This window comes from Camellia sinensis, chromosome 15 (genome assembly GCF_055761805.1).
Source record: "Camellia sinensis isolate YWXY chromosome 15, ASM5576180v1, whole genome shotgun sequence".
Lineage (NCBI taxonomy): Eukaryota > Viridiplantae > Streptophyta > Magnoliopsida > Ericales > Theaceae > Camellia > Camellia sinensis.
Genome location: NC_138975.1, coordinates 135,520,427 through 135,592,515, shown reverse-complemented (window position 1 = coordinate 135,592,515; position 72,089 = coordinate 135,520,427). Strand labels below are relative to the sequence as shown.

General features: G+C 41.5%; 3 protein-coding genes and 1 pseudogene across 4 annotated transcripts; 3 read left to right on the top strand and 1 right to left on the bottom strand.

Moving 5' to 3' along the window:
- Window positions 1-27,610: 27,610 nt before the first annotated feature.
- On the top strand, window positions 27,611-28,177 carry LOC145813315 (secreted RxLR effector protein 161 pseudogene; annotated as a pseudogene).
- Window positions 28,178-41,882: 13,705 nt separating this feature from the next.
- On the top strand, window positions 41,883-44,218 carry LOC145813451 (uncharacterized). 2 transcript variants are annotated; one of them, XM_082908880.1, is made up of 2 exons: window positions 41,883-43,010; window positions 43,119-44,218. In XM_082908880.1, exons 1-2 carry the CDS (start codon window positions 41,924-41,926, stop codon window positions 44,051-44,053), a joined length of 2,022 nt encoding a protein of 673 aa, XP_082765006.1. In that variant the 5' UTR covers window positions 41,883-41,923; the 3' UTR covers window positions 44,054-44,218. The 2 variants fall into 2 exon arrangements, with proteins under 2 accessions (XP_082765006.1, XP_082765005.1); XM_082908879.1 differs by having other exon boundaries at window positions 41,883-43,019.
- Window positions 44,219-45,095: 877 nt separating this feature from the next.
- LOC145813313 (uncharacterized) lies at window positions 45,096-46,333 on the bottom strand. Its single transcript, XM_082908602.1, has 4 exons — window positions 45,860-46,333; window positions 45,638-45,766; window positions 45,314-45,532; window positions 45,096-45,221 (listed from the first exon to the last, which is right to left on the bottom strand). The coding sequence occupies exons 1-4, from the start codon at window positions 46,331-46,333 to the stop codon at window positions 45,096-45,098; spliced, it is 948 nt and encodes a 315-aa protein (XP_082764728.1).
- An 11,458-nt stretch (window positions 46,334-57,791) lies between these two features.
- On the top strand, window positions 57,792-60,188 carry LOC145813531 (uncharacterized). The gene is made up of 2 exons (XM_082909025.1): window positions 57,792-58,279; window positions 58,410-60,188. The coding sequence occupies exons 1-2, from the start codon at window positions 57,839-57,841 to the stop codon at window positions 59,406-59,408; spliced, it is 1,440 nt and encodes a 479-aa protein (XP_082765151.1). The 5' UTR covers window positions 57,792-57,838; the 3' UTR covers window positions 59,409-60,188.
- Window positions 60,189-72,089: the final 11,901 nt, after the last annotated feature.

Here is a 72,089-nt window from a genome sequence, read left to right as displayed (position 1 = left end):
GGGTATCTATTTGTTTGTTTTATTTTGTTTTGAATTGAATGTATTATCGCATGAGAACTATTTGTGTCATGTAATGCAAGTATTGGAATTTATTTCAGTTTTCCTTTAAAGAACCATGATTGTTGTATCAACATTTGGGCTTAGAAATTGGGGTGTTACAATTCCCCTCCAAAGGCATTGCACGAGTCGCAGGCTTGGAATTTGTCCATTTCATGATAATCAGCCTCAAATCCCTGCTTCACCAATTCTTCCACAGTCATGTATCCATTCCCCCAAAATGCATAAAGACCCTCTTGGAAAACTGGAACCTTGATTCTGCTCTTACAATATGGCGGATTTATCGACAATGACTCATCTACGAAGAAATTAATATTACCACTACCCTGGTGCCCCGGGCATTGAAAATAACTTCCTTCTTGTATATGATCATAAGATGCAGGTTCAGGGAGGCAATCATAGAACAAAGTAAGATTTAGAACATGCGGATGTGGATCGTAATCAAAAAGAGTGAAATTCAAAGTGGTGTTACTCAATTCCTTAGGGCAAAGATTATTCCACAGATCGACTCGAGCAATGGTCTGTTGGATTTATTTTCTAGTGTGATCCAATAACCTACATATCTTTTACCTATTTTATTTTATTTGGACTTCACAACTAGATAAAGCCAATATTTGAGATAAAGTTCAATAATTAGAATTTTAAATACAAGATAATTACTCTTCTAAGATAAGAAGGAAACCTTGATGGATAAGAATTCTTCTAATAGAGTTTATCTGGCCCTCTTCTCTCCTCTATATAAGGATGGATGACTCCCCTTACATAATATGAATATTTATAGTCATCCTAAGTAACAGAGACAGAGAGAGGAATGTGAGCTAAGAATTCGAGGTTCAACTATTAGGGTATTTTCTCAACTTCTCTAATTCAATGGTTGACAAAGGTATGTTTGTTTGTTCTTGAGTTGTATTAAATTCAAGATCCTATAAAGTTTAATTCATCGTTATTATTATGGTTACATGTACATTAATTTCTTACATGTGGTATCAGAGCCTTAGTTTTATGAATCAATACACCTTGGAATAATAATATATTTATAAATATTATTATTATAATTATTCATAAAACGGTATAAAAAGAAGATTAATGACATTTTCATGAGAATGTTTTGTTATGTAATTTTTATATTACCTACCGTTATCACAAAGTCCATAGATTAAAAGTAATTTGTTGAGTCATTCGGTCTATTAAATAAATATATTTATTTGACTGTATTATGTTAGAGAATTATGTTTTACCTTATATGATTATCTACACTTATTGTCTATTATTGTTGATATTTATATATTTTCATGATTTAAATTTGATATCATGATATAATTTTATAACATTGAATATTAAATATTGCAGTGGTTAATTCATATTAGGTGTAATTCTTATTGACCATTATATGAGATATTCATGATTGTCATATTGCATAATTTGATATATATATATATATATGTATATTCTAGTTCGTCCAGAGTTATTATTATTATATTGGTAATTGCAATCACATAAAAGAAATTCTAGAAATCATAATTAGTGATTGAATTAATGATAATTAAATAATTCAAATTAATGAATAGAGAATATTGTTGGTTAGATCCGCATTCATAGGGTTTACTAATTTAATAACTACCAAAGTGGCCTAGATTTATAAAACTTATGAATATATAACTACATAAAAGAATTGTTAATGTAACAACCCTCACTTTATCTTAGTCATGCTCACGTGCATTTGCATGATCTTTGTCTTGATTAAATTTGCACTTGCAGACCTTGATTTGTTTTGTCTAAGTATTGCTTGTATGCTTTGTTTCTTACTTGGTGCGTTAAGCCTAGGTCACACCCTTGAACCTCTTATACCTAGGACCATCTTGGAACCACTTTGGTCAACCTCCACTTTCGCCCTGGCATGTTGGCCGAGATGTCATCATCAAGGCCGAGGTGTGCATCACCTAGCCGAGATGTGTATCATCTAAGCCGAGATGTTATCATCTAGACATCCTAGATCCTTGATCCTTGCACCTAGTGATCTTGTTCCAGGACTGGTATGACCTAGACCGAGGTGTGACACATCTAGGCCGAGGTGTGGCACGGCTAGGTCAAGTGTTATCCTTCCTAGTCGAGATCATTGAGACCTTACTTGCCGAAGCCTATGTCCTAATCCGAGATCATTGCCTTGTGTGAGTACCCATGCCACCTTGCTTGTTATATACACTTTGTCATGCTCTTGTCTTGTCAGTCAGTCACCTTTTTGAGGAGAGCCAACCAGTTGTTGCCATGTGTCCCAACAGAGGGTTAAGTTAGCCGGCAGTAGAGAAAACATATCATTTGTTATATCTTTGTCCTAGAAGAGAGAGAAGCTCTAGGAAGAGAGGAAGAAGAGTTCTTAGAGTGAGAATAGATTTCCAAGCCTGATCTTCACACCTTAAACCGTTTGATCCGAGTTTTGAGTTCAGATTCTTAATCTGCTCTTGTTATTCTTTATGTTCATATGATCGCATTGCATGATCTAGCATGATTCATGAGCCATGCATTGATTTGAAGTTGGTTTTAGAAAGAGAAAATGATGTTCATATGTTCTTGAAGAAAAGCTTTGTTTTGATTCGAAAGTTTATAACAAGTTCCATATTTTGTGTTTGTTTTCAAGAAGATTTTCAAGTACGGGTACCCAGGTCCATGCTTTTGAACTCATATCATGAAATCTCATATTTCGAATAAAGAAGTTATGATTTTATCATTCATATTCTTCCTATTCTTCACAAAGAAACCCAAAATTTCCAAACTCCATTTCCCTAAATGTGGTCATTGGGACCATACCTCGGCCTAGAGGTGTGGGACCTCGGCCAAGACCTGGTTGGTACCCAGCATGTCTTCCCGAGATGAGAAATTGTGTTTTAACTCCACATGTTTTGCCTTGTCTTGACGAAGTTTTGAAAGAATACCGAGATCATTTACACTCATGCAAAGCTTGTTTTAGGAATGCATTTCATATCCATCTTTGAGCATCCCTTCTTATCTTCTTGACATGCATTCAATGGGATTTATTATGTACTTGTAGGCATTGGATTCTTGCTTGTAATCCCCACACCCGAGGAGCCATGTGAGTGGTATTTTTAATAAAGCTATGTTATAAAGTTTTGATAAAGCTTTGCTTGTTCTATTTTGGAAAAGTGTTTGTTCAAGCATGAATGATTATTCCTAATTTTGTATCAAGTATTATGTTCGTTTCGATGACATTCTTGGAAAGTCCTTAGTGCTAGGGGACTATAATGCAACTAGCGCGTTTGTCTTGGAAAGTCCTTAGTGCTAGGGAACTATAATGCAACTAGCGCGTTTGTTCGAGATATCTCCTTTGTCTTGCCACCGACGGTTTACCGCGTGGGTTTGTCCGGAATGTCATCCCATGTATTATGTAGATGTCATTAAACATCCCAAGGAGATTTGAAAGATTTGATTGATGAACTTGATTCCTCCCATGTTTTGTTACAAGCTATGATATGTATTGTTTTAATAAAGATCTTGGATATCATTCATTCAAACCTTTATTAATTATATCATTCACTGAGTATCCAAGCTCACCCTCTCCTTATATATATATAGGTGATGAGCAAGAAGGCAGTGCCACCTAGATGTGTTTTGCAAGATGTTTTGGATTCATATTTTTACTAACATCTTGAAGACTATGCTTCTTAGCTTTGTATTACAGGTCTTTTGTATATGTCGGCTTGAGAAGCCTTTTGATCAAGATGTAACATGCACTTTGTTTTATTTGTATTCAAATTGTAAACTATGTTAAATGTATGTCATTTCATTTCATCTATGCACAGCTCTTATGGACTAACTAGATTTAATTTTATTGCTTCCGCACATGTAAGCCCCATATGTATACTCCAATTGTGTGTGACTTTGCAAGTTGGCCTTTGGTAAATCTTGGATTACTGGCCATCATGGCACCATTCTACTAGGGGCGGAATGGGGTCGTGACAGTTAAAAGGGTAATATTAAGGTCGATAATATTCTCAATTACAATTATAATTAGGAGATTGATACTAGCCCAAAAGAGAGCCACTTTCAAATAATTATGAACTGGGTAGGATAATGTAACTTATGTAATTTGACATATTAGAATTGAATACTCAAAGTTAATATGACTAACTGAAAAGTTGCATAAATTATTTTAGACATACATAAGTGACTCTTGACGAGTGGACAACAGATAAGGAAAGACTTATGTGATATCAATAGTTCATCATTATAATTCTCAAAACTTTAATATGTATATTGTTTATGCCTATTTCCGCATTACTTATGAGACCTTGTGTGAATAGCTCTTAAGATTTGTCAAAAAGATAGCTTGCTATCTAAGGTGGTTGGACTTAGAAGGGAGGTTATATTGACTCCTCCGACCTTCATGGGATCTTACTTGGTTATTGACCAAAACACTCTTTAGTGACGTTACCTCAACCCTTAGAGTAAAATTTGGGGCGTCATATATTCTATCTTATTTCTGTGACAGTTCCCACCTCATTGCACTCTCTTGCGCCAGGCGTCCCTCTACTTGCTGGCACTATTATGGCTGAATTGACAACAATTAAATATGATGGCAGCTGAGGAATTCAGGATCACATCCTCAATATGGCTGACAAAGCTGCAAAGCTTAAAACTTTAGGGATGCAAGTTGATGAAACTTTTCTCGTGCAGTTTATTCTCAACTCACTTCCATCACAGTTCGGCGCATTCAAAATTCACTATAACACCAATAAAGATAAATGGAGTTCGAATGAGCTGACTAATATGTGTATTTAGGAGGAAGTGAGGTTGGGGGAGGAATGACATCAAACTGCATTGCCTCTAACTCATGGAGCTATAAAGAATAAAAATGGGCCTGGGAAAGAAAATGAGGCTCAGAATGGTTTTACTATCAAGTGCTACTTTTGTGGTAAGAAGGGACATATGAAGAAAGACTACAGCAAGCAAAAAGCTTGGTTCGAAAAGAAATGTAAAAAATTTTCTTTTGTTTATTATGAATCAAATTTTGCTAAAGTACCTTCCAACACTTGGTGGATTGACTCTCGGGCCACAACCCACATTACAAATTCCATGCAGGGATACCTTTCAACTAGAAAACAAAAAGAAAGTGATAGATTTGTCTATATGGGGAACCGTCTCAAAGCTGAAGTCGTAGTTGTAGGAACCTATCGACTGATCTTAGAGATGGGTCATCAGATGGATCTAGAAGACACTTTTTATGTTCTTTCAATTTCTAAGAATTTAGTTTTGCTATCTAAATTAGATCGTGTTGGATATTCAGTTTTATTTAGTTGTGGAAAACTCAATTTAATGTTTAATTCAATAATGAGTTTGCACAATCATTAGTAACTTTGCATTCGAATATTGGTTTAAAATGTGGTCTAATTAATGAAAAATTCTCAATCTTGTGGCATAGATGGATAGGGCATATCTCTGGAAATAGAATTGCAAAAATTGGTAAAGAATGGGATTTTGGAAAACCTAGACTTCACTAATTTTGAGATATGTGTGGATTGCATCAAAGGAAAGCAAACCAAACACACCAAGAATGGTGCGACAATAAGTAATGAGCTTCTCGAGATAATTCATACAGATATTTGCGGGTCACTCAACATCCCATGTCTTAGTGGTGAAAAATATTTCATTACATTTATAGATGATTTCTCACGTTATGGATATGTGTATCTAATTCATGAAAAGTCTCAAGCTATTGACATCCTTGAGGTGTACATAACTAAAGTCAAGAGACAATTAGATAGAAAGGTTAAAATAGTGAGATCAGATAGTGGTGGTGAATATTATGGTAAATATGATGAGTCAGTCCAAAATCCTGGCCAATTTGCCAAATTTTTAGAAAAGAAAGGTATTTGTGCTCAATATACAATGCCTGGTACGCCACAGCAGAGTGGAGTTACTGAAAGGCGTAATTGTACACTTAGGGTGTGTTTGTTTGGACGAACTGGATAAGGGAGGATTGTAATCCATTGGACTATTAGTCCTAGGATACATTGTCCCTAGACTATTTGGTTGGACTGGATTTGTATCATATGTTTGTTTAGTCATGGGATTAGAGGTCTGGATTGGACTATTCTATTGAATCCCATGTTTGTTTGGGATATTATGGAGAAAGATAAATGCTCAAAAGACTATTTTGCCCTTTTGAATTATTTACTAAATAATAGGAATATTAAATCTGAATTATAAATTTTATTTAATTTTTTTACTAGAACTTTTAAAAAATTAAATAAATAGAATATTAATAAATATTACATAAATTTATTTTAATTTGTAATTGATATTTTTAAATTTTATGACTACTTTATTAAGTATAATTAATACCATGAATGCACCAAATATGAAATTTTTTTAACTTCAAAGCAAACCCAACACCTACACAAATGTAGGATCAAAAAGCCGACCTGACTCACTTTGGTCAACTAGATAATAGACAAGATCAGCCCCATGATGATAATCTAGCACTACTAAATAATTTTCCAGATCTTTTGTCATGCCCCACTTTTATTTTACTCGGAACCATTACCAGATTCATTAATTTAATTCAGTTTCAGAGATAACATGCAGAAAACTCTTTACATCAACGAGTAAGAATAAATAAAAATTCTCTCATCCAAATGCAAATTAATGAAAACATGGGCATAACCAAATAAATTGCCCGTAGGCTTACATCTTTAAAAGTAAAAGAAAGGGTTTAACCCTTTTACATCAATGGCATTCTGCCCACAAATAAAAGGCCCCATGGCCAACAGGTAAAGAAGATCCATGACCTTGAAACACTTTTCGATGTTCACCTGAAAAAGAATCAACAACGTGGGATGAACATAAAGTCCAATAGGGATCTTAACATGATCCTAAACAATAGCAACTTACAGATAGCTATGATTATGAATGCTTAGTCTCATACTGTATAAATAATGTGACGGTTTATATAGAAATACATGTATATAAGAACTTTTCTCAAAGTCATTCTTTTCATTCAATGAGATAAGCAATTCATTTTTATTTCTTCTTGTTATCTTTTTCAAAATTCATATGACTATAACAAGTTTCCAAGGAAAACAGTTTCACCAAGCCCATTACGTTATCTTTCACTTTCCAGACTTACACCTATCTGCCTTTTCAAAACATGTTCACAAGTATTCAAAGTCTTTCATGTTTTTCCACCATCTCAACACAGTACTTACGTTCGTTTCCAACACATTCATGACTATACAATTATGCCTTTAATACAAAAGAAAACAACAAGCAATCAATAATTATCTTCTTCAACAAGTAACGCAACACGGCCTTCTAAAATAATACCATCATAACCCATGATATACCCAGATACACTGAGACAATAATAATAAATGAATTCTGCTCTACCAGCCTTAAGCACGGTAAGCCAAGCATACACCTTTTCATAATAAAATGCAAAATCAAGGATACACCTTTTTATAACAAAATCCCAACTCAAGGATACACCTTTCCATAACAAAATCCCAATTTAGCAGACACCGGCTGGAAGGTAATGGTACCTCTTCCAAGTTCTCCAGGCGCTAGCTGGAAGGTACTGGTACCTCTCATTCGAAGCATGGCCAATTCTCCAGGCGCTAGCTAGAAGGTAATGGTACCTCTCATTCGAAGCGCAAGCACATTCCCAAATATTTCAACATACTAGAATGCATAACAACCTAAGTGTAATATATACATAATGTACAAGAACACATAATCACATATGAAGTACATCCCTTTTCCACTCCCAAATAGCCATACATATCCAATATATGTAGTAGTCATATTCAACGACAAGCACAAGTGATCAATTTCAATTCACCTAGTCCACATGCAGTTTCTACAACAGTCATAGCTATCCTCCGCCGATAGCTCAAAACATATATTTCTAAACATATATACAATCTCCAAATAGACAAACTATTCATATTTTCATAGGTGAGAGATCTCAAACATCCAACCCCACCATTTAAATTCATGTCTATCCATTTCTACATTTCATACGAAAGGAAAACAAAACCCAATTCTCGCAAGACTTTCAGTCCAATAACAAAAGATAATATATAAAGGATTCCAAAAATCCGACCTCAAGTTCATTATCAATTTTACAAAGGGTGATGATTTCATTTTCTTTCAAAAAGACCACTTTTGTTTCCTTTCCAATCCACACAACTCCAACCATTTTCTAAGAATCCATTCTCGTCATTTTACAAAACCAAAACCAAAACCAAATCCATCGACTTTATTTTACAAAACCAATTCCATTGGTACCAAAACCATAACTCAACCCAACATCACGTGATTAATCTAAAACAATACCAACACCGTGGTTACTTCTCTTTTTATTTTTTTTTTGATATAAACACAATTATCCAACCCATATTAGCAAAATATAAAGATTATTCAACTCCCTCTCTTTTAAATTCGTTATACCAATATTATCAAATTAGGACTTTCCTCCTTTTCTTCACAAATATAGTAAATCATTTCCCAAATAGCTCAACAACAAACAACTTAACAACACCAATCATAAATATCAAACCTTAAATCCCCTTTCATGGCTTTCAAGAAAATCCATAATGAATATGGTTTTTATGCAATAAAAACTACCACATGTCTATCCATAGATGAAGTATTGGAAAGGAGCAAAGAAATTCCTACCTCAAGATTAGAAGAGGAAGAAGGAAGAAACACCCCAAAAGTTGACGGAGGAGAAACCACATTTTGCTCCGATCAAAATGAAGTTCTCGACAAACTCTACAATGTATCTCAAAGAAGCAAGATGAGGAGAGGCCTTCAAACAAGTAAATCTAAGGATCTATGAGTGAAAAGTGCTTTTTTGAGAAAAAGAGAGAGTGTCTCACGGTTTTGAGGGAGAAAAGAAAAGAAGAAATAAAGAAAAGGGTTAAGTTGAAGCTTATTTATAGTACTAGGTCAAAATAGAAATACGCCCCAAAGTCAACCCAAAATATCAAGTCAAAATATCCCCAAAAAGTAGGCCCAAACCGACAAAAAAAATCTGGAAAAAGTCGCAGGGGTTGACCCTATCTTCCAGCAACCAACACACAGACATAAGAGGGTCGACCCTCTCCCAGGCTGGTGTCTACCCTATCTTCCAACAACACTTCTAGAACTTCACCAACAGGTAAGGGTCGACCCTAGGAAGGCTGGCGTCGACCCTAGAATGAAATTTCTAAGTCTCCAAGGAACTTTTGACAAGAATAAGTGCGAATAACCAAACCCAACAAATTTAAATCGGATTGTACTCCTCCAAACCAACCCGTAACAACACCAAAGATTCCCAAAATAGAATAAAGGATTCTATGGGGAAGTGGTTTTAGGAAATACTCTTCTAATCCTGGGGGACGCTCGTGATCCACCAATAGGCACCTGAAAGGAAATAAACACTCCGGTTGGGGGTGCCGGAATTAGCACTCCGACGGACAAGTCGGTCTCTCGTTCTAGATTACTTGTATTCTAAGTTAAACACCACAATTATCACATACCTCTTTTTGGCTGATGTCTCTTCTATTTATATCTTTTCTTCTTTGAGCCTCGGGTTTAGTTCCAAATCCAACCTCCTATTCGGCATATTTTGTAATAAACCGATCTTCACTCGGCCCCTTGCTTAATCGACTATCTAGCCGAATAAGGTTGGGTCTGAGCTCCCGTGGAAATGGCCGAATGTTTCGAATCTTGTTTCTTCAATGTTCGACTCTCCGGAATCTCTATGACTTCCAATATTCGGCCCCCACAATTGCCCCCCAAACACTCCACTAGCGGCAATTGGCTGGAGTGTTTGGCTTTGAACTCGAAGAGTCAGAGCCGAAATTCGACGACTGATCATATTTCAACGCGAATGTCTGTCCACATGCTTCTCGGTTATCATTTCAACTTCCCGCCACTTCGTACACTCTCATTTATTGTGATTTAAAATTTTGACGTCTTTTCAAATAGATACACGCTTTTAGACACCCGTCGCTGGATTGCTTTCTGAACTACCTCTGTGACCTCCTACTCTTCTCTACCTCCTTCGCCACTTATAAGTTCTCTCCTTCTTTGTTTTAATTTTTGGCTTAGCATAATCATATTGGCTGGGGAGAATGGCGAAACATTTAAAAGATCTCCTCTCACAGGATCGAATTTCTGGCTTCCGACGCCATTTTTCCATCCCTGATGATGTCCGTCTGTCTTTTGTGGCAGACGGCACCCTTGATATGGAGAGCGTTGATGAAAACGCCATCGTCTTCCCTCTTCTCTCAATCGCAGAGGACGGGGTCCGTTTCCCCCTTCACCCACTCCTTAGGGTCGTGCTTTGCCATTGGGAGTTAATCGTTTCGCAGCCCAACGTCAATTTCTTTAGGAATGTGATGGGGATTGTCACACTAAACCACCCCCTTGGGCTTAACCTTGGCATCCCCGCTATTCGGCATTGCAACGCCTTGGCCAAGTCTTCTGGTCGGCACGGGCGTTATTTCCTTAGAGCCAAAGACACCGACCATCAACTAGTGACTATGCTTTCCAGCTCTGGGAAGCGAGTCGATGATGTTATGGTCGTCATCCAAGGAAACTGGGAATTCGACGAAGACGAGGATTTCCTTGATCATATTCCTAGATGGAGGGGCGAACCAGGTGGCCGAGTATCATTTTTTATTCATTTGTTAAATTTATAAAGCTTCATTTTTGGGACCTTATGGTTTTGCTTTTGCAGGGAACGATTTGAAGAAAATCTTGACCTCAACTGTCGATGTCGTCCTTTCAGAAATCAAGACTGTGCTCAAGTACTTCGGCCGACGGAGTCTTCAGAAGCAGGGGATGGCAGCCCACGTTCTGCTCTGCTACGAGCCGACTGATACGACCTTTTTGGTGGCAGAAAATATCTCAATTCCGATCGGTGAGGAGTTTCTTGTCGCCCGTATCTTGACTGACTTCAAAAATTTGAGGCAAGTCGGCTGCGAGGAATCAGATTCGAAGCGACCGGAAGTAGCTGAGGCCGCTGAATCAGACGAAGTCGAAACAGAGGTCAACGAGGCTTTGAAATTAGCATTTGAGGAAGCCGGCATCAATTCGGCTGATAATCCGTCCACTTCGGGTCGAGAGGACCGTTCACTTGACGATATTTTTCAGGGTCTGGAGGATCTCCCCGATGCGTACCCTGAAGATATGGCTGGGTTGAGCCTCACTAAGCTTGCCAAGAAAGCGAACGCAGAAAGGCTAGCTGTGCGGCAACGGGCAGAGGAGATTCGGGCTGCCGAATCTCAGTCTCAGTCTCAGTCTCAGTCCTCCCTGCCCGTTATTGAGGAAGTGACGGCAAAAGGAGGAAGCACCAAAACGGAACCCTTGGTGCAGGCCAGAGTAGAAGCTGAGCAAAAGGTGGAGAAGTGCCCTGCCGATGTCGAGGCCGGCTCAGAAGAAGATCGCGCCGACAAACGGCCTCGTCTGGAGGAATCGGATGTGATTGTACCTTTTGTTATTCAGCCGAAGATGAAAAATACGCCGATCTCCTCCGATGCTTCGGTAATCAAAGATCCAGCGGTTGCACTTAGTTTGGCGACGTCCGTTTCACTGCCTGCTGATAAGGGGACTTTTCGGGCGGAGCTGGATCTGTTTGCAATCGCGTTGGCCGCGCAATCGGCTCTTTTGGTACATATCTTGACTCTATCTTTTCTCCTTACACATTATTTTGGTTTTAACTTCCTGTTTTGCAGACCATTAGAAGGATAGCTGACATGGGCCGTCGCTATCATGATGCCGTGGAGCAGATTGGCCGTTTACAAGCAGAGGTTGAGGGCCAAAGGAGTAGGGCGTAGATCGAGGGCGCTCGTGCCGAGGCCAAGTTGGAGAGAGCCCGTAATGCTGAAGATTTGAGATCGGTCGCCGAGGAGAGGGCGAATGCGAGCGACGCCGCACTTAAATTGGCCCAGGAGGCGAATTCTAAATTGAAGGCTGAGTTGGAAGAGATGAAGGCGGTGAAGGAAACAGCTGACCTAAAGGCTTCCAGCGCATTTGATGTTGGAAAAAAATCTGCTTATGATGAATACGTAGACGAAGTCCCAAAAGTTTGAGAATCGGGGCTTTAAAAACGGCTGACTCAAAGCCCTTGTTGCCGCTAATGTGTCTTTAGCTGCGCCAATTCCATATGAGCAAGTGGATGTTGAGACGCTGGAGTCTAATTCCGATGGCTGATTTCAAAGGCTCTTGTTTTTTGTTTTAGGATTTGCGTGTATTTTTCAGCTTTTTATAGCTTTTTGCTTAGTAATTTTCATATGTAAAATGGTTACAATTTGTGCCCAATTTGCTTAATGAAAATTCATTTTGTACCTCGCTGTTACTGATGAATGGAATTGCTTTGGGTCAAATGCTGTATAATTGCCGACTAAATGATTAGGACGTTTTAAAAGCCAAAAATTGGTGGATGAACTGGCTGCGGCACATATCGATCGTCATGAGGCTAGGGTACACGGCCGGCTAGATTAATAAATCTGCCCTTGCCCCAGCCAGTGCATGAACTTCAAAGGCATTGATCAAAAATTGTCGTTTAGATAGTTAGGCCGTTTTAAAAGCCAAAAATTGGTGAATGATCTGGCTGCGGCACATATCGATCGTCATGAGGCCAGGGTACGTGGCCGGCTAGATTAATAAATCTGTCCTTGCCCCAGCCAGTGTATGAACTTCAAAGGCATTGATCAAAAATTGCCGTTTAGACAGTTAGACCGTTTTAAAAGGAAAAAATTGAATGAACTGGCTGCGGCACATATCGATCGGCATGAGGCCAGGGTACACGGACGGCTAGATTAATAAATCTTCCCTTGCCCCAGCCAATGCATGAACTTCAAAGGCATTGATCAAAAATTGCCGTTTAGATTGTTCGTTCGGACAGTAGTGTTAATGGAATTACCTCGGGGGCATTGCAAGTATTAGAAATAAATGGGGAGTGGCTGTTTGCGCCAGTAACTTCGCTTACTGTGTTTTCAGGGCAACTTCGCGAATGGCAAATAGAGTTTTCTTCAACAGCAGAGGCGAAGGTCGAACTTTGGCTAAGCTTGATACTGCGATGAATCGCGGCAGAGAAGCCACCCGTGCGGGAAGTGGGGCGTCCAAAGAACGGGAAAAACATCAACCTCCAAGTCGTCGAAGCAGATCACCCCAAAAGGAGAAACAGCAATGGGGAAGCTCTCCTCAACCGCGACCGTTGAGTTTCACAGTTTTCGTGGGGAACAGACCGATGACAGAGGCGGAATCCATTATCAGGGACCCAGTGGTGGCGGTCGAATTTGCTTAACAGATTTTTCCACCGGAGGTGTAGCAGTCGATGGTTGGCCGACAAGATTTCGACGTCTTTCGATAGGGAATCCACGGGGCAGTGAAGGGGCTGTACACCGCTTACGAAGTCGGCATGCACCTACGCTCCGCGAGGCGGGAGATAGAGAAGATGGACGAAAGGGTCCGCAGTTCGGAGGTTCAGGCGGAGAAAGCTGAGCGCGAACTTAATGAGCTTAGGATGGCTAAAGCCGCCGAGCTTCACGTGGCGGGTTGATCTAATCCAATCGTGGACGAAAGGGTGACCCAACGGCTATTGAGTCATGCCATTGCCGATCGAGACACGGCTAGCATGTTTGCCGTAGAAAATGTAAGATCCAAAGGTTATGAGCAAGGCTTTCATGCGAGTCGGAAGGTTGGGATCGACAAAATGAAGGAGAAGCTTGCAGAGGAGGTCTGTCGATGCGAGAATCGGGGATTTAAGCACGGTTGGATCCTGGCACTTCAGGCCGCAGAGGCTCTTCAAGCAAAGGGTGTCGATTTGGCGTTGCCGTGGTACCGACGCAATCATTTTCCCTTTTCCGCCTTTGAGGTCAAAAAGAACGACGATAAGGGAGAGGCCGCATAAAAATATTCGTTGTAATGTTCAGGCGCGGATTGCGTCAAAAATTATGTAATTACTTGTCAGATGAATAAGATGCTATGTTGTTAATATTCATGTTGCCTTATAATTACTTGTCAAATTGCGTAATTATGTAATTCTTTAGCGTATATATGTTTGCATGTTTTGTGCTTTGTTGGACAGAGATTGTTCGAATAAACGGTTTTAGCCAGCTCATCCTAATGGAGCACATCACTACATATTTATTCAGTATGCTCGTTACATTGCCCAAAAATGATGTTGATAAGACTCCGAATCTGGAATTTTCTTTAGGTATTTATTCGGCTCCAGGCTCAGGCTTGGATGACGTCATGCGCCGAAGGGGCTCCAAATCCGGAGACTTTGAGTGGCCGATCGTGATATCCACAAAGGGCACTCTGAATCCGGAGACTTTGATTGGCCAATCGTGATATCCACAAAGGGCGCTCCGAATCCGGAGACTTTGATTGACCAATCGTGATATCCACGAAGGGCGCTCCAAATCCGGAGACTATGAGTGGCCGATCGTGATATCCACGAAGGGCGCTCTGAATCCGAAGGCTTTTTCGGCCCAATGGCGTCATGCACCGAAGGGGCTCCGAATCCGGAAACTTTGAGTGGCCGATCGTGATATCCACGAAGGGCGCTCCGAATCCGAAGACTTTGATTGGCCAATCGTGATATCCACGAAGGGCGCTCCGAATCCGAAGGCTTTTCCGGCCCATCGGTGTCATGCGCCGAAGGGGCTCCGAATCTGGAGACTTTGATTGGCCGATCGTGATATCCACGAAGGGCGCTCTGAATCTGGAGGCTTTTTCGGCCCAACGGCGTCATGCGCCGAAGGGGCTCCGACTCCGGAGACTTTGAGTGGCCGATCGTGATATCCATCAAGGGCGTTCCGAATCCGGAGACTTTGATTGGCCGATCGTGATATCCACGAAGGACGCTCCAAATCCGGAGGCTTTTCCAGCCCAACGGCATCGTGCGCCGAAGGGGCTCTGAATCCGGAGACTTTGATTGGCCGATCGTGATATCCACGAAGGGTGCTTCGAATCCGGAGACTTTGAGTGGCCGATCGTGATATCCACGAAGGGCACTCCGAATCCGGAGGCTTTTTCCGCCCAACGGCGTCATGCGCAGAAGGGGCTCCGAATCCGGAGACTTTGAGTGGCCGATCATGATATCCACGAAGGGCGCTCCGAATCCAAAGACTTTGATTGGCCGATCGTGATATCCACAAAGGGCGCTCCGAATTCGGAGACTTTTCCGGAACACTTTTAGAATAATTTTCGATTAGAATCCTCGTATTACAAAAGTGGAATTTGTACATGGCGAATCGTTTAACACTAAAATCATTCCCCACAGGTCGGGTTTAATGATAAAACTTTCGCAAGTGGGTCGAGTTCCAAGGCCTTGGAAGACTCCTTCCTGTCATATCTTTCAGCCGATATGCCCCTGTTCCTGCGATGGAATCTATTTGATAGGGGCCGTCCCAGTTTGGACCAAGTTTTCCATCAACCGACGTCTTGTCGGCTGGAAGCACCTTCTTCAGGACCAATTCTCCTGGTGTGTAGTGGCACAGGTGAACTCGTTGATTGTATGATTTCGCCAATTGCTGCTGGTACCGTGCCATGGATGCAAGGGCGCTGTCTCTTCGTTCCTCGATTAGAATCAAATCCAAAGCCAACATCATGTCGTTTCGGCCTGTATCAAAAACTTGCGACTTGAGGGTTGGGAGGCCGATCTCCAAAGGTAAGATCACCTGGTTGCCAAAGCATAGGGCAAATGGAGTTTCTCCAGTTGATCTCCTCGGCGTTGTTCAATGAGCCCACAATACACTCGGCAATTCTTCGACCCATTTGCCTTTGGCTTTCTCCAGCCTTTTCTTGATGCCGTCCAGGATGGATTTGTTCAAAGCTTCGGCCTGACCATTGCTTTAGGGATAAGCCGGCATAGAAAAATACGGCCGAATACCATATTTGTCGCACAGTTCTCGGTAAACACCACAATCAAATTGAGTGTCGTTGTCTGAAATAAGGGCTCTTGGAATGCCGAATCATGTTATGATGTTCCTCCACACAAAGCGTTTTACATCAACGTCTCGAATGTGTGTTAATGCCTCCGCTTCGACCCATTTTGTGAAGTAATCTGTTGCGACGATCAAGTATCGCTTATTCCCTGGGGACCTCGGCAATGGTCCTACGATATCGAGCCCCCACTGGGTGAACGGCCAGGAACTGGTAATAGAGTTCAGCTCTTCTGCAGGCAATTGGGTTAGTGGGGAGAACTTCTGGCACTGTTCACACTTTTTCACATAACACTCGACGTCCGCTCTCATTGTCGGCCAATAATACCCCTGCGTTTTAGCTCGATGGGCCAAAGAACGCCCACCAGAATGGGCACCACAACTGCCATCCTGTATCTCAATCAGAAGCTCCTCGACTTTGTCTGGGTGCACGCATTCCAAATATGGACCAGAGAGGGATTTTTTATAGAGCCCTCCTTATGGATCTAAGTAGTATCTCATGGCTTTGTTTCGCAACTTGTGCGCTTTTTTCTTCTCCTCTGGGAGTTGGTCAGAAGACAGGAAAGCAGCAATGGGATCCATCCAGCTTGGGGCAAATTCTATAACGTTAATCTGGCCTTCCTTCGAAGGGCCAATGCTTGGCTCTGGGATGAAACCTACTTCGATAGTCCGTTTAATCTCTGAGTTGATAGCGGAGGCTAGGCAAGCCAAGGCGTCTGCATGGGTGTTCTGATCACATGTTATCTGGTTCAACTCATGATTGTCGAATTTTGCCAACAAGGAATTGGTCGTTTTCATGTAGGCTGCCATGCGGTCGTTCCTTGCCGCATACTCCCCCTTTAGCTGGTTGATCACCAGTTTTGAATCACAAAACACAAGCAAACGCCGAGTGCCAAGAACGTGTGCGTTCCGTAAACTGGCTAGGAGGGCTTCGTATTTGGCTTCGTTATTTGATGCTTCGAAGCCAAGCTTGACGACCTGCTCAATTATTGCGCCGTCTAGAGACATGGTGACAACTCTGGCTCCACTGCCCCGCTGATTGGACGATCCATCGCAATACAACTACCAAATATCCCCAACATAAATCCTCCAGTTCGACTTCGGTTGAATTTCGTCAAGCTTGAAGTCGGTCAGGACACCAGTGAATTCGGCGACAAAATCGGCAAGCACCTGTCCTTTGATTGAGGTTCTGGGTAGAAATTGAATATCGTATTGGCCGAGTTCCAGAGCCCACTTTGAAACACGTCCGGAAGCTTTTGCACTACGTAGTACAGACCGGAGGGGATATTTTGTTAGCACCCCAATGCTATGACCCTGGAAGTAATGCATCAGTTTCCTCGTCGCCATGACTAGGGCTAGGATGAGCTTTTCCAGCGGAAGGTAGCGTGTTTCGGCATCAACCATTGCCTTGCTCACATAATACACCGGTCGTTGCTCTCCCAACTCTTCCTTTATCAGCACGGCGCTGACGGCTCGGTTGGAAACTGCTAGATACATAATGAGCGGGTCACCAAGAGAGGGCGTTGCCAAGAGTGGTACTGAGCGGAGGTATGTCTTAAGGCCGTTGAAAGCGGCTTCGCATTCGGAGGACCATTCAAAAGCCTTGCCCTGCCGTAGTGTTTGAAAGAATTGTCGGCAGCGATCTGTGGAACGACTGATGAACCTGTTGAGCGCCGCGGCCATCCCCATTAACTTTTGCACCTCTTTTACTGATCGGGGGGAGCTGAGCTCCAGGATTGCTGTGATCTGCCTTGGGTTAGCTTCGATTCCTCGGTGATTGACGATATATCCCAAGAATTTTCCAGAGCCGATTCCAAAGGCACATTTGGAAGTGTTCAGCTTCATTCCATATTTGCGTAGGATGCCGAATGTTTCTTCAAGATCGGCTATATGATTCTGCTTTACCTTTGACTTGACCACCATATCATCAATGTACACTTCCATTGTGCGACCAAGTTGCTTTTTGAACATGGTGATGACTAGTCTCTAGTAGGTTACCCCGGCGTTCTTCAACCCAAAAGGCATAACCTTATAGCAGTAGGTTCCTCTTGGGTGAGGAATGCAGTTTTCTCCTGGTCCTCCGGATGCATGGAAATTTGATGGTAGCCTCTGTAAGCATCGAGGAAACTCATGCGCTGATGGCGTGCTATAGCATCTACCAGTTGGTCTATCCTTGGGAAAGGAAAACAGTCTTTAGGGCAGGCTTTGTTTAGGTCCGTGAAATCAACTCAGACTCGCCATGTACCGTTCTTCTTCTTCACAATTACAGTATTAGAGAGCCATGTGGGGTAGGTAACTTCCCTGATTGCCCCTGCAGCAAGCAGCCGGTCAACCTCTTCAATCACGGCGGTAGTGTGCTCCGCGGCAGATCGCCGGCTTTTCTGAACGATCGGCTTGCACTTAGGGTCAACATTCAAACGATGCTCGGAAACAGTTGGGTCAACGCCCGGCATTTCATATGGAGTCCATGCAAATACATCAAGATTATCGAGCAGGAAGGATACTAGCTACTGTCTGTCGGCTTGATTCAGGGAGGCACCGATCATGAAGAAACTCTGGATTACCGTCAATCTCAATTCGGTCTAAGTCTTCCGTGGCTTTCTCATTCGGGAGCCACCCGACATCGTCGAGGCTTTCACGATCCGACACTTCGATGGAATTAACTTGCAAATCCTTTGGCGTCTTTCCGTAGAGGAGATAGCATACTTGTGCCGATTGTTGGGAACCACGGATCTGCTCGATGCCGTATTCTGTCGGGAAGCGCAGAAACTGATGATAAGTGCTCAGGACAGCCCGCATAGTATGCAACCAAGTTCGCCCCATGGTGAGATTGTATGGCGAAGGCAGCCTGACGACCAAGAATTCCACATCCACTATTCGGGAGCCTGCTCGGACGGGTAGTATGATTTTTCCCAACGGATATTCTGGATTTGCGTTGAAGCCGAATAATGGATAAGGAGCCGGAGACAAGTCTGATTCGTTTAAGCCAAGTTTGATGAAGGTCTTGTAAGACATAACCTCAGAAGTACTTCCCTGGTCTATGAGAACGCGCTCGATATTAAATCGATTGACGCGTAGTTCAATGACCAGTGGATCAATGTGGGGAACTGTTATGTCGATAAGATCAGAGTCGTCGAAGGTGATACTCAGAGCTTCATGCGGCCGTTTGGCGTGAGTTGCTTCTGGGATGCAGGGTGTGTTTGAATTGTATGCACGGCTGAGGGCGTTGGCAAGCTGTATATCATATGAATGACTGCAAGCGGAGGTGATTCCCGCCGAAGTACAATTGGTCAGGTTGCGCACGTTTGGGCATGGTGCTGGGGCTAAACATCTCGGACCAACTCCTGAAGGTCTTTCATGGCACAGCTACTGTCACGATCGTGATCTTCGTGATATTCACACCGCCTATCCCTTCTTGTCGAGTCGGGAGGTACCACCGCTTCTGATGGCCTGGTGTAGAACGAGGGGGCCCACTTTATATGCGGACTTTCTCCGGAGGAACTCGAAACTTCAGATCGTCCATTCTTCTTGGGATCCGGGGATAATAAGTCGGAGCTGCTATCGGTGTCTTGAAGCCGGGCTCGAGGTCGTCGATCACCTGCTTTCAGAGGTCGCTTGGGATTTTAAGGCACGGCTTGTTTGGATTTTGCTACCTCCGAAGCCAAATCCTGACGAAGGTGCTCGTTTTCATCAATCAAGTTTTCCAACCTCTGCTCATTTTGCTTTGCCTACTCCATGATCGCTTGCATTGCCTCATGTTCTGGAGTCGAAGGTGAGGCGGAGTTCAAAACGCATCTTGCTGGGAGAAGCTCCGGTCCGTGCGTGTTTGTTGGAGTGAAAACGTTTACCTGCGCGTTTTCATCAGTGACTATTAGAGGATCCTCCGTCACATCCGCCATGGATATGCTTGAGTATTCCCACAGACGACGCCAATTGTGGGGAAGTGGTTTTAGGAAATACTCTTCTGATCCTGGGGGACGCTCGTGATCCACCGATAGTTACCTGAAAGGAAATAAACACTCCGGTCGGGGGTGCCGGAATTAGCACTCCGACGGACAAGTCAGTCTCTCGTTCTAGATTACTTGTATTCTAAGTTAAACACCACAATTATCACATACCTCTTTCTGGCTGATGTCTCTTCTATTTATATCTTTTCTTCTTTGGGCCTCGAGATTAGTTCCAAATCCAACCTCCTATTCGGCATATTTTGTAATAAATCGATCTTCACTCAGCCCCTTGCTTAATCGACTATCTAGCCGAATAAGGTTGGGTCCGAGCTCCCGTGGCAATGGCCGAATGTTTCGAATCTTGTTTCTTCAATGTTCGACTCTCCAGAATCTCTACAACTTCCAATATTCGGCCCACACAGATATAAATACACTTCCCAAAAGTTTTAAAAGGGCACAAGTGCTACATCTTTGAGATGAGAGTATAGTAAATTTGCTTTGTCTGTCACATGGGAAGAAAGTATTAAATAAAAATAAAAATAGAACACAGATGCAAGAAGTTCTCTTGGACTCTGTCATGCCTAATTCTAGTAGATCAGGACAAGCTGGCAAATGTGATAATAACATGACAAAGGTACTTAAACTGTTTTATGTTTCAGAAATCTAAAAACACAATTTTTTCAAGTGTTCAACAAAACATCTAGCTAGACTAGCATATCCAACAATGCCCCGAAGTTCTTTTTATACAAAATGATAACCTCTTTTTTTTTGCCGAGGTAGACAAATATACCGCGTCACACTGAACATAAAAAATTGTCAGTAGTTGATGTTAAAGCTTTTGCATGTAGAAAGTAATCGTTATGAGCAAAATCAACCAAAAACAAGGTGGGATATTGAAACGACAAACGAAAATGGCTAGGCAAAAAGATGAGAGAGAATGAAGAGGCATACCATTTGGTGACAATCTCACTGTCAACGAATATCCAAACTGGAAGTGCAAGAAATGAATTCTGTAGGAAAGGTATATTCAACATATCTTCCCTCTGTAATTCAATTATTTGGCAATATAAACACCATAAAGGCTGTGTTTCTCAACATGCATCCCAAAAGGAAACAAAGTTTAATTGAGAGGGGGGAAAATAGAAAAAGAAAAAGAGCTAGTATGGACACTTCACAATTTCTATTATGATCCAAAGTCTAAAGCAAAGATACTATACAAAGCCAACCACAGAAACAATGTATAAAAAGCATCCCAATTATAGTTAACACAATGTAAGTGCTTGTACACAAAAGAAGCAATAATTAAGTCTATCAACAAGTTTATAATAGACTTAACAAAAAGCATTCCCTACCATTCATATCAAATCATGGCCAAAAAGAAAATACTCCCATGAAATGCAACAAGTTTATTATAGAGCATGCCTACTTAGCAACCTCATCACCCACCTTAACCTATCATCATGTGTCAAGCTGAAGAACATGCCAAGCTTTTGGACATCGTGGGATATGATTTCACAAGCATCTAACCTTTCATCTACAATAATTGGCAACTTCGTAAGTTCATCGTTTAGTGATGCCTGTTTAGATGCAAGATCATGTGAATACCCCATTTTTTTCCAATGAATTCTAGCTTATCATTGGTTGTTCCCAAGACATCCACCAACTTGTCAGCAAACATGGTCAGCCCTTCAACTACTTCATCATTAGCTATAGGTGTTTTCTTGTCTTTATTTTTGGCAGAACTATCAAAAGGCCATTGAGTTGCTGAGTTTGAATAGTCTATTGCTTCACCAGTCTGACTATTTAATCCCATTTGTTCCAGAAAAGTGTCATTATCTGCAAGACCATGCAACAACACATCTTCCTCAGCATTCATAGCCTCAACTGCATCAGCAGGGCCTTCAGCAAACTCTCCTGTAGCTCGATCTTTGCCAAATATTTGAATCCATTCATCGAAATGTCAGAAAGTTTTGTTCCTCAGGTGTTTTGCATCGTTGTCCCTTTACAATGACCAACTAATCCCAATTAATATCTTCAACATAAGGTTAAAATACATATACAATAGTACGTAAGTAACTAAAAGGAGATAACTTTACCCGAACATATGCCTCCCATACACTATCACTCTCCACATCAATTCTTTTTTCAGTGTCATTCCATCTAAACCCATTAGTAACAAGCATACCAGACACAGAATTGTATTGCTTCTTCCATATTTTAATCTTTGATTCGATATGGAGAGAGCCACGTAAATCTATCCTGAGTAATAACTCCACCATTTTATTCTCCAGTTTCATAAGATAGCCTGCCTTGAAAGAATTGTCAACTTTCATTCCATCATTCACAATGAACAACAAGGCTGAAATTAGACTATCTTCTTCACGTGGGCTCCATATTTGCCTTTGTTTTGATGAATCAACCTTGTCATTCTTTTTCTTACGAGAACTGGATACCTTATTATCCATGCCTACAGTAATAATTGAACATTTCATATGCATTACCATAAATATAAATAACTCACAAACATTTATATCATAATACCAATCATTGCAAATATAATTCAACATCCACAATGTCAATTATTCATAAACATATGTAGCAATGATACATCACAAATTTAAATGGTTTAACAACAAAGCAAAGTAGAAACACAAAGCTATCTTTATCCAACCCCTTCATTAGCCAACCAATTGTTGTACAACTGCATTGCAAATGTATCCCGCCACTCAGTCCACTCGTTAGATGTCTCAACAGTCTCAATAAAATCATCTCCCATTGGGGGTTGATTTTCTAAGGCATCCTCTAGAGGGTCAACTTCCATCCCTCGTCGAATGAAGTTGTGTAACAAACAACATGTTGTGATAATTCGATTTTGGGTTCTATTGGGATAGTATGATGAACTGCGAAGTATAGCCCATCTCATTTTCAACATTCCAAAACACCTTTCTATGATATTCCTGGCTGATGCATGTTTCATATTGAAATTTTCTTGGTAATTATTTGGCATTGCTCCTTCTCTCCAAACAGACAAATAGTATCGTTGACCACGGTAAGGTGCTAAGAATCATTTCCCATTCGTATACCCCGCATCCACTAGGTAATAGTAACCTGTGCGTGGAACGTTAGGCATTAGATTAAATTATTATTCATGAATTTAAGAAAAATTAAGTACTTTTGTATTACCATTTGGGATCCTTAAGCCATTGGGTCGATTGATTACATCTCTTAAAACCCTAGAGTCGGCCACTGACCCTTCCCACCCTGGCAACACATATATGAAATTCATGTCTTGGGAGCAAACTCCCGAAACATTAGTAGCAATCTCTCCTTTTCTTGTCCCATACATTGCTTGATGAACCACAGGTACTCGAACTTTAATATAGGTGCCATCGAGTGCTCCAAGACAATTCTAAACAAACCAATTCAATAGACATTATAATAGTTATGATTTTTGTTTTTGGTAAAAAATATTTAATAAAAGAAATAAAAAAAAGTAATGCAGTGTTACCAAATTTTTACAAATCCATTACCTGGATGCAATTCCACCTTGGATCGGTGCTTGCTTCAGTTATAGGATTTGGTGTGATGAGTAAATTGGCTTGCAAACGCAACACAGCCTTTAAGACATCATTGAAATATCGACTAACAGTCTCTCCAGACCTATAGAAATTGAACTTAACATTTCATATTTTCAAATGTTATGCCAAGATGAAGAGGAAGAAGGCCACCTTCTCTTCTAAAGTGACATATTTTGAATGCCCTAACCCGCCTATTGTATGAACCATATTCCACAGGGTCATAAAGAACACCGATCCATACGGAGTTATTCAACACATGTTATGTCACTTTCTTTCACTAAACGGTTAATATAGTCCATTTGTTTTTGCAATCGATTGGGCCCTCTAATAAGGTTATAGCGATACTTAGATAAATACCTTTTCAAGACAAACTCAATGACAACAAAAGCTACAGCGCATAAGGCATGTAGTTCTTGCATTACAGCTTGCAACACTACGTATGATTCAAGCTCATCGTTATTCTCATTATCAAAATCATTGATATTCTGATCCATCTCTATATACAAGAAAATATTTAAAATTACAAATAAATTAAGTAAAGGAGAAAACATAACGGCAAATCATAAACAATTAGTAAACAATTAATTAAACTCAACAGATGTTTACAATCCACAAAAATAAATAAAAAAATATGAACAATAGAACAATTAATTACACTCAACACATGTTTACAATCCACAAAAATTAAAATATATATATATATATATATATGAACAATAGAACAATTAATTACACTCAACAGATGTTTATAATCCACAAAAAAACGTTTTCCATTTCTATCATTTTTTTAAAAAAAAAAAACAAACTAAAGTATTTGATTAAATTGAGCACATACAACATAGTATAGATTGATCTTCAATCTGAGTACATACAACATAAACAGAGCATAGATTTTTTCCTTCTGAAAAAAATAAAAAATAAAAACAGAGCATGGATTTTTCTTTCTATAAACAAAAAACAAAGCAAAAAAAAGCACTACAAGAATACTTGCCATCTACCATAGATCTAAATAAAACAGAGCACTCAACCAACACTGCCCACAGAACATCGCACTTAAAAAAAATAATAAATAAATAAATAAATAAAACTTGAAAAATTAAATAATGAGAATGAGTTTCAAAATCAAAGATGTAGAACTTGATAAAAACGAATGAAAATAAAAGATGTAGAATTAACTTGAGTTTCAACATCAAAGATGTAAACTGAAAAAATCTAGAAAAAAAAAACAAAACAAAACAAAACAAAAAAAGAATGAAAATAAAAAATAAATAGCAAACAAAATCGAAGATGTAGAATGAGTTTCAAACCTGAATGAAGACCAAAGATTACAGATCTGAACTTGATGCAGAGGTTCAACAGATCGGAGATTAAAGATGAAATGAAGTTGCTGCGATGAAATGAAGCTGCTGTGAAAGCGAAATGGGCAAAAGATAAAAGAAAGAGATATTAAATATGAGGGTCAAAAATATAATTCATTGGCTAATCCCATGGGATAACTCATCCCACGAATTCTGTCCCAACCCCTCCTCCCCCGGATACAATAAGCCAACGAATATAGGACTAATATTAGTCTGGAGGGACTATTAGTCCGAAGCGAAAATTTAATACCAAACAACGGAGACTAATAGTCCAATCCCATAGTCTAATCCTTCAAAACAAACACCCCCTTAGGACACGTTTGATTCGCCGGATTAGGGGGGGGACTATCCACTGTGGGGATTATAATCTGGGAGAAGCTTTTTATCCGGCGTTTGTTTTTTTTTTTAGTCCGCCGGATATGGAGTCCGACCGAACTCCTTATCCCCCATATGTGGGATTATACTATCCGCCCGGGGGGGGGGGGGGAGGAGAGGGGTGTGGGACAATTTTCATCGGACTGTTTACTATTGAGATTAGGTGGTGAAATGACTATTTTGACCCTCTACTATTTAATTATGTATTATATTTAGTAAAATTCACTAAAATTTAAATGTCTCAATTTAAAAATAAAATAATTTTATTTAACTTTTTATTGATATTTTATTTATTTAATTTTTTTAAATAATTTTTTATAGATATTTTATTGATGTTTTATTTTAAAATTTTGTTTATGTTTTATTTAATTTCATTATTTAATTATTATTATTTTTAAAAATAAATTTATTTAAAATTTTAATTTAAAAAATATATATTTTTATTGATATTTTATTTATTTAATTTTTAAAAAATAGATTTATTTAATTGTGTAAAAATAAAATAAATAAATTTTTATTTAATCTAGCTAAAAATAATTTAAATATTAAAGATATGTTTAATATTGCTATTATTTAGTAAACAATTAAAAAGGGTAAAATAGTATTTTGCTCATTTATCCTATCATATCCGTCTAACCAAACATTGGATTCACTAAAAATAGTCCTTTCCAAACATCTAATCCCATGAGAAAACAAACATGAGATACATATCCAATCCAACCAAATAGTCCAGGGGATCCACAGTCCCAAAATTCAAGTCCGATGAATTCTAATTCCCCCTTATCCTGTCCGTCCAATCAAACACACCCTTAAAAATATGGTTAGGAGTATGTTAAGTTACTCAATTGTACCCATTTCACTGTGGGGTGAAGCTTTAAAGACTGCATTGTATATCTTAAATAGGGTTCCTAGTAAGACGGTCCCAACAACTCCTTTTAAGTTGTGGACTGGTAGGAAACCTAGTTTGAGACACTTACATATTTGGGGTTTTCCAGCAGAGGCAAGAATCTTCAACCCACTAAAAAAAAAGTTGGACTCAAAAACAATATCTGGATATTTCATTAGTTATTTAGACAAGTCTAAAGGGTACAAATTTTATTGTCCTAATCACAGTATGAGGATAGTGGAGACTAGTAATGCTAGATTCCTAGAGAATGGTGAAATTAGTAAGAGTGAGAAAACACGAGTGGTGAATTTTGAGGAAATTAGGGTGGATGTGCCAACATTTGACCCTTATCGAAAAATTATTGTTCCTCAGACTATTCCACAGGCTAAGGCAAACGAACAACATAATGAAAATCCTTCACCACCTCATGTTTCACTACTTCATGAAGATACCACCATTGAAAATATTGTAGAACCACCACAACTGACAATTCTAAGAAGATCTCAGATGGAAAGAAAGCATGCCATTCCAAATGATTACATGGTGTATCTCCAAGAATTTGATTTTGATATTGGGATTAACAATGATCCAGTCTCATTTTTCACAAGCCATGAATAGTAATGATTCCACTAAATGAGTCAATGATATAAATGAAGAGTTAAAATCCATGGAACAGAATGGTGTTTGGGATTTCATCGAATTGCCTAATAATTGTAAAATGGTTGGGTGTACATGGGTCTTCAAGACCAAGCGCAACGCAAAAGGCAATATCGAATGATTTAAAGCCACACTTGTTGCCAAGGGTTTTACTCAAAAAGAAGGCATAGACTATAAAGAGACCTTCTCTCCAATATCTAAGAAGGACTTGCTTAGAATCATCCTAGCATTGGTAGCTCATTATGACTTAGAGTTGCATCAAATAGATGTGAAAACTGCTTTTCTAAATGGGAATTTGGATGAAGAAATTTATATGGAGCAGCCAGAAGGATTTGCAAAGAAAGGTAAAGAACATTTAGCTTGCAAATTAAAGAAATCCATATATGGCCTTAAACAAGCTTCCAGACAATGGTATTTTAGGTTTAATGATACCATTATCTCCTTCGGATTTAAGGAAAATGCAGTTGATCAGTGCATATATCTGAAGGTTAGTAGGAGTAAGTTTATTATTTTGGTGCTATATATGGATGACATTTTGTGGCTTATTGCATGAAACCAAGGAATATCTCTCCAAGAACTTTAAATGGTCAATATAGGTAAGACAAACTATGTTATTAGCATAGAGATCTTTAGGGATCAATCTCGAGGATTGCTAGGATTATCTCAGAAAGGAAATATTGATCGTGTTTGGGAGAGATTCAATATGCAGTTTTGTTCAGCCAGTGATGCACCCATCATGAAGGGTGATAAATTAAGTGAAAAATAGTGTCCAAGGAATGACTTGAAAAGAAAACAAATGAAGGACATTCCATATGCATCAGCAGTAGGGATCTTGATGTATGCCTATACATGTACCAGGCCAGCTATTAGTTTTGTAGTTAGAATGTTGGGAAGATTCCAAAATAATCCTGGAATGGAACATTGGAAAGTAATGAAGAAAGTTATGAGATATCTTCATGGAACAAAGGACTATACGCTCACCTATAGGAGATTAGAACAGTTGGAAGTGGCCAGATACTCAGAATTAGATTTTGCTGGTTGCCCTGATAGTAGAAAATCTACATCAGGTTTTGTTTTTCTACTAGCTAGTGGAGCAATTTCATGGAAAAGTGTGAAGCAGTCCACTATTGCTTCATCTACTATGGAGGTTGAGTTTGTGGCATGCTTTGAGGCTACAAATCATGCTTTATGGTTGCAAAATTTCATCTCAGGACTTAGTGTTGTTGACTTAATTGCCAGTCCGTTGAAGATATATTATGACAATACTGCAACAGTTTTCTTCTCTAAGAATGGAAAGTACTCCAGCAGTTCTAAACACATGGAAGTAAAGTACTTACTTGTTAGAGAAAGAGTCCATAAATGATAAGTGTTAATTGAAAACTTAAGCACCTCTCTTATGATCACTGATCCATTCACAAAGGGATTGCCACCAAAGACATACAAAGAGCATGTTATCAGGATAGGTCTTTTAAGCAACCCAAAATGTGTATAGATAATCTTGACTGCTTATTTTTTATTTGACATTATTTGCGCAATAATAATTTTGTTTCTATTTTTCCTATTCTAAAAGTGTGTGTACACATTGATTTGAATATTGATAAACAGGAAATGTCTTAACAAGACAAATTACAGGGGCCTTTCAGGCAAATAATTACATATCCTGATAATGGACTGGGTTAGTAAACGTTATCGATGATGTGGTGTATAGAAAAAAATATGAAATAAAACCGCTATGACTCACATTGGTGATCTGAAGTAATCATAGTATTATAGTTTCTAATATATCTGAACTTATTGGCTATTTTTAAAATTCGTGATCACATGTCAAAGTTTTTAGTGTGGAATCCAATGAGTCAAAAGTTTTATAAATTGCATATTTTGAAAAAACCTCACAGTTGCATCATAATCAACTTAATGGGCCAAGTGGAAAAATGTTGGATTTATTTTCTGGTGTGGCCCAATAGCCTACATATCTTTTACATGTTTTATTTTATTTGGACTCCACAACTAGATAAAACCAATATTTGAGATAAAGTTCAGTAATTAAAATTTTAAATATGGAATAATTATTCTTCTAAGATAAGAAGAAAACCTTGATGGATAAGAATTTTTCTAATAAAGTTTATCTGGCCCTCTTCTCTCCTCTATATAAGGATAGTTGACTCCCCTTACATAATATGAGTATTTTTCTATGACTTTAAGTTCTATAGTTATAATGACCCTCATCCTCGTCTTAGTCATGTTCATGTGCATCTGCATGTTTTGTTTTGTTGAGTTGCATTTGTAGTTTCGGACTTGTTTTGCCTAAAGTAGGGTTCCCGTCTTGTTTTGTACCTATGTGTTTTGGCTTGAGTATTGTTTGTATGTTTTGTCCCTTGCTTGGTGTGTGTAGCCGAGGTCATCTTAAGCCTAGGTCACGCCTTTGGACCTTTTACACCTAGGACCATCTTGGAACCACTTTGGTTGACCTCCACCTTCACCCTGGCATATTGGCCGAGATGTCATCATCTAGGCCGACGTGTGCATCACTGAGGCCGAGATATGTATCATCTAAGCCGAGATGTTATCATTTAGGCATCTTAGATATTTGATCCTTGCACCTAGTGATCTTGTTCGGGGCCGGTATAACCTAGGCCGAGGTGTGGCACATCTAGGCCAAGGTGTGGCACATTTGGGCCATATGTTATCCTTTCTAGCCGAGATCATTGAGACCCTTTTTCCGAAGCCGATACTTTAACCCGAGATCACTACCTGGTCAGAGTGCCCATGCCACCTTACTTGTTTTACACACTTTGTCATGCTTTTAGTCTTGTCATTCAGTCACCTTTTTGAGGAAACCCAATCCGGTAGTGCCACGTGTCCCGGCAGGGGTTAAGTCAGCTGGCAGTGGGGGAAAACATATCATTCTGTGTCATATCTTTTGCTTGGTAGAGAGAGAAGCTCTAGGAGGAGGAAAGGAAGTTAGAGTGAGAGAGCTAGATCCCACGCTTGATCTTTAGAGATTGCACCGTTAGATCCGTGTTTTGAGGTTAGATTCTCGATCTACTCTTGTTGTTCCTTATGTTCATCTAATCACATTGCATGATCTAGCATGATTCATGAGCCATGCATTGATTTGGAGTTTGTCTTGGAAAGAGAAAATGATGTTCATGTGTTCTTGAAGAAAAATCTTGTTTTGATCCGAAAGTTTGTATCAAGATCCTTGTTTTTGTGTTTGTTTTCATAAGATCTTCAAGTATGGGTACCCAGGTCCATGTTTTCAAACTCATCTCATGAAATCTCAGATTTTGAATAAGGAAGTTATGATTTTAGCATTTATGTTCTTCATGATTCATGCCCTTCATAATTCTTCATGTTCTTCATGTTCATCAAGAGGGAAACCCTAATTTTCCCGACTTCATTTCCCTGAATGTGGTCATCGGGACCATACCTCGGCCAAGAGGTGTGGGACCTCGGCCAAGACCTGGTTGGTACCCAGCATGTTTTCCCTAGATGAAAAACAGTGTTTTGCCTCCCAGCACATGTTTTGCTTTGTCTTGACTTGGTATTTGGAGAGAAATGCCGAGATCATTTCAAGTCATGAAAAGCTTGTTTTAAGAATGCATTGCACAACCATCTTTGAGCATCCCTTCTTGTCTTCTTGTATCGCATTCAATGGGATTTATTATATACTTGTAGGCCTTGGATCCTTGCTTGTAATCCCCACCCCCGAAGAGCTATGTGAGTGGTATTTTTAATAAAGTTATATTATAAAGTTTTGATAAAGCTTTGCTTCGTTTCGGAAAAGTATTTGATCAAGCATGAATGATTATTCCTAGTTTGTAACAAGTATCATATTTCTGTTGATGACATTCTTGGAAAGTCCTTAGTGCTATGGGACTATAATGCAACTAGTACCCTTGTTTGAGATATCCCCTTTGTTTTGCCACCGACGATTTTCCGCGTGGGTTTATCCGAAAGGCCATCCCTTGTATTATATTGATGCTAGTAAGCATCCCTTGAAGCTTTGAAAGATTTGACAGACGAACTTGGTTCATCCTTTGATTTTGTACAAGATATGCTATGTATTGTTTGATAAAGATCTTGAATATCAGTCATGCAAACCTTTATTTCCAATATCATTCACTGAGTATCCAAGCTCACCCCCTCTATATATATGTAGGTGACGAGCAGGAAGGCGGTGACGCCTAGATGTGTTTTGCATGATGTTTGGATTCATACTTTTGCTAGCATCTTGAAGATTATGCTTCTTGGCTTTGTATTTCACCTCTTTTGTATATGTCGGCTTGAGAAGCCTTTTGATCAAGATGTAATATGTACTTTATTTTATTTGTATCCAAGTTGTAAAACTATGTTAAGATATATGTCATTTCATTTGATCTATGCACAGCTCTTATGGACTACTTAGATTTAAATTTATTGCTTCCGCACATGTAAGCCCCATATGTATACTCTGATTGTGTATGAATCTTTGTAAGTTGGCCTTTTGTAATCTTGGATTACTGACCATCACGGTACCATTCTACTAGGGGCGGAATGGGGTCGTGACAGATTGTTATTAGAGCACGAGTTCCTTATAGTACGTTATTCACACACACTTTGAGTCCTAAAGAGCATAGGATTTCCCTTAGAATGATCTTAGGATTTGCATCATATTGCTTGCTACTTGACAAGATATGCATCATCTCGGCATAATTATTTGTTACTTGCATACATGTCTATTTGCTCATTTTGTTTTAAAGTCATATTTTGCATACTCCTAGCATCGTGAGAAGGGGTAGACCTCCAGTTGGCCGAGATCATTCCGAGGACAGATTGGACAGATTAGAAAGATTGGTCGAAGGTTTGGTCCGTAAGTTGAGACAACTTAGGCCACAAGACACTAGTACCACCTCTACTCAGGCCGAGCAGACAAACGGCCGAAATGCAGTTCCACCTCCACCTCCTCCAGTACCGCAAGTACCTATACAACCAGCTTTGTATGGGGACGGCACATTGACTTTGATTAAAGAATTCAAGAAAATGAATCCGCCGAGATTCCAAGGGGGTATAGAGCCGATGAAAGCTGAAGCATGGGTTTTGGTAATGGAGAAGTTGTTCAAGATTTTTTCCAGCACCGACGCTCAGAAGGTGTCATTAGCAGCATTCACGTTAGGCGACGACGCTCAAAGATGGTGGATGATGATTCGAGAAGGTAACCCGGGGTTGACTTGGCCTGGATTTTTGGAGTTATTTTACAACAAGCATTTTCCCCTCAGTGTCTGAGATCGTAAGACCACAGAGTTCCAGACTTTGACACAAGGCAACAAGACAGTGGCAGAATACGACCGTGCTTTTACCGATTTGGCGAGATATGTGCCTCATATGGTCGATGATGAATATAGAAAAGCTAGGAAGTTTGAAAGTGGACTGCGTGGACCGATACAGGATCGAATTAACATGCTCAACATGCTGACTTACGCCGGAGTGTTAGACAAGGCCATCCTGGCAGAAGCTAACTTGAACCGATATTAGAGTTCAAGAGAGAGCCAGAGGAAGAGACAGAACTATGAGAATCGCTGAGTACCGTTTAATGCCAAGAGGTAGGCGAACATGGGCAGTTCCAGCAACTCAAATCAGGAAGGTAATGCTAAGCCGACGTGTGCGAGTTGTGGGAAGCCACATTTCGGGGTCTATCGTTGGGCGTAAGGGGCTTGCTTTGAATATGGCGAGGTGGGTCATCGTGTGAAAGATTGTCCGAAGGCAAAGGCTGACGATGGTAAGAAGAATGGGAACACCTCGGGTTCGGCACAGAAAGGCAACGTCGGGAAAGGACAGATGAGGTAGGGCAGAGTTTTTGCATTGGTGCCAGGAGACACTCAGAGTGCTGAGACAGTAGTGTCGGGTATACTTCCCATTTGCTCTCAAGATGCATATATATTGATTGATTCGGGTTCTACACATTCATTTGTATCTACTAAGTTTGCCGAGAAGTTGAATAAGGAATTAGAACCTGTGTCTACTCCGTCTAGAAGAACTATGACTGTTACATCCATTTACAGAGCATGTGTTGTTATGATTGAGAATGTTGAATTATTAGTTTATTTGATGCCGTTAGACATAACTCATTTTGACGTTATATTGGGAATGGATTGGTTAATAGAAAATCATGCATCCATTAATTGTGTTTCCAAAAGTGTCATATTGAAACCCCCAAACCAAGCCGAGGTTACATTTTGGGGTAAGGGAGTAGTACCCCCACCTTACTTGATCTCATCCATAAGGGCCTATAAGTTGATCCAAAAAGGGTGTTAATGTTATCTGTGTAGTGTGCTAAGTAATCTGCATGGAAACGTTGAAATTGTCGACATCCCAATTGTTAATGAATTCCCCAACATCTTCCCAAACGATTTGTCTGGCCACTTAATTGATAGAGAAGTAGAATTTACTGTTGATGTCATGTCGGGAACCCAGCCCATCTCCAAAACACCCTATAGAATGGCCCCAACCGAGCTTAAAGAATTGAAGCTAGAGTTACAAGAATTGTTAGATAGGGGCTTCATTAGGCTGAGCACTTTACCTTGGGGAGCACCAGTTCTATTTGTCAAGAAAAATGATGGTACACTTCGTCTTTGTATTGATTACCGAGAGCTGAACAAGGTGACCATTAAGAATAAGTATCCATTGACGAGGATTGATGATCTGCTTGACCAATTACAAGGAGCACGAGTCTTTTCTAAAATTGATCTCAGATCGGGCTACCATCAGCTCAAGGTTAAAGCCGAGGATGTTGAGAGGACTGCTTTTCGGACGAGGTATGGCCATTACGAATTTTTGGTAATGCCTTTTGGAGTAACTAATGCTCCTGCAGCATTCATGGATTTGATGAATAGAGTCTTTAAGCCATACCTACATGAGTTTTTGGTTGTTTTCATCGACGATGTATTGATCTATTTCAAGAGTGAAGTTGAGCATGAGAAGCATCTGAGACTTGCCTTACAGATTTTGAGGGACAGGAAGTTGTATGCCAAGCTTAGCAAGTGTGAGTTTTGGCTTTCAAGCATTTCATTTTTGGGGCATGTGATTAATGAAGAAGGTATTTCAGTTGATCCTAGCAAGGTTGAAGCCGTAGTGAATTGGCCGAGGCCGACTAATGTGTCCGAGGTTCATAGTTTTCTGGGTTTGGCAGGCTATTATAGGAAGTTTGTGAAGGACTTCTCGAAGATTGCAGTACCATTGACACAATTGACTCAAAAAGGAGTGACATACGAATGGACCGAGGGTAGAGAAGTAGCCTTCCAGGAGTTAAAGACGAGGCTAGTTACAGCACCAGTTCTTGTACTACCATCAGGTAATGAGGAGTTCCAGATTTATAGTGATGCTTTGCACAAGGGTTTGGGTTGTGTATTAATACAAGGGGGTAAGGTTATAGCATATACGTCTCGTCAATTGAAACCACATGAAAAGAACTATCCTACCCATGATCTAGAGCTAGTAGCCGTGGTGTTTGCTTTGAAAATTTGGCGTCATTACTTGTATGGAGCTTCTTGCCAAGTTTTCACAGATCACAAGAGTTTGAAGTACTTATTCACTCAGAAGGAGTTAAATATGAGGCAGAGAAGATGGCTTGAACTATTGAAGGACTACGATATACAGATTCAGTACCACCCGGGTAAAGTAAACTTAGTGGCCGACGCATTGAGCAGGAAATTAATTGGGAATTTGGCATGTTTGGCAATGATTTCAGTGGAACCGACCATCATGGAGGAAGTAAAGACAAGACAGAGGGGGGATGAATTCCTCAAGAAGGTAATTGATGAGTTTGTCACCAAGCTGAGGTCAGGGTATACCATTGAGAATCAGGTACATAAGTTTGAAGGAAGGATGTGTGTGGCCGACGTCCCGGAGTTGAAAATGAGAATTTTGCAGGAATCCCATGGTTCCAGATTTGCCGTTCATCCAGGAAATACCAAGATGTACCAAGACATGAAGCAAACTTTTTGGTGGCCAAATATGAAAAGAGAAATAGCCGAGTTTGTATCTCAGTGTCTATATTGTTAACAAGTGAAAGCAGAGTATCAGAGGCCAGCAGGACTTCTTCAACCTTTGTCAATTCCTGAGTGGAAATGGGAACAAATCTCCATGGATTTTGTTGTTGGTTTGCCTAGGACGCAAAAGGGTATGGATTCAATTTGGGTTGTAGTTGATAGATTAACTAAGTCAGCACACTTCCTACCTGTTAAGACTACCTTTAATGCCGATCAACTCGTTTGTTGTATATGAATGAGATCATTAGACTTCATGGAGTATCGATGTCCATTGTGTCAGACCGAGATCCGAAGTTTGTTTCTAGATTTTGGCAGAGTCTACAAAGTGCTTTGGGAGCCGAGTTGAGGTTTAGCACAGCTTTTCATCCCCAGACCGACGGGCAAACAGAGAGAACAATTCAGACACTTGAAGATATGCCTAGATTATGTGTATTAGACTTCAAGGGAAGTTGGGAGGTGCATTTGCCGCTAGTGGAATTCGCGTACAACAACAGTTATCAAGCTAGCATTAGCATGGTGCCGTATGAGGCTTTGTATGGAAGAAAGTGCAGATCGCCGATATGTTGGACCGAGGTAGGAGATAAAGCTTTGATCGGCCCTGAATTAGTTCAAGTTACAACCGAGAAGATTAAGCTCATTCAACAAAGGATCAAAACTGCTCAGAGTCGACAGAAGAGTTATGCCAACCAAAGAAGAAGGGAGTTAGAATTTGAAGTTGGGGATCATTTATTCCTGAAGATTTCGCCGATGAAAGGAGTTTCAAGATTTGGGAAGAAAAGTAAGTTAGCACCTCGTTACATTAGGCCGTTTGAAATTCCTGAAAGAGTTAACCCAGTTACCTACAGACTTGTTTTGCCGCCAAAATTAAGTCAAGTCCACGCTGTGTTTCATATTTCGATGTTAAGGAAGTATATTCGGGATCCACTGCACGTGATTGATTATTTCGGGGTTGTGGTTAACGAAGATTTAGGCTACGAGGAGAAGTCGATGAGAATTATTGATAGACAAGTGAAACAGTTAAGGAATAAGTCGATACCGATGGTGAAAATTGAGTGGAAAGAGCATTATGGCAAGGATGCTACATGGGAAATGGAAGAAGAAATGAAAATTCTTTATCCGGAGTTGTTTTCAGGGCAACGTAACTTAAGTTTGGGGACCAAACTTCTTTAAGGAGGGTAGACTGTAGTGACCCTCATCCTCGTCTTAGTCATGTTCATGTGCATCTGCATGTTTTGTTTTGTTGAGTTGCATTTGTAGTTTCGGACTTGTTTTGCCTAAAGTAGGGTTCCCGTCTTGTTTTGTACCTATGTGTTTTGGCTTGAGTATTGTTTGTATGTTTTGTCCCTTGCTTGGTGTGTGTAGCCGAGGTCATCTTAAGCCTAGGTCACGCCTTTGGACCTTTTACACCTAGGACCATCTTGGAACCACTTTGGTTGACCTCCACCTTCACCCTGGCATATTGGCCAAGATGTCATTATCTAGGCCGACGTGTGCATCACCGAGGCCGAGATATGTATCATCTAAGCCGAGATGTTATCATTTAGGCATCTTAGATCTTTGATCCTTGCACCTAGTGATCTTGTTCGGGGCCGGTATAACCTAGGCCGAGGTGTGGCATATCTGGGCCAAGGTGTGGCACATTTGGGCCATATGTTATCCTTTCTAGCCGAGATCATTGAGAACCTTTTTCCGAGGCCGATGCTTTAACTCGAGATCACTACCTGGTCAGAGTGCCCATGCCACTTTACTTGTTTTACACACTTTGTCATGCTTTTAGTCTTGTCATTCAATCACCTTTTTGAGGAAACCCAATCCGGTAGTGCCACGTGTCCCGGCAGGGGTTAAGTCAGCCGGCAGTGGGGGAAAACATATCATTGTGTGTCATATCTTTCGCTTGGTAGAGAGAGAAGCTCTAGGAGGAGGAAAGGAAGTTAGAGTGAGAGAGCTAGATCCCAAGCTTGATCTTTAGAGATTGCACCGTTAGATCCGTGTTTTGAGGTTAGATTCTCGATCTACTCTTGTTGTTCCTTATGTTCATCTAATCACATTGCATGATTTAGCATGATTCATGAGCCATGCATTGATTTGGAGTTTGTCTTGGAAAGAAAAAATGATGTTCATGTATTCTTGAAGAAAAACCATGTTTTGATCCGAAAGTTTGTATCAAGATCCTTGTTTTTGTGTTTGTTTTCATAAGATCTTCAAGTATGGGTACCCAGGTCCATGTTTTCAAACTCATCTCATGAAATCTCAGATTTTGAATAAGGAAGTTATGATTTTAGCATTTATGTTCTTCATGATTCATGCCCTTCATGATTCTTCATGTTCTTCATGTTCATTAAGAGGGAAATCCTTGTTTTCCCGACTTCATTTCCCTGAATGTGGTCATCGGGACCATACCTCGGCCAAGAGGTGTGGGACCTCGGCCAAGACCTGGTTGGTACCCAGCATGTTTTCCCTAGATGAAAAACAGTGTTTTGACTCCCAGCACATGTTTTGCTTTGTCTTGACTTGGTTTTTGGAGAGAAATGCCGAGATCATTTCAAGTCATGAAAAGCTTGTTTTAAGAATGCATTTCACAACCATCTTTGAGCATCCCTTTTTGTCTTCTTGTATCGCATTCAATGGGATTTATTATGCACTTGTAGGCTTTGGATCCTTGCTTGTAATCCCCACCCCCGAAGAGCTATGTGAGTGGTATTTTTAATAAAGTTATATTATAAAGTTTTGATAAAGCTTTGCTTCGTTTCGGAAAAGTATTTGATCAAGCATGAATGATTATTCCTAGTTTGTAACAAGTATCATATTTTTTTGATGACATTCTTAGAAAGTCCTTAGTGCTAAGGGACTATAATGCAACTAGTACCATTGTTTTGAAAGTCCTTAGTGCTAGGGGACTATAATGCAACTAGTACCCTTGTTTGAGATATCCCCTTTGTTTTGCCACCGACGGTTTTTCGTGTGGGTTTATCCGGAATGTCATCCCTTGTATTATATTGATGCTAGTAAGTATCCCTTGAAGCTTTGAAAGATTTGACAAACGAACTTGGTTCATCCTTTGATTTTGTACAAGATATGCTATGTATTGTTTGATAAAGATCTTGAATATCAGTCATGCAAACCTTTATTTCTAATATCATTCACTGAGTATCCAAGCCCACCGCCTCTATATATATATGTAGGTGACGAGCAGGAAGGCGGTAACGCCTAGATGTGTTTTGCATGATGTTTGGATTCATACTTTTGCTAGCATCTTGAAGATTATGCTTCTTGGCTTTGTATTTCACCTCTTTTGTATATGTCGGCTTGAGAAGCCTTTTGATCAAGATGTAATATGTACTTTATTTTATTTGTATCCAAGCTGTAAAACCATGTTAAAATCTATATCATTTCATTTGATCTATGCACAGCTCTTATGGACTACTTAGATTTAAATTTATTGCTTCCGCACATGTAAGCTCCATATGTATACTCTGATTGTGTGTAAATCTTTGTAAGTTGGCCTTTGGTAATCTCGGATTACTGGCCATCACGGTACCATCTACTAGGGGCGGAATGGGGTCGTGACAATAGTCATCCTAATTAAGAGAGACAGAGAGAAGAAGGTGGGCCAAGAATTTAAGGTTCAACTATTAGGGGAATTTTCTCAACTTATCTAATTCAATGGCCGACAAAGATATGTTCGTTTTATTCTTGAATTGTATTGAATTCAAGATCTTACCAAGGCCGGCCCTAGGCATGGGCCAACCAGGCCATGGCCTAGGACCCCTCAAAATAGACTCAAAAAAGGGGAGGCTCCCTCCCATTATGGTTTAGTGTAATATATTAGATATGTTTTAAGTTCAAAAAAAATTAAAGAAGGCCCAAACTAACTTAAAATAAATTGATCCATTAAAAAATTGAAAAGCCCATTCATAAAAATTAACATTGTTCTCCATTGAAAATAGACTCAGAAAAAGGGTCCCCTTCTATTATAGTTTATTGTAATATATCAGGTGTATTTTAAATCCAAAAAAAAATTAAGGAAGACCCAAACTAAGTTAAAATAAATTGACCTATTAAAAAATTGAAAGGCCCATTTAAAATAATTAGCATTGTTATCTATTGAAAATGATTTTGCAAAAAAATTAGATTATGTAAGTATGATTGATTTATCTGCTTATAAAAATGCAAGAAGAGGAAGGATCAAGCGACACTTATTAATTGTTGTAATGTAATACTAAGTATTTTTTTGTGATTTTGACACAAATCTTTTGTCTTTTACCTTTATTTTTTCTTTATTTTTTCTTTTTTTTTTCATTCAATGATAAAAAAATATGAAAGGCCCAAAAATTTATTAACTGATTATCAACTTTGTACCCGAAAATCTCAGGGTTGCGCTTGGACCTTACAAAGTTCAATTCATTGTTATTATTATAGTTACATTACATGGTCATGTTATGGGCAGATTAATTGATATGAAGAACACGAAATGCCTGTTTCTCGATAACTATGGTTGTGTTTTCATTGGCGTGGCTCGTGAGCTCAAAACCTTGAACGCCGCAGAACTGAGGTCGATCTTTTCCCCAGAAGGGACATCCAATTTCTTTTATTTGCTCTCTGCAGTCGTATGTTTTTTCGTGGCAAGTCGTGTAATTGTCGTCGTCCGTGCCATGTGATGCAGGAGTACTGATGATGAAGATGAAGCTAAGAGGCTTGTTGAGAAGAGTTGAATGTTCCATTAAATTGGTGTGTGGGTTGATTTGATACAGATCAGATTGTATTATTAGATGAATTCAATATATAATAATATCAAAAAAGCAGAGGCCAATCGTCTGGATGCAGAAAAGTACGAGCTTCTCAGAATATTCTTTAGGGAGAAATTTCAACAACTACTGTTGGCTTAGGAAGATTTTGCTACAGTGAGTTCGTGAGTTGGACGTAATGGCCCCAACGCGCAATTTTACAAAATGTTTGGAACTATTGTCTAATATGTCAATTCAATAATTCAATAATGGTAACTTATTTAATTTATTATATTTATTATAAGGGTATTTTTTCATAAATATTTTTTTACCTACTTATGTTTCATTTAATTCATATTATTTTTTTATGTTCCAATAAGTCTTGTGGGTGACATAATTATCAAAATATCCCTAATAATAATATTTACATTTACAGTATAAATGTTTCGTGATGTGAATATTCACATTATAAAATATGAATGTTCACATCGCCAAATTATTAACCATTTACAAAATATTTGTAAGGGTATAAATGTTCATAAAATATCTGAAATATGAGAATTAAGATTTAATAGATCAAATGTCTAAATAATATGACTTATAAAAATACAAGAATATCTTATGAACTAATTACGATACAAACACTTGAAAAAAGATTTTCTAATAAATCTCCCTTCATAGTATTTGTTTTTTTTTTAAATATATAATAAATATACTTTTGAAAATAGCTTCTCTTTTTTTTTTTTTTTTTTTTTTTTACTGACAAACCCAATAGATTAAATATGTTACGATTATTAGATCCACCTTTTTTTTTCGTTTTCTTTTTTTCTTTTTTATTGTCAGTGACATACACGAAGGGGTTACAAAATAAACAATTCAGATTATTAAAAAAAACCAATAATAAGCCCTACGAATTCAGACAACACCTTCCAATTCAGAGGCAATCCGATCCCAAAAAGGATGCACAGAATTTATGTGATTCGATATCTATTTGGTTTGATTTTTCAAAAATTATTTTTAGTTGAGTTCTCATTTAGTTTTATTTTTTCATATTTTAATAATTTTTTATACTTTTTGGATGCATCAAATGAAAATACATCTAATAGTAAAAGAAAATAATAATAATAATTGCCTAAAAATATTTAAAAAATTAATAAAAACAAACGAAAATTCAAACAAAAAATCTATGTGCATTTTTGTTCAGGTTTTTATTTGTCTTTACTTTTTTTAATATTTTAATTAATTTTTTTTTTTTTACTTTTACATGAAACGAATCTTGATGTATCTATAAATATAAAAAAAATATATTAAAAAAAAAAACTAAAATATGAAAACAAAACTTCAGTAAAAATAAACAAAAATTTATCTAAAAATAATTTCTGAATACGGTGATCAAACAAACCTCGTTGACAAATTTGACTGGAAAAGCTACTGGCATCTCGCAAATCACACTACAATCAAGGCCAGGCCAGGCCAGCCCAATGAAACGTCAAGTCTTCCTTACCTAAATGAGCCTAGGCCAAAAGCCCAAAAAGCTATAATTTGGGCTCATAAATGTCCAAATTAAATTTAGGGAAAATTACCATGTAGTCCTATGTAAGGGATCTATTTCCCTTCTAATTCCAATTTATTTTTAATAGATCAATAGGTCCATAGTTTTTTAAGTTTTATACCCAGAGGTCCCGTTTTTTATTTTCGTATTTTTAAATGACTGTATTACCCTTTGTTTTGAGATCTATATGTACGTGAAAAATCAAATTTTTGCTCCGTTTAAAAAAAGGAAATCAAATCTTCGTCTCCGCGATCTCGATTTCTCTTCGTTGTGGCGATCTCATTGTGTTGTGTGGTCGATCTCATTGTGCTGTGAGGTGGATCTGGTTGTGCGATTTGAATCTCTGTGTACAAGCAATATCTGCGTACGTTATATCTCTCTCTCTCTCTCTGGTGATAGATATATGTATGTGTATGTATGTATCTGTCGACACATAGATATACATATATATGTATATATATATATATATATATATGTCTGTGTGTGTATGTGGTTTGTATTTGTCGATATATATGTATGTATATATAGATAAGCAAATTTGCGTGATATGTGCTTTGTGTTTGGCGAATTTTGTTTGTTTGTTTGATTTTGATTTTGTTGATTTTGTTTGTCGTATAGTGTAATGTGTTTTGAAGTTGTATTTTGGAATTGTGAATTCTGGTGTTTTGATACTGATATGTTGTAAGTGTATAATTTTGCAGTTTGAAATTGTAAATTGTGCACTGTTAGTATTGATATGTTGTAATTGTATAATTTTGCAGTTTGGAATCTGTGAACAATTGTTTGTTGGTTTGTGATTTTGTAGTATGGAGCGGTGTTTCATGTTAATGTGCAAATACAGTAATTGTTGTGCTGCTATTAAGATTAGTGACGGATGTAGTTATGATGAAGTTGTTGAGAAAATATGTGCGAAGTTCAAGGAGTTGAGTGTTGGTAACTTTTGTTTGTTTTTCTCTGTTCCTGGATATTCTAATTGTATTGTTGAATGTGATGATGATTTGGGGAATATGCTGTCAATGGTAAGTGGTAGTGGTTGTTATGTTGTTGATGTTATTGTGGGGGATAAGAGAGTTGTGGAGGTTGATGATGGTAATTCTTGTAGGATTGATTCTGTAACTTGTGAGAGTTCTTTTGTGAATGATTGTGATGATGTTGGTGGTTTGTTGCGCAGTTTTTATCCAGAACTAGAGAGAGTTTTGTTGTCTGCTAGTTGGAAGGGGATTATACATAGTGTTGGTCAAGAATTTGAAGGTGGAGTGCCGGGGTTCCGCATTGCATTGGCTAAGTATGCAGTTGAGTGTGGTTTTGCAGTGAATTATTTGAAGAACGATGCAACAAGAGTAACCGCTGAATGTATGATGAAGTCATCTACGGGTTGTAAATGGTTTGTGCATGGAAGGGTGTTGATGGATTCTGATGTTTTTTTTATAATGAAGTTGGATAATGTGCATACTTGTGGGGTTGTTGCTCGTAGATCTTGTAGCAAAATGGTTGGTTCTAAACTTGTGTCTGATATTGTGCAAAATGATATTAGTGATAATCCGTTGACTCGTCCTATTGAAGTTAAAAAAAAGTTGAAGAAGCAATATGGTATAGATGTTTCTTATCGGGTTGCATGGTTAGGAGTTGATAAGGCAAGAGGTGGGTTGTTTGGTGATTTTGTAACTTCTTTTGACCAGCTTCGATGGTACCTTGAGACGGCTATGAGAACGAATCCGGGAAGTGTGTTTGAATTAGATGTGGATGAAAGTAGTGGGTGTTTTCGGAGGTTGTTTGTGGCATTTCATGGATGTTTGTATGGCTTTCAATTTTGTCGTCCGTTGTTGTTTGTTGATGGTACATTTTTGAAGGGGCGTTACAAGGGGCATTTGCTTGCAGCAACATCAAATGATGGTAATCAAGGTATGTATTTATATGCAGTTAGTATTGGTTTAGTTTGTCAGTGTGTTATTGTATTGTGAGTTTGCTAATTTTTGCAGTTTCATGTGGCTTTGTTTGCAGGTTTGTTTCCTTTGGCTTTTGCGATTGTTGACGCTGAAAATCAAGATAATTGGATGTGGTTCTTAAGTCAGTTGTTGAAGGCTGTTGGTTCAGGCCGGAGATTGACTTTTGTGTCGGACCGTCAACATGGATTGCTAGACGCTCTTTCAGTGGTTTTCCCCAATGCACATCATGCTTATTGCTTGAATCATTTGAAGAGAAATTTGATTGACAAATTGGTGGGACTTCATACTAACTATAAGCTGTGTTTGATGAAAATATTAGTTAAATGTGCTTATGCGCCAACGGTTGCTTCTTTCCAACATTATATGGAGAAATTGAGGCGTATTGCTGGGAATGGTAGAGTTGATAGTATGTTGGATGGTTTGCAAAATGATAAGTGGGCCAATGCATTTTTTAGAGGGAAACGATATGGTGAGATGTCATCTAATGCTGCCGAGTCTTACAATAATTGGATTGGTGGGGCCCGTGAGTTGCCTATTACTTGTATGGTTGATATGATTAGGGTTCAAATCATGACTCAATTGTCGGATAGAAGAGCTGAATCTAGAAGATGGACTACGAAATTGTGTCCAGTTATGGAAAAGAAGTTGGTGGACTCTTTGGAGCTAGCTAAGTCTTGGGATGTGATTGTTGCTAGTGATACTGTGCTTGAGGTTCATTCTTCTATTTCTTTTTATGTTGATATTGGTAGACAGACTTGTTCTTGCCATGAATGGAAATTGAATGGTTTTCCTTGTTGTCATGCTATGCATGCTTTGCGTAGTAGTGGTAGAGATGTGTATGGTTTCATTGATCCTTTTTTTCATGTAGATTGTTTTAGAGAGTCATACAAGGAATCTGTTTATCCAGTGCCTTCAAGTGAGAGATTTGACTTTGATGGTGCCAGTAGTTCGGTTATCAAACCTCCTATAACGAAGAAGCAGCCCGGGTGAAACAAGAAGAAGAGGATACCTTCTAGGGGTGAGAATGTGAAGCAAATCAAGTGTGGGAGGTGCTTGAAATATGGGAATCACAATAAGAAGACGTGCAAGGCTGCTATTTGAGGCCACAATCTATTCTTTTGGATTTGTATTTGAATTTGAGGAATTATGATAATAAAAAATGAGATACTTGGTATTATGGAAGTAATGAATAAAGTTGGTTGAATTGTTTTTTGTTTGTTGATGTGTTTTTTACTTATTGAAGTTGTTTTGTAACAGTCTGGTTTTGTTTTTTATTTTTATGGAATACAAATAAGGTTGTTGAAAATTTCTTATTGAAACAATATAATATGGAAATGCAGTTCATATTTCATAGCGAGAAAACTGTATAATTTTGCAGTTTTAAGAATTATTAGAAACAACCTGATGAAACCGCATAATTTTGAAGTTTTAAAAATTATTAGAAACAAGCTGATGAAACTACAAAATTTTGCAGTTTGAAGAATTATTAGAAACAACCTTTACTGTATGAAAATATATGCAACCACAAACAAGTAGACAAACAATCAGAAGAAGAACCACAATAATAATAAGAAGAAGAAGAGCAACAACAACAATAATCATTTTCACCATAACCATAATAACCAGAAAAAAGATCATTCCCAAAAGTATATAAAGTACTTGTCACATGCTAAAAAAGAAAAATAAAAAAAAATAAAAAAAGGTACAAAGATATGTTCCCTTGAATATTTGTATTGTCAAGAAGTTTGTTCATTGTTTCTATGGTTTGGTATGTTTTGTCAACATTTGGTAGTGCTCGAGTTTCCAGGATCGGTTCTCATCATTGAGGAATTGATTGATGATTTGTGCTCGAAATTTGACCCACTCAGTTGGACGAAATTTTTTCTGCACAGGTTGCCAGTTGAGATATTGGTTGATAACATTACAGACGGCGATTGCACAATCATTCCTGCAGTGTTTGAGATGAAGTTAATTAGTCAGGTGAAACTGCAAAATTTAGCATATTAGAAGATTAGTTTATGGATTTTGTATCTTACGAGTGTGGGGTTTGTTGTGGGCATTCCTCAATTGATGCAATTTCTGTCTCGCACTCTTGAGATGAAAACATGTTTCCCTGTTTGCTGAGTAATGCTTTATTCCATCTCAGTTGATGTTGTTGCTACAAAATAGTTAGTGGGTGTTTTTGTTAGTTATAGTGATGAGTTGAGATGTTTGTAAAGGAATGAAACTAAGTATGAAATTTTAACTTACAATTTGCTTTGCAATTTCAAAGTGCTTGTTGTGACAATCTTTTGCTGGTCTCAAAGAGTCATAGTGTCTCCATAGTCCATCAGCATTGTCAAAGACCACAATTGTCCAATGGTTGTCGTGGTTGATTGGGAAATGGATATATCTGTTTTTCATTGCTTCTGGAAAATGGCTGTCCATCAGTTTTTCTCTCAGTGCTTGATCTTGGTTTTGTAGTGGAGTCTGTAAGTTATATATATGTTTGAAATATGTTATAAAACTATATAGTAATACATGTTGAGAAAGTAGAAAATTTTGCAGTTGTAAGGTATGTTAAGTTTTGCTTACATTGATGAGTGTTGAGAAAACGTAAGATCTTCCTGCGTATGGATTGCTTGCAAAGACTAGATCGTTTTTCTCAAATTCTTCAATGGTTGGTTGGAGTGCCAATTGCTTTTCTGAGAAGGCATCAATGACCTGAAACATGTTATATATGAGAATGTGTTAGGTTTGTGGAATAGGTTATTGAATATGTACAGAAACTGTAAAATTGTGCAGTTGGAGACCTACATTCCCATATAAGGGTTCCCTGTTGGTCAATCTGCATATATCTGAAAAGTATACGCAGTTTTCATCTTCGCTGCCAGACCAAACACAAGCACTTGATTGTGTGTTGTTGATGAGTTGAATTTGGTCTTGGTCTTTTTTGGATAGGCTATGCCAAACCTTGTTTGTTTTGCGGCATGAAATGGCGAGTGGCTTGTTTGGGATTGATTCTTCCTGGAAATCATCATCACTTTCCAATACTTGAAGTTTTGTCTTCTTTTGATTGGCATGCTCTTTTGGGTTTGTTTCAGCAGCAACTGCTTTCTCTTGGCTAATATGTTCTTGCATTTTTTCTTTCTGCTGTTGTTTTGCTTCATGAGCACCCTCTTTTTTGTTGTCATTCTTCTTCTCTTTTTCTTCATCGGTACCCTGTGTTGGTTTGGGTACATCAGCAGCAGTTTGTGTCTTGTTTCTTGCATCTTCTTTGGGTTTGGTCATTGGTTGGTATTCAAAATCTGGGTCATGTGCTTGTTTTCTTGATTTTTGTTTGATTCTCTTGACCATGGATCTTTGTTGGGGACTGCCAGTTTTTTTGGTGGACATTTCCTTCAATTGATCTTCTTTTTTACGCAATTCAGCCATGAATTTTTGTTCCATTTCTTGCATTTGTGCTCTCAGGGCTAATATGAGCTTGTCCTTGTCGTCCTCTTTGGTTGGTGTTTGTGGTTGGTCATGACCTATAAAAATGTTGGATTGTGTTTTGGTTAGTTTAATGAAATTTTGCAGTATGCTTTAGTATTAAACAATAGTTTACCTTGTGCATGAAATATGTCAGATTTCTCTTACAGTTCTTCTTGTTGGTTTGTCAGTTCTTGTTCATTGACTTCTTCATGTTGGTTTGTTTGTTGTTCTTCTTGTTCTTGTTGTTGGTCTTCTTCTTCATCAAGGTCTTCTTGTTGATCACCTTTTGTTTGTTGTCTTTCTTCTGCTTTGTCATTGTCTTGTTGTTCATCAGGTTCTTCTTCTTTTTCTTCTTCTTCTTCTTGTTGTTGTTGTTGTTGTTGTTCTTCTTCTTCTTCTTCTTTAGTTTCAGTGTCTTCTTCTTCTTCAGTTTTTTCTTCATCAGTCACTTGATTTTTTTCATCATCACTCTTTTCTTCTTGTTCATCACTTTCTGGTTCTTCTTGTGGTTTTTGCTTTCTTTTCTTTCTTTTTTTTGTTGTTCTTCTTGTTCTGATTGTGATTCTGATTCTGAATGATGTTCTTCTTCGAGAAAGTCATCCTCATCACTGTCTAGAAGTCTTCTTTTTTTGGTTGCTTTTTTTTTCTTTTTTTGCTTATTGTCCTTTTTCTGGTCTTGTTTCTTTGCTGAAGAGTCTGTTGATGTGCTTTGATTGATATGCAATAACTGTATTTCTTGTTCAGTTGCGGTTAAAGCACTTTGGTTAACCTGCATTGGAACAATGTGGCATATATCAGTAATACTGTAAATTTGGTCAGTTTCATAAAATGAGTTGTACTGTGAGTAATGTGGGTTAAGTGTCGAAATATGTTTTTTGAAACTGAAAAATGTTACAGTTTCGTAACATGAGTGATGTTAAAGAAGTGTGTGCTTTGAAACTGAAAATTTTCACAGTTTCATAATATGATTTGTACTACAATGAATATGAAAGGAGTGTTGAATAGATTTGTGCTAGGATAGTATAGAAGAGTTTGAATACCTTTTCAAAGTGAGCAAGGCTGATGTGTTTCCACTTGGAGTACATTTTGCCAAGGTTCCATTTCATAAACCTTGGGAAGCCTTCTTTGTTGGATGGTTGGAGGAGTTTACTGTGCTCACAGTACCAGTATTGTAAAAAAAATAAAATAAAAAAATAAAAAAGTTGAAATATGTTAGATAGTTAGAAATAGGTGGATGTCTGATATTTTTGTGAGAAGTAGTTGAGTAATGTGTTTACCAAGAGTAACATGACGCATCTAGTGACATGCCTTGGGTTGTTGTTTGCATTTGCCATTGAATTCATCAATGTGTCTTTTATTGCCTCAACCCAATTGTACTTCTTGATGTTGTTGAGATTGTCAACATAGTTGAGGAAACTCCAACTGAGTGTATGGCCTGTTGTGGGCATGAGAAGTTTCAAGCACAAGTAAAGGGTGATTACCCTTGCAAGATCTTGATGATCATTGGTTGATTTTCCTTTTTTTGTTTGTTGAAACATTTTGGTCAAAGACTTGCCATCCAATCTCTTGAATGATTTGCATCTTCGTTTGTAAAATGGAAGCTCAAAATCCTTTGGTCTTGCATAGGATTTGGTGGTGATGCTGTCTTCTCCACAGTCGATACCAAAAATGAGCTTGACATCACTGCTTCTGAGTTTCATTTCCTTTTTGCCAAGTACAAATGATCTTTTTCTTTTGTTGTAGAGTGTTGTCATTTCTGCTACAATGGAATTGTAGCATCTGCACCAAGAGGCCTTCAGTTGTGTTGAGGAGAGAGCATTTATAAGGGGCCAAAAAGGGATTTTTTGCAGCTCTGTCTGTTGGGCTTTTGTGAATTTGACCCCCTTCAACAGTTTGATTACCGTTCCGATGTTGGAACGATAATTAAATTGTTGGACTCTCTTTGTAGGGACTGCTGTTTTTTTTTTCTTTTGATGCCTTGGTTTTTGTTTTGGGAGTTGATTGGCTTTCTTGGAGCTTTCTTTTTTTAGTTGGAGGAGCTTCTTGGTTTTTTGTTGGCTTTCTTTTGTTTGTTTTTGTTGTGGTTGGTGTTTGTTGGGTGGGTGGGGTCTGTGGTGTAGTTCTTGGGCTTTTTCTTGTAGGTGGTGTGGTTGTTTTGTGGGTTTTTTGGTGGGGTCTGTTGGGTTTGGTTGTTTTTGGGTGTGGTGGTTTGGTTTTTTGTGGATGGGGAGATGGTGGTGGCATTTTAGTGGATACAGGAGATGGACTTTCAAAAGGGGAGATGGTTAAATCCCTGATTGGATTTGTGGGCATACGGGTTTGTTTCTTCCAATATCTTCCAACAGCTATTTCTGAAAAAATGAAAGTGACAGCAGGGTATGAGTAATATAGTGACAAAACTGTATATTTTTGAAGTTTTATATGCAGTTTAATATGAAGTTATATGTATTTTGTTGGTAACAGTTACGAAACTGTATAATTTGACAGTTTGATTTGCACTTTATAATAAGTTAGCTATTTGTTTTGAGTAGTGGTTAAACTGTGTAATTTTGCAGTTTCATTTGCAGTTTGAATAAATTTAGATATGTTACTTGTATAGTGATGAAATGAAACACTATGATGTTGCAGTTTTTATAAGGAAACAGTATGAACAACAGGAACAGCCCATTGTATTTTGTAAAAAGCAACAATAACAACAAGAAGATTAAAAATTCAAAAATAAGAATAAGAGAAGCCAATATTGAAGAACAAGAATAAGAATAAGGTGTTGAATGTGTAAAAATAGGGATTTATGTGTAAAAACAGTGTTTAGAATGTTGAAAAATAGGGGACTATATATATATTAAAAGAGGGTTTATACATTTGGAAGTATGTAAAATGTGTATATAAGAAATATGAAAGAATGATGTACAAATGTGAATGAAAAATAATGAATAGGTGAAGAGAGATGTTACTTTTTTTCCCCATTTTTGTGAATCGGAAGTCAGGAACTATGAAATCTCTTCAGAGTGGTGATGGTTCTTCGTGTTGTTAAGAGTCGCCGATTGGAGAATATGAACGGCTTGGTGTTATGTTGAAGATGAACAGTTTGGTTTTGTGGTTAGGGTAGGTGTAGACGTCCCCCCGAACGCCCCGGGAGGGTTAGCTCCCGTTCTGTTCATTTGGGGTCACTACAGCTCGGACTCTTGAGTGTTACGGTTCCTAATCTGAACCAAAGAGTCCAAATCCGGCAAATTGTTTTGAGAAACTGATTTTTGAGAAAGTAGTGCCAAACATGGACTGCTTTGCCAGATACAGAGTCGCCACCTAAATATTTTATTTTGGGAAATTTAGGAAACCCTGACTCGGTGCCAAAAGGCCACGTGTCCGTCATCACCAAAGTTGCCTCGGCTCGGGAACTTGGGTACGATTGGGGAAGGTCACTTCGTGAGCACCCCCGCTCGCCCGGTCATAGACCGGCCTCTACTAACCATGATATCAATTTTTGAAAACATTGCGAGTTCTTATTCCGGTTATTAGCCTAGGTTACTATGTGATGCGAACAGCATACAAGTATAGACCAGGTCACCTGAATTGGAACAAAACATTTCATGCTTGTTTTTTAAAGTGGTTTGCTACCCGCAGGTAGGCTTGAAACATTTGATGATTTATTCCAATTCAGATAACCCAACCTTCACCCACAGGCATTCAGGCAGTTATATCATATAAGCACATGGTCTCATGGTAAGCATGCTATTCATGGCAACACTCACACGCATGCAAGGATGCTAAAGCATAAAACTTACCGAGTACTCCAAGCCAAAATAGGAATTTATTAGAAATCATGCATGATCCTAAGTATACAGAAATGCCTAATGCAATACATGCAAAATGCAACTATAGCAGGCTCGGCTATTCTAAGATGGTATATGAAATGCTACAACTACCACGTATTCAACTTGGAATTGAAAGTACGATGCAGTTAGTATGGTGCGCCGAGCCCGGTGCATGCAATACAGATGAATGAATGCAAACATGCTGTCATACTGTATGCTAATTTAAATATGCCCTAATCTAACCATTATAAGCGGATAAATAAAAGGGAGAAAGACGTGGGGTTGGAAGACATACATCACACTCACGCACACTTATTACAGTTGTGCCCTCACTCGGAGGGTCCGAATAAATATACAGTCCAAATATTACAGTCCCGAATAAAAGAATATTACAGTCCGAAATATTACAAAATCCTAATTAATTAATGAATTAACTAAGAAAGCAAATAAAACTGGCGTGCAAGCCAGGGACTGCCTTGCTTCTGATGGATGATGCATGTCCGGATTGTCTTGCGCGGAAATCCACCGGAATGCCCCAATTAGCCTCTGTTTATACTTGTTCTTGAAATGCGTGCCATGTCCCAAAAAGTTGCTGATTCTGCGTTTTGCTGCAACAGAGAGCAGGAAAGGGGCATAGCAATGTATTTGCACAGATATATGCATGGCTCGATCCTCGTGCCACCAATCACGCATACCGAGGTATGATGGCCGAGGAGTCGAAATGCACAACTCAATATAGGATGAATGCACATGAAACTACAGCTAAAACCTAATTCCATCATGGATAATCCGGAGTGTCGGTGACTGGGGAATTGAGACACATTCCGTCACTCGGAGTACGAAATGTACCTCGTTTCCCGTGCCCGGGCTAACTCCTATTCCGGACATGATGCAATATGCATGATATGCATGAAATGCAACTAAGATGCAATCCTAACATACACAATGCTATGAAAATGAGATGCCTCGAAGTGCGTGCACACGGGCACGCAAACCGAGGCGATGACAGAATGCAATGAAAATGAGATGCCTCGAAGTGCGTGCACACGGGCACGCAAACCGAGGCGATGACAGAAATAATGAAAATGAGATGCCTCGAAGTGCGTGCACATGGGCACGCAAACCGAGGCGATGACAGAATGCAATGAAAATGAGATGAAAATGAGATGCCTCGAAGTGCGTGCACACAGGCACGCAAACCGAGGCGATGACAGAATGCAATGAAATGACATGGAAATGAAAAATGGGCTTATACCAACATGAGTGAGCCTCAGCCACACTCACATAGGATGCCGGCGGATAAAAATGAAGTGCCTCGAAATGCGTGCACACGGGCACGCAAACCGAGGTAATGGCAAAATGCAATGAAATGACATGGAAATGACAAATGGGCTTATACCAACATGAGTGAGCCTCAGCCACACTCACATAGGATGCCAGCGGATAAAAATGAAGTGCCTCGAAGTGCGTGCACACGGGCACGCAAACCGAGGCAATGGCAAAATGCAATGAAATGACATGGAAATGATAGCAATCATTCTAATGGAATTTCAGCAGCAAAATATGGGGGAAAACGGTCCCGAAATGAAGCGAAATGATACCAAATGCATGGAATTGTCCCGAAATGCAACATTAGGCACCCGAAATGGCCTATAGCTATGCCAAATATGCACAACATGGACATGCAATGCAAAGACAGAAGCTAGACAGTCCCAAAAAATGCACTTTCACAGTTATAAACATGGCCAAACAGCAAGCATAGGTATGGCAAAAATGGCATGCAAGAATAGGGGCCAAAAGAGGGGTAATGAAGCAAGTGATATAAGAAAAACCCAAACTGAAAATTCTCCTTCTACAACACTGAAGATGGACCAAAAATATGAACATTTACAGTATATGGCAGCCTCAAAATCAGTATACAAACATGCTAAAAATGTGATGCAAAATGAGGCTCAAAAGGTGCTAAAACATGAAGTATACAAAATAATCACCAAACAGAAAAAAAGTGTTAATGAAACATGAAGTATAGGCCAAAATAAGGTCACTTTCAGTTCGGACCAAGGTCCAAAAACAGAAGCAAAGGGGGCTGCCAATTTATGCAAAAATGGGGCCAAATAAGGGATATAACTACAAGTGACACATGGAGGCACCAAACAATGTTGAGCCCTTCTCCAATGTTGAAGAGGGGCTCAAAATAAGCCTAATGTCAGTTTACAACATGCTCAAAAACAGATTTCTCATGGGCTAAAAATAGCATGCAAAATCATGACATAGAAGAGGATCAATGAAGCAAGTGTATCATGGAGGGGTCAAACAGGGTTGAACCCTTAATGAAAGGTGAAGATGAGCTCAAAATAGGGCCCTTTTCAGTTAGGGCCGGAGCTTGAAACAAAAAGCATAGAGGACTTACAAATAGATCAAGAAAAAGGGTCAAAAGGGTAAAAGTATTACTTACCCTTGAAGACTCAAACTTTTGTTGCCTCTTGGATGAATTTGTAGCTTCTTAGGCCTTTGAGAAACCTTCCTTGTTGCTGGAAATGAGATGGTGGTGGTAGAGCTTGGTGGTGTAGAAGAAATGGTGGTTAGGGACTTAGGGTTTTTTCAAGAATTGAGAAGGATGAAGATGGAGTTGTGTATGGAAGTTTGAAGAAGAGTTTTTCTAACCCCAATATACTACAAGGCTTGCTTGCTATATAGGCCAAAGAAGGGATGTAAAGGTGGGGGAAAAGGAGAGCAAAATTCCCTCACAAAATATCCCCCGGATAAAGATCTTGTCTGGGGGATATTGCCCCACAGCTGTAAAGTGCACAGTGCAAGGAAGCAGGCCGGCCTGGTACTTTTGTTGCAGGTGGCCGGCCGGCCACACCCCCTAGCTGGCCGGCTAGGGGTCAAAAGGTTCAATGAGATTTTCTGGCCGGCCAGCTACTGGTGAGGTACTCCTATGTGTGTACAACACAACCATGTGGTTAAAACTCCAAGAAAGTGGGTCCAAGGTGTTCAACATTAGCTCGGAAAGAGGGGTTCAAAATGGTCAATTTGAATTACTGGCCAGCCATGAACTTTTAGGGTCCTCTCATGTGTGTACATCACAGATATGTGGTTCAAAGTTCGAGAAAAAAGGTCCAAGGGGTTCAACATTAGCCCGGAATGAGGGGGTCAAAAGGGTCAAGTTGAATTAATGGCCGGCCATGAACTTTTAGGGGCCTCTCATGTGTGTACATCACAAATATGTGATTCAAAGTTTGAGAAAATGGGCCCAAGGTATTCAACATTAGCCCGGAAGTGCAAAAAACGGGCGCCGGAGGGCGTCGGAGGATGTATAACTGGCTGCTGCAACAATTGCTGGCCTCCCACCCTTCAGTGACCTCCCTAGTGATAAAACAGAGGTACCTGCCAAAAATGAACGAAAACCGTTGCAAAACGAATGCTCGGGGACCAAAACGCGCAGTTCGGGGTCCCGAAAATGGGCTGTTAAGCACCGAAAGTGGCATTCGGCCACGAAGTGGGCTTCTCAGCCCCCAGTGTCCCTCAAAAGGGAGCAAATAGAAAGTATGCCAAAAATCAGAGCAATAGGAGATGGTTAAGCGGTCCCGAACCGAGGCACACGGCCAACGGTCCCGAAAACCGGGAACCGGACTCCGAAATAGGCAAAATGGCCTACGGCCACCAAATGTAGCCTACGGACATTGAGAGATGGTCTACGGGACCTCTCCCTCCCCTCAGGAAAAGAAACAGAGAAAACCAAGTCTGGTTCGCAAACCGAGACAAGGCACAGAAGAAGGTTCGGAAGTCCGGAGGCAGGGCTCACGGCCGCGACTCTGAAACTTCTGAACGAGCACATTATGCAACATCACCAAGCGCTCAATCGGTGACGTCTGAGTCTTAAGGTCGGTCAAAAATAGGGTGTCTACAGTTGCCCCTCTTTGACAGAACTCGGAAGTCATAAGTGACGGGAGTGAATGTCAAAGTCCAGAGACGACCCATTTTTGACAAGGCCGAAGACTTAGACAAGCATACAAGATAAACAGAGATGCGCCGGCAGGCATGCCCGCAGGCAGGGGGCAAAATGCAAATGATATGCAAAAGCTGAAGGTAACCCAATGATCGTGCAAATGCAGCAAGCTGTAATGAAGCAAGTATTCGCAAATAGATGCAACAGTTTTAAGCAAAAATGCAAAGCAACAACTACATTTCATGCAGTTAAGAATGCGGAGGATTATTCAATCCCCGCCACGTCTCACACGGAGAATATACGATACCTGCGCAATTCGTCTGGTCGCACCAGCTTCAATTGAACCGTACATACAATATCGTGCCTGCAAAATAGAGAAACTCAACGAGCACAACATGTTAACAACATGTATTTAATGTGATTTCGAAAGTTCGACACACGCAGTGCCGGTGAGTGAATGCATCGCAATGCAAAAGTGGAACATGCGTGACAAAACATGCTCAAACATGGAGGTATGCCAATATCAAGAAATGTACATGACAAGGCAAGTACGCTCATAGAATGCAAGTTATGTGCAGGATAGTACAAAACGAGCATAAATCAGGGTGTTCATTTGTCATGAAACAACGAGTACGGAAATGCGTGTTTCGGCGAAGGTAGCTCAATCGCGGCCTCCGATCTGCTTCCCTGAAAGGTTACAACTTATTCAAAAAGGATACACTTTGATTTTGATGAGTGATGATGAGACACATGTCAGAACTTGAAGCCGAAGTCCCGACGGAGCAATTTCGCGACCGGAAAGTGTACTTTTCTTGAACTTTTTCAGGTCCCGGGAACTCCGATCTTCCTCAAAATTTGCAGGGAGCTAGGTGAGCATGTGGGGAGCATGGCCGGCCATTTATCTTCCCAAGGGGAGGTGGCCAACCGGTTTCCAATAAAGCTAATGGCTGGCCGGCCATTTCTGCAAAAAGCAGATAGCTGGCCGGCTAGGAATAGGGGCCGGCCGGCCATGTGCTTTTTCCGGGGCTATTTTGGTCTTTTTCCCTCCTTTTTGCATGCCTCTTCAACCAAGACTTGAGGCCTATAAAGGGCAGCCGAGGCCCCTTCATTTCTTGCCTTCTACAACACTTTCCTCTCCAGATCTGAGTTTCACGCGCGTTTTCCAACGCCCCGCGCAAATTGTTTCCACAAAAACACTCAGTTTTAAGCACTTTGAAGCGATTAAATTCCGGCTTCGGAGCTTCTTTTTGCACTTTCGCCACTTGAGGTAAGTTTGTCTCAATATTTGGAATATTTTCTCGGGAGTTGACTTTTGTTGACTTTTTATTTCCCGAGAGTTGACTTTTGTTGACTTTTTCCAATTTTGGCCCATTTTGCTCATCTTTGCTCCCTTTTGTAGATTCTTGAAAATGGCGGGCAATTCTCCCCATGGTGGAGGTTTTCCAGGTGCCGGCGATGATTTCGATCCCATGACTCTACCCCCGAGGACCCGACCTTTCATTCCCGGGAGGTACCGTCCGCCAGCACACGTCCTCCCTCGTGCTGTCTTCCGTCACTTTACCAGTTTTGACGAGCGAGCACCCGGGGATCTGCTTCTCAGAGAGCCGGAGCAGCATCTCTCTCACGAGGCCCGAGAGGTATTTACCTCATCTTCTGTATTTTACATTTCGCACCTTTGCCATGCTGGAACATGCAGTTTAGCTTATGACATAGTACTTTGCTTGCATCTTGAACATGTAGCTTCAACATTCGAATTTCTGAACACTCGGCTCATTAATTAATTGCGAACACACAGCCCACATTAGAACACACGGCTCAAACACTGATTTGTCGAACACACAGCCCGAATTCGAGAGTGAACACACAGCCCACACTTTAAGTTTTCTGAACACGCAGCCCAGATTAGATAGTGAACACGCAGCCCACACTAGTTGAAATTTGAACACGCAGCCCAAACTTTAAATTTTCTGAACACGCAGCCCAGATCAGATAGTGAACACGCAGCCCACACTAGTTGAAATTTGAACACGCAGCCCAAACTTCAAATTTTCTGAACACGTAGCCCAGATCAGATAGTGAACACGCAGCCCACACTAGTTGAAATTTGAACACGCAGCCCAAACTTCAAATTTTCTGAACACGCAGCCCAGATAGATAGTGAACACGCAGCCCACACTAGTTGAAATTTGAACACGCAGCCCAAACTTCAAATTTTCTGAACACGCAGCCCAGATAGATAGTGAACACGCAGCCCACACTAGTTGAAATTTGAACACGCAGCCCAAACTTCAAATTTTCTGAACACGCAGCCCAGGTAGATAGTGAACACGCGGCCCACAATTTAACTGAAAGTTGAACACGCAGCCCAAATTTCAAATTTTCTGAACACGCAGCCCAGATAGATAGTGAACACGCAGCCCACAATTTAACTGAAAGTTGAACACGCAGCCCAAATTTCAAATTTTCTGAACACGCAGCCCAGATAGATAGTGAACACGCAGCCCACAAGTTAACTGAAAGTTGAACACGCAGCCCAAATTTCAAATTTTTCTGAACACGCAGCCCAGGTAGATAGTGAACACGCAGCCCACAAGTTAACTGAAAGTTGAACACGCAGCCCAAATTTCAAATTTTCTGAACACGCAGCCCAGGTAGATAGTGAACACGCAGCCCACAATTTAACTGAAAGTTGAACACGCAGCCCAAATTTCAAATTTTCTGAACACGCAGCCCAGGTAGATAGTGAACACGCAGCCCACAATTTGACTGAAAGTTGAACACGCAGCCCAAATTTCAAATTTTCTGAACACGCAGCCCAGGTAGATAGTGAACACGCAGCCCACAATTTGACTGAAAGTTGAACACGCAGCCCAAATTTCAAATTTTCTGAACACGCAGCCCAGGTAGATAGTGAACACGCAGCCCACAATTTAACTGAAAGTTGAACACGCAGCCCAAATTTCAAATTTTTCTGAACACGCAGCCCAAATAGATAGTGAACACGCAGCCCACAATTTAACTGAAAGTTGAACACGCAGCCCAAATTTCAAATTTTCTGAACACGCAGCCCAGATAGATAGTGAACACGCAGCCCACAATTTAACTGAAAGTTGAACACGCAGCCCAAATTTCATCTCATTGACACACAGCCCATTTCATCTCATTGGCACATAGCCCATTCATTTCATTGGCACACAGCCCATTCATTTCATTGGCACACAGCCCATTCATCTCATTGGCACACAGCCCATTCATTTCATTGGCACACAGTCCATTTCATTTCATTGGCACACAGCCCAGTCATTTCATTGTTGACACATGTATTCATTCTGAATGCAGGTTTGCTCCCGCAGTGTGCGGGGATATGGCTCTACCATCGCGCGGGATTGGTATGCCGAGCTCCCGGAGGCCGTCCGAGATTTGGTAGATTTGGCAGGATTCGGACCCTTCTGCGTCGGGTTGTCACGTTGTCCTGCCAGGAGGACACTGATGGCGGCCCTGGTAGAGAGATGGTGGGACACCACCAACTCCTTTCATTTCTCTGCTACCGGGGACATGACCATGACCCCTTTTGACTTTGCTGTATTGACTGGCTTAGACGTCGGAGGTTGGTCCATCCCCTACGATGAGGATATGGGCGAGTGGGAGGCCGCCTGGATGTACCTGTTGGGGGCTCGCCCGCCTGTTGATAGGGTTTCAGGGAGAGTCCGATACACTTGGTTCTCTTCCCATTTCCGGCAGGCGGAGATGGTGCCTGAGAGTCCCGAGGAGACGGAGCAGTATGCCCGTGGTTTCTTGATGTTCCTCTTCGGGACTACCCTGTTCGCCGACAGAGGGAACACCGTTGGGCTATACCTGCTGAGCGCTCTAGTCGACCTATCACAGGTCCATCGATATGACTGGGGTGGCGCCGGCCTGGCTACCCTTTATTTTTATATGAGCGCGACCTCCCGCGGGCGGGGCGATTTACTTGGCGGCTACTGGAGAGCCTGGGAGGTACTTTCTGTCCCCTTGATTTTACATTTCTGCTTCTCGTTACTTGTACATTGCACACACACAGCGCACTTTTACAGTCTATATTTTGCTCTCAGCATTTCGTACTTACATTCTGCATTGCTTTTCTCAGTTATGGGTCTATGTATACTTCCCATCATTAGCCCCAGAGCTGGAGGTGGTAGGGATTCCCATGACCCCATATTCATTGATATTCGAGGGCCCGCACCGGCCGAGACCTCGAGAGACCCTCCTTCGCCTGCGACAGTACTTTGACACTGTGCGACACTCAGAGGTACCTCAGAACTTTCAGTTCTTTTCATTTTCATCTTTGATTTGCTCTGTATATTCTCGATTTCTGATTGGTTTATGCATTTGTCATCCGCAGATCACATGGCAGCCCTGGGTGTCCCTGGGTGATGGTCTCCGACTTCAGTATACCGGAGCATCGGACATCTCCCAGTATAGGGTCCTGCTCGAAGGGCCGGTTGGCAGGGTATGGTTCCTGGGGGAGCGCTTTCTGCGCCAGGTATGGGGGTATCTTTCTCAGGATATTCCCGCAGTACCCCCAGCCAGTATGCGGACTGCTGACAGGCTCTCTTACTCAGAGGTAGTCGGCGCCATGCTGGGTACTGATGCTTTACTATACATTGAGGAGGGGGACTACGCCACTTACCGTCACATATATTTGATGCCTCCATTGACGGAAGCTCGTATCCCGATGATGAGGCCTGCCGGTATATCATCCTCAGGTCAAGCTCAGGCTCGGGCTGCAGATGCCCCTTCTACTAGCAGGGCCGGTACATCTAGGGGTGGGAGTAGACCGGTTCCTCCGGCTCCGTCGGTTCATCCTCATCCCGGATGGCCAGATATGCCTACTGAGTTGATGGCGTGGCAGTATGGGGCTAGCTCTCCAACTCCAATTCCACTAGAGCCTCCGATGCCCAGTGATCGATACGCCATTGATCCGGACTCACCGCCGGTATGCTCCACTTCTTTTCATTCATCATTCAGATGTTTAGACACTCTTCTGTTCACTGATGATTATGAGCTCATTTTTGCAGCCATCGCGAGGGTACATGGAGGAGGTGGTTGGATTGGTGGCCACACTCGAGGGCATGGTCCTGCGTAGGGAGGCACAGTTGTCTGTCGCGGGCATCCAGGTACCCTTCAGTTTTCTAGCATTTATCATACTTCTGATGACATACTGATTTCTACTGCATCGATAGACTACTTGTGTAGAGCACATCTGACACACACCCCACTTATACACTGTATTTACATGCACCCACTTCATGTAGCTTTTGCTTGTATCTGCATCTGATGTATATATTTGGACTGATGCATTTGAATTGAACTCTTTGTTTTCAGATGCCTTCATGGTCCGGTCAGCCGCAGACCAGGCCACCTGGGCCTTATTGGGGAGCCGGGCCATCTGGGCCTTTTCAGGGGGCGGGGTCATCTCGGCCTTCCCAAGGAGCCGGGCCATCTAGGCCTTTTCGAGGAGCTCGAGGGGGGCCTGTCCGCAGACGCAGGGCTCACGTTGTGGAGGTGGAGCCTGATGAGGAGGAGGAGGATGCTGAGGAGGAGGAGGAGGCTACCGACCATCAGTCAGAGACATCTGCTGAGGAGGGAGGCTCCGGTTTTGGCTCGGGGAATAGAGGCGAGGCCGAGGGGGATCCTGAGGATGACAGCCCTGACTCAGATGATGGTGCGGAGATTGTCCCGCAGAAGAGGATGAGGCGTGCTTCTCGTTCCCGTTCCCGAGGACTTTGATGTTGCTATTTCCTGCTTTATTTTTCTTTTTGCTAGTAGTTTGTAGCACTTTGCACATTGTTAGGCAGTTTTATTTTTGTAAAACTTGTACCTTTGTTTGTTGTAAAGTATGATGAAATGAAATAGCTTTTGAAAAGGTGTTTGTATTTTAAACTTTTAGCATCGTATCGCATCAATTATTTTGCACAAAAATGAAATTGAATGGAAATGCGCATTGTGTAATCACCAAGTCAGGTAGTGAACCGACGCAACAAACTAAACAACTCAACTTACTAAGATATAACAGGACCTTAGAAAGTTTACAACTCGATAAGCAAAATGCAACAACGCAAATAAACAAGACTTTAACAAAAATTGCTTAAACAGAGAGCAATGACTCAAAACACAAAACACGTCCGCTCGACAAACAACTCGATAAGCAAAACAACAACTCGATAAACAAAACTCAACAACAACAACAAAGTGTACTTCTGACGATCTGGGCATCGGAACGCATCCGAAACAGAGGGAGATGAAGGCCTTTGACTCTCCCGTTTGCATGGAAATGCTTGGAGCTCTCCCTCGAAGGGTAAAACAGGGCCAAGGAGATACACTGCAGCATTGTCAGCCATTCTTGGGAGCCGGCCGGCCATTTTTGTGGAGAGAGACAGCTGGCCGGCCATTTCTGCAAAAAGTAAATGGCTGGCCAGCCAGAAAAGGTGGCTGGACGGCCATTCAGTCCTGCAGCCCCCAGATTTTTGACACGTGTCCCCGTGAATAGTGTCTTTCCTTCTATAAAAGCCTCAACTTCGGGAACATTCATTTCATCTTAGTTTTAGCCAAAGATGGAGGCGTTTCTCGCAGAAAATGTCACATCTTGGATCTCTTCTCTAGATGGCTCGGAAAAACTGAATTTCCGGGGTTTTGGCTTGAATGCACTATTCACGCTGAGCCGTACTCCGTTACATCTCCCTTTTGTCCATGCCGCGGCAAGGTTCTGGAATCCAGTGACGCATGTTTTTAGCTTTGGCGGCCAAGAGATGTGCCCCACTTTCGAAGATTTTCAGGTGTTGATGGAGTCTGAGTGCTCTGAAGTGATCTTGCCCCAGCTCCGTTTTGGTCACGCCCAGGCTTTAGGGCGGATGTGTGGGCTCACGGCGCATGACGCTCGATCTCTGATCCGCAGTGGGGAACTGGACATCCTCGGCTTGATCCATCGTTTTTCCGACGCCGGTGACCGCAGCAACCATTATTGGCAGGGTTTCCAGCAACACGCCCTCTGCTTATGTTTGTTGTCTCACTTTCTGCTTTCCTCGGGCTTCGGCGGGGCTAGCATTCGCCTGATTGAAGTCGCCCAAGGTTTGAGAGAAGGAAAGAGCTGTATTGCCATGACCTTGGCCGAGACATTGATGGGCTTAGATTCTGTCTATCGCCGGGAGGCGACTAGGTTTGCTGGGAGTCCACTGCTGCTACAGGTAATATTTCCCACCCGACCTCACATATATATTTGCTCACATCACTCGACCCTCAGGCTCGGTTTTTCTCACAAAACCCTTGTCTTACTTTTCTCTCATCGTACATCTCTCTGTTCTTTATTCTCTCATTTTCCATCCCTCCCCTAGGTATGGTTAATGGATAAGTTGCAGGTTGTGGACTCTTGCCCGACTTATTCAGCTCGAGGCTACTTCTTTCGGCGGCGCCTTGTCAATGCTCTTGACGAAAGGTGGTGGTTCGATTGGATGTGCAATTTGTCCGCAGACGTCATTGCTTGGCGTTGTCCTTGGCTCAACCTCCCGGCAATGAGCTATAGTATGTCCCGGCTGATTGGGATCCAATTGATTGGTCTAACCCACTGCGTATTCTATTTTCCGTTCCGGTTCCTGCGTCAGTTTGGTCATGATCAGACCTGCCCACCGGAGGGGATTGAATATCCAGCCGCTTTCCCGATCCGGGGAGCACAGCTTGCCCGATATGCCACGGCATGGAGGACTAGAGAGCTCCTGGCCCCTGCTTCAACTTTCAGTTGCACTTTGTCCGATGAGTGCGTGGATTAGCTCAATGAGGAGGCACAGGTTGGGCCCAGCTTGGCATCAGATGCTCCGTCCAGCTCTGGGAGGGGACACAGAGATACTTGATTCAACTATGCCCCAAATTTATTGCTTATTTAGCATTTTCAAGTTTTCTTTATGAATGTACTAAAAAAAGCAACCTCGATTGTAATGCAAGAGCAGGAGAACTCTATTTTGAAATCAATGAAATTGAAAGTTATGGTACTGAAAATTTTCCGCTTTTGGTTCAAAAATGGTCTCAGTCGTAAAAAGATTGATTTGAACAAAGTCAACTTTTATTAAAACTTTTCAAAACTATTTTCGATGTGGATCAGAATTGGACACGCCGAAAATCTGTCACTGAGATGCACAACCCCAGATCCCCGCAACTGGAAAGTTGCCCCTAGTCTGAAGAACAATGCGGCACTGCACAGCAACGGAAAGTTGCCCCTAGTCTGAGTAACTTTGCACCATCGCGGCAACGGAAAGTTGCCCTAGTTTGAACAGCACTGTACCGGAGATCACGATAAATGCTGATGGATAAAGATGACTGAGATGATCAAAATGGACAGAGTTGATCGGGGAAAAGTTTATGGCTGAACTTCAAGGTGAAGCTGCCTACGTATCCCAAAGATGGGAATCAAGCCTTACGTAGTTCAGGCTTGGGTTCACTCGAGTATTTTCACTCTCCTTTTGCGCTCTAACTTTTGCCAAGGCCGCCCTTTGCGGGTTTTCAACCTTGCGAGCTCAGTTTTTATATTTTCTAATTTTTTGTGCTCTGAATTTTGCCTAGGTCGCCCTTTCGGGTTTTCGGCCTAGCGAGCCTCTCAAGGATAGTATTTCTTCAACTTGTCCATATTGATCGGTTGTGAGAACTCCAAGCCATCTAGATCCATCAGAACCACAGCCCCACCTGACCAGATAGCTTTGATGATGTAAGGACCAGTCCAATTAGGTTTGAACTTGCCCCTTGGGTCGTGGATGGGAGCTCGGTTGTCTTTGAGCACCAAATCTCTTTCTTTTAGATTCCGGGACTTAACCTTCTTGTTGAAAGCCCGGGCGATTCTGCGTTGATAGCCTTGGATGTGGTACAGTGCTTTCAGTCTTCTTTCATCAAAGAGCATGAGTTCTTCGAATCTGCTTTGCTGCCAATCTGCTTCGGCTATCTGGCATTCAGCCAATACTCGTAACGACGGAACCTCAATCTCAATGGGTAGAACAGCCTCCATTCCATAGACCAATGAATATGGAGTTGCTCCAGTAGAAGTTCTGATTGAAGTCCTGTAGCCCCACAGAGCAAATGGCAGCTTGTCTGGCCAATCCCGATAGGTTTCCACCATCTTCTGTAGTATATGCTTGATATTCTTGTTGGCGGCCTCAACCGCTCCGTTGGTCTGCGGCCGGTATGTAGATGACTTATGGAAAGCCACATTGTATTTCTCCAACAAGTCTATCACTTCTTTCTTGAAGTGGGAACCATTATCTGAAATTATCTCGTTTGGCACCCCGTAGCGACAGATGATGTTGTTCCTGATGAACTTTGCGACATGCGACGCCTTCAACACCGCGTATGATTGGGCCTTGACCCACTTTGTGAAATAATCTATCGCTACTAGGATAAACTCATGCCCGTTTGACCCCTTCGGGGTAACAGCTCCGATCACATCAATTCCCCAGACTGAAAAAGGCCACGGCGAAGTCATGTTGTACAGTTTTGACGGCGGGATGTTCATGCGGTTTGCATGAATTTGACACTTGTGGCATCGCCGAACAAAACTAATGCAATCCTCCTCCATGGTTGACCAGTAGTAGCCCTGTCTGAGGATCTTTCTGGCCAGCATCACTCCATTCATGTGTGCACCGCACTCCCCCCCATGGATGGCTTCCATCAGGCGTTTTGACTCTTCAGCTTCGACACAGAGCTTATGCATTCCCAGATGACCCCTTTTGTACAGATTTCCCCCGCAGATAATAAACTGAGCAGCCATTCTTCTGACAGCCCTCTTATCTTTGGCATTTGCCCCTAGTGGATATGTCTCCTTTTCCAAGAAGTTCCAGATGTCGTAATACCAGGGGTTGCCGTCTTGAACCTCATCTATGACGGAAATTGACTCGTATGCTGGCACGAACTTCTGATCAATAATGACTGGACGCATCCGGACTCCGGACGGGATGTCTATCATAGAAGATAGAGTTGCTAATGAATCTGCAAACCTGTTGTTCTCTCTTACGAGGTGGGTGAAATTTAGCTTCTCAAACCGAGGAATTAACAGATCCAAGGTTTGGTGGTAGATTATCATCCTTTCCTCTTTGACTTTCCAATCTCCTTTTGCTTGAGACATAACAAGGTTCGAGTCCCCAATGACGTCCAACCGTCTTGCCCCTAATTCCAGGGCTGCTTCCAGGCCAGCAATACATGCCTCATACTCTGCTTCATTGTTGGAAACTTTGAACCGGAGCTTGAATGCTAAAGGGATACGGGAATCATCAGGCGCTATCAGCAACACCCCTATCCCATACCCATACTGGTTTGACGCTCCGTCAAAGTACATTGTCCAGGTTTCATCTTCGACGTGCAGAATGGCTTCATCTGGGAATAGATACTCAACCGCTTCATCCCCCTCAACCGGGTGGTCGGCAAGGAACTCCGCTACCGCTCTGCCTTTTACTGACTTGCGCGTTACATACTTCAAATCAAATTCGGAGAGCAAAAGCAGCCAACGAGCTAGCCTACCCGTAAGTGCTGGTTTCTCGAAAAGATATTTAATGGGATCCAAACGCGAAACCAACATTACTGAGTGGGCTAACAGGTAGTGCCGCAACTTCCTGGTTGCCCATACCAATGCCAAACAAGCCTTCTCCAGCGGTGTATAGCGGGTCTCGTAATCCAGCATCTTTTTGCTCAGATAGTATATGGCCCTTTCCACTTTGTCTTCTGACTCCTGCGCGAGCATGCAGCCCATGGTAGTCTCAGTTACCGAAAGGTACAGTATCAACGGTCTCCCCGGCTCTGGCGGTGACAACACGGGTGGGTTCTGTAGATACTCTTTGATCTGCTCAAAAGCTGCTTGACATCGGCCGTCCCATTGGAATTTCTTTCCTTTCTTCAGGAGACCAAAAAGTGGTTCACAAGTCAAGGTTAATTTAGAAATAAACCGTCTTATGAATTGCACTTTACCCAGAAAGCCTCGCACCTCCTTTTCAGTCCTTGGTGGTGGCATTTCTAAGATGGCCTTGATTTTGGAAGGGTCGACCTCGATGCCCCTTTGTGTGATCAGAAACCCTAGCATCTTCCCTGCTGTAACACCAAACGTGCATTTCTGGGGATTCAGTCGCAGCCGAAACTCTTTGATCCGTTGAAAGAATTTTTGTAAGGCGGTGTAGTGGCCTTCTCTATCTTTGGACTTGACAATCATGTCGTCCACGTACACCTCGACCTCCTTATGGATCATATCATGCAATATTGTAGTTGCTGCCCGTTGATACGTAGCTCCGGCATTTTTTAACCCGAATGGCATCACTCGATAACAATATGTACCCCACGGGGTAGTGAACGCAGTCTTTTCCCGGTCTTCGGGTGCCATTACTATCTGATTATAGCCTGAGAAACCATCCATAAACGAAAGCAAGGCGTGTCCTGCCGTGAAATCCACCAATTCATCAATGTGTGGCAAGGGAAAGTCGTGGCCCTGTTCAAATCTCTGAAGTCTACACAGACCCGAATTCTGCCATCCTTCTTTGGCACTGGAACTATATTGGCCAACCAAGTTGGATATTCAGATACCAGCAGGAACCCTGCGTCAATTTGCTTGGTGACCTCTTCCTTGATCTTGAGAGCCCAGTCCGGGCGAATCCTTCTGAGTTTCTGTTTGACAGGGCGGGCCTCAGGATCGAGAGGGATCCGGGGCTGTACAATCTCAGGATCGATTCCAGGCATGTCTTCGTAGGACCACGCGAAACATCTTTGAAATCTTTTAATAAAGCGACTAAGCGCTCGCGCTCCTCTGAAGACAACGTGGACCCGATCTGGACCAGCCGCGGGTCCTTCTCAGTACCAACATTCACAGTAGTGATTTCATCCATTAAAGGTTTAACAAATCTTTCCTGCTCTTGATTAATTAATCGTTGCAAAACTGGAGGAATTTCTTCCTCGCTGTTTTCATCAAAATTTTGAAAATCCTGATTTAAGCAATAAATCAAAGGCACAGAAAAATACTCGGAAACCACATCCACATCATTCTCATTAAATACTTCCAAGCCGTCAGATTCCTCTGTTACAACAGACTCAAAAGAAAATGAAAAAGACGACCTAGACAGGACTGTGGTATCCGGGTTATCACCCCCAGGAATACCGGACTCAGACTCAGTCGAGCTGGAATCTGATTCTGACGCACAAGATTTGGTAGAATCAGATTCCGACTCACTACCTGACCCGGAACTGCTAGATAAAAAGCCTTCTTCGTATTGCCAGATGAGAGAAGGTGCGATAGATGCATCCAAGATCGGCGCTGGAAAGCCCGCAGCTATTTCATCTCCAATCACAGAAACCGAAGAGTTATCCCCCAAGCACTCTTGGCCGATCGGAGGATCTGATAGTAGACTCGCCAGTGCTACCCCCATTTCCAGCTCTGTACTCTCAGGATCCACTGCTTCACATTGCTCAACCTCAGTTGGTGGGTCTGTCTGCGCTTCGGCAACGTCATCCCCAGATAATTGTATGTCAAAGAAGATTTCAAAACCAGGCACGCGCGTCCTCTCCGCGTTTAGCCATGGCTCCGGGAAGCCGCAGAATGGAAAATCTTCCCCCTCCCGGACGAAGCGTCCGTTTAGGGTACCCCAGATGGGCCTGTGCATTAAATCAAATGGCTTCCCGGCCTTCTTTGCCCTGGCCCTTCCGGCCATTTCTTTTCCTTTCCTTACCCAGTCTTCTTTGGTGGGCAGATAACCCAGTCCAAAGGCATGAGGGTTGTGTGGCACTTCGGCCAAAACTGAGACGCCCTTCCGGCCGCTTCTCCCTAATCCCATCCCGGGGGTATGTTTTAGCTTGTTCATGAGGTAGATAGATTGTGCACTAACATACATGCCCTCATTCACAGCCATGACATTCTGAACCACTTGAGCCTCGGCCAAAGTGAACCCCGACAAAAACACATCCTCCGTGCCGTGCTCGATCTCCAAGACAGGTGTGGACACTTCCGGCGGCGGATGGATTGATGAATTCCCGAAAACGATCTCTACCCCTTTCCCGTGGGGGTATTTTAGCATTTGATGTAGAGTGGAAGAGACTGCTTTGACCTGGTGCAACCACGGTCGCCCCAAAAGTAGGTTAAAGGTTGCGGGAACGTCCAAGATATGAAACTCGACATTGTGTTGTCCTGGACCAACCTTGGTTTGAATTTTAACAGTCCCCATCACTTCTCTGCTGGTATTGTCGTATGCTCTGATCACTTGGGTAGTTGGGACGAAGTCCACGGGTTTCAACCCGATTGCATATGCCGTTCTGGTTGGGCAGACATTAATCGCAGACCCGGTATCAACAAGTACCACCGGTATCCACTTATCTCTACATTCGACAGAAATATAAAGAGGTTTGTTATGACCTGTGCCCTCAGGCGGTAGTTCCTTGTCCGAAAAGGTTAATGCCGGGGAACCTCCTCCCGGAAAAACCAGCCCAACCAGCTGTTCAGGCGTGGTGTCTATGGAGAGTTTGGACTTGTCCATAGCAGATAGGACAGCTTCTCTGTGCACTCGTGATGCCATTAGCAGTCCCCAGATGGAGATGTCTGCTTGTATCTTTTTTAACTGTTTCAGCACAGCTTCATCTTCAATTTGCTTCTCCTTCTGTCTCTCCACTTCTCTGTCCTTCCCGGATGCCTCGGGTTGGTCCAGGTGTGGGGGTTTGAAGTACCGCCCATTTCTTGTCATATGGTCAACCTCATCGAGGTACCAAGTATCATCCGGCTGGTTATTCCCCCAGTCTTCATCAGTGTGGGCAAGACACAAATCGTCATCTTCCCACCACATTCCGCTGGCAGCCAACAGACACCTGTCTGGCTCCGGTCCACTCGCACTCTCAGTGCTCTCTGTCCATATGCTCGCAGCATTGTTTGTCTTCGTGCACACAGCACTTTCAGTCCCCTCAGGGCCCTTTGCCTTTCTGGCTCTCTCAGTAGCCTCAAACTTTTCTTGTTCCAACTGCATCAGTACAGCTGGTTGTTCAATAATTCCTGTATCTACAATGCCCATGTCTTGAGCGGAATTCTTAACACCGGCGCTCTCCGGCGGTACAACTTGACTTTCGGCCGTTCCGGCCACAACTGATATTTCTGCCCCTGCCGGGCTCTGTTCTGGTTGGGCTTCCCCCACTGCATCCGGTTGATCTTCGAGCCATCCCGTGGCCTCCTCTGATTCCTCATAATCATACCAATTAATCGACGCATCCCCCAGTTCCTGGTCCTCGAGAAATTGCAAGTTAGCAAAGTCCTCCTCTACGGCTGTCGGCTCATCTGCCCATAGTCCAGATCCATCCCCCCGGATCATGCATAGTTCTCCTGTCTCTGGCAATTCTACACTTAGCCCAATTCGGCTCGTTGATAGGATGTACTTGCTTGGATCATAGGCTCCCCCAGCAAAATTCTGCCCAGTCCCAGATTCAACAGACTCAGTCTCTCCCAAAATCTGCCCTGCCCTGTCTTCGACGGTCACCACCATCGGTTCCGGTTGGGTTTTGGAGATGTCCACCATGCACAAGAAGTCAGTGCAATCGGGGAGGAGCACCTCCGGCTTGGGTAGGTGGGTGGGAGTAATATAGATGCTAGGATCGTAAGATGCGACCCCAGTCTGGATGAAATTAATTCTTTTGGGAGGAGGAGCTTGGTTATGTGGTGGGAGAGGGTTGGTTGTGACATTGGGTTTATCAGGAGGCGCGATCACCTGTTTGTCAATAAGATCTTGAATCTCATGACGCAATCTGTAACAACGGTCGGTGTCATGACCGTGTTGTTGGTGATATGCGCAGTACTTTGACGGGTCGTAAGAGGGGAGGAGTGGATTCGGTAATGGCTTTGGTTCCAGGGGTTTTAAATGATTTTTTCTGATCAATATTCCCAGAACCTTGGTCAGAGGCATATATAGTGGGGTAAAGGTTCTTTGGCCTCGTGGTTGGAATCGGTTGTTTTGTGTGTTGCTTCCGGACGCGCCGGAGAATGGTGTGGCAGTCATGGGCCTTGGAGGGGGAGGGGGAGGGGGAGTGGTGGTGACCATACCAACTTCCGAGGCTCTCGTATTTGCAGCGCCACTCGGGCCTGCATTGTTGTTGCGGTTGAAGGTCCTCCTCGGTTGTTCTCTGTCATGGTCAAACAGACCTTGTTTCATTGCATCTTCGATTTGCACCCCCATATCATGTAAATCTGCAAAAGTAGGGAAGGGGACTACAATCATTCTCTGCATTAACTTCGGGTGGAGATTGCGCACAATCATCCGAATTTGATCTTTGTCAGTAGGCCTTAAAGTCATCGTTGACGCCTTTGCCCTCCATCGGATCACAAAGTCCGAGAAAGATTCCTTGGGCTCTTGCCTTGTCGTTTCAAGATCACGGGTTGTGATCTCGATCTGAGTATTATACGAATATTGTATGACAAAGGCCTCAGCCATTTCATCCCAATTCTTCTTCACTTCATCTTGTAATCTTGCGTACCAATGGGAGGCCACACCCGACAGGGTTCGGCCGAATAGTGAGAGCTTCTGTGGTCGTGTAAGGCCCATTGGCCGCAAGACATCCGCAAACAGTCGGATATGGACCATGGGGTCACCGGTCCCGTCAAAACGGTCGATTTGTGGCATTTTGAACCTATCGGGGAGTGTTACGGCCTCCTCGGTATATCCATCTTCGATATCCGGCATAGCCTTGACCCCTTGGGATTTTTTGAAGAGCTTCTCCAGTTTGCTCAATTTCAGAGCCGTATGATCAACCTCGACCTCGGATGGAGAGTCCGGGTGATTGGATGTATGGACCTTGGACAGTTGTGGTGGAAGTGGGGGCGGAGCTGGCCCCGTTGGAAGACTCGTGTCCTCTTGTAAGTTTTGGACATTTGGTAGGATATTCTGGGCATTTGGTGGGGCGTTCTGAACAGTAGGTGCCTGCTCAGGTAACGGAGCCCCTGCCGGAGGAGGGATTTGGTGTGAAACAGATGCTGTATTCTGCTGTTGCAATCTAGTGATTAGTTCGGCCTGTTGGGCCATGATCACGGCCTGCTGTTTGGAGAACTCCGTTTGACGGGCGGCATCATCATGCATTTGCTTCATACTCTCCTGCATCTGGCGCATCAAGGCCTCCATCCCTGTTGTATTTTGCTGCTCCATTCGATTGACTGGTATATCTACTCTTATAGCACTAATCAGGACTTCACCTTTGTTGTCCTCTGACGGGGTAACCCACTGCCCTGACGACCTCTGTTCTGACACACTGCGCCTTTTCGGCTTCTTTCTGGTAACAGGGGGTAGAGAATGGAACACTGGCTGTCCGTTGATTAGATCCTCAGATCGATGGAGTCGACGACCTCGTGTCCAAAGTGCTTGGGGAATGCCTGCTGGGTTGGAAGCAATCGTGCTAAAACTGACCTAGCAAAAGATAAATAAAGCGAAAAGGAAATAAATAAACAGATAAACGGACAGCATAACAGCTTAAAATAAAATGCATGACACGCAGTCGGGCATAACAACACACAGTCAATAAGCTGAAATACACACTGTCCTCAAACACTGATTATCATCCCTGTATCACTGTTCCCTAAAACAGAATCTGATATCCGCAGATAACTAATCCTCAAATACTGGCTGATGCCCGCAGGCCTGATACCCAAACTCATGTACTGAACTGATGCCCGCAGGCCTGATGCTGACGATACTGAACTGATGCCCGCAGGCTTGATACTTAAACTCATATACTGATCTGATGCCCGCAGGCCTGATACTGACAATTCTGAACTGATGCCCGCAGGCCTGATGCCCAAACTCATATACTGATACATGCATTCCTGTAGAGACGCACTCTAAAGCACATAACAGATAAGTGAGAGCCAAAACACCCCTATGTTGGGGTAGGGTTTCCCTGTCCTATTTTGTCAGGAGCTAGGGTTTCACTATGCACGCAGCGGTTTCAAACAACCTATAAACGGGTAAGCAACCTGTCCTAATTTGGAATGGTCACTATGGATCCGAATATGCACTAGGTCGAATGGTCAAAAAGGGTGCCCCGGTAAAACCGGGGTTTGTGTTCCCATACTGGCAGAGCCCACAACCGGTCAGCCTTATGGTCATGTCTTGACAAGACAAGCCTCCGGCAAACCGTTCAGGAATAGCAGATGGCAAACACGGTGTCCTAGGCGCACCAATGCAAATGCAATGCAAAGAATCACACAAGTGTAGTCAAAAACAGATATCATGAGTTCGAGTCAAGTTCTCTAAATCCCCAGCAGAGTCGCCAGAAACTGTAGACGTCCCCCCGAACGCCCCGGGAGGGTTAGCTCCCGTTCTGTTCATTTGGGGTCACTACAGCTCGGACTCTGAGTGTTACGGTTCCTAATCTGAACCAAAGAGTCCAAATCCGGCAAATTGTTTTGAGAAACTGATTTTTGAGAAAGTAGTGCCAAACATGGACTGCTTTGCCAGATACAGAGTCGCCACCTAAATATTTTATTTTGGGAAATTTAGGAAACCCTGACTCGGTGCCAAAAGGCCACGTGTCCGTCATCACCAAAGTTGCCTCGGCTCGGGAACTTGGGTACGATTGGGGAAGGTCACTTCGTAAGCACCCCCGCTCGCCCGGTCATAGACCGGCCTCTACTAACCATGATATCAATTTTTGAAAACATTGCGAGTTCTTATTCCGGTTATTAGCCTAGGTTACTATGTGATGCGCACAGCATACAAGTATAGACCAGGTCACCTGAATTGGAACAAAACATTTCATGCTTGTTTTTGAAAGTGGTTTGCTACCCGCAGGTAGGCTT

What these genes read in the sequence shown, in the direction of transcription:
- LOC145813451 (XM_082908879.1), top strand. Translation starts at nt 41,924, where the DNA reads ATGGAGCGGTGTTTCATGTTAATGTGCAAATACAGTAATTGTTGTGCT. An exon ending in ATCAAATGATGGTAATCAAG is followed by an intron (nt 43,020 to 43,118) that starts GTATGTATTTAT and finishes CTTTGTTTGCAG; the next exon opens with GTTTGTTTCCTTTGGCTTTT.
- LOC145813313 (XM_082908602.1), bottom strand. Translation starts at nt 46,333, where the DNA reads ATGACCAAACCCAAAGAAGATGCAAGAAACAAGACACAAACTGCTGCT. An exon ending in TTTTCTCAACACTCATCAAT is followed by an intron (nt 45,533 to 45,637) that starts GTAAGCAAAACT and finishes TATAACTTACAG; the next exon opens with ACTCCACTACAAAACCAAGA. An exon ending in TTGAAATTGCAAAGCAAATT is followed by an intron (nt 45,222 to 45,313) that starts GTAAGTTAAAAT and finishes ACTATTTTGTAG; the next exon opens with CAACAACATCAACTGAGATG.
- LOC145813531 (XM_082909025.1), top strand. Translation starts at nt 57,839, where the DNA reads ATGACCATGACCCCTTTTGACTTTGCTGTATTGACTGGCTTAGACGTC. An exon ending in GCTACTGGAGAGCCTGGGAG is followed by an intron (nt 58,280 to 58,409) that starts GTACTTTCTGTC and finishes TGCTTTTCTCAG; the next exon opens with TTATGGGTCTATGTATACTT.